Raw genomic sequence first — 72,089 nt, 5'->3', positions numbered from 1 at the left:
GACCCTCAGAGTGCAACTGAACAGCTGTCACCTAAAGTAAGTAGCCCCATGGAGCTAGCTAGCAGAAGTCAAAGACTTTGGTGCTTTGGAAGCATCCTCTGTGAGTCTTGCACAACTTGCTCAGACCTGATCACAGAATCTTAGAGGTTGGAAGAGATCTCAGAGATCGTTGAGTCCAACCTCCCTGCCAAGGCAGGATTACCCAGGGTAGTTCACACAGGAATGCACTCAGGCAGACTTGGAAAGTCTGCAGAGGAGGAAACCCCACAACCTCTCTGGGCAGCCTGTTCCAGTGCTCTGTCACCCTCACTGTAAAGAGGTTTCTCCTCATGTGAGATGAAACCTTCTATGTTCCAGTTTGTAGCTGTTGCTCCTTGTCTTATTGCTGCTGACCAGCGAAAAGAGATTTGCCCCAGCCACATGACATCCACCTCTCATGTATTTAAGATATTTATAGACATTGATCAGATCTCCTCTCAGTCTTCCCTTCTCCAGACTAAACAGCCCCAGGGCTCTCAGTCTCTCTTCGTAGGGGAGATGCTCAAGATCCCCAGTCATCCTTGTGGCTCTCAGCTGGACTCTCTTCAGCAGGTTCCCCTTTCTCAACTGGGAAGCCCAAAATTGGACACAGTATTTCAGGTGTGGCCTTGCTAGGGCAGAGTAGAGGGGCAGAAGAACCTCCCTAGACCTGCTAGACACACTTTGCTCGATGCACCCCAGGCTGCCATTGTCTCTCTTGGCCACAAGGGCATATTGCTGTCCCGTGCAGAACTTGCTTTCCACCAGCACTCCGAGGTCTTGCTCTCCACGGAACTCTTTTCCATCAGGGCAGCCCCCAACCTGTACTGGTGCCTGGAAAGACACTTCCATTTACTTGGAATGCTCAGTGCAGAACTCTTTCCACAACTTTTGTGTGTATTTTTTGATAGTATTATGCACAATTTAATAATCAGAAAAGGAGTAAATGTTAGTTTATTTTAATGTTGAGGCCTGACAGTTAACTTGTCTATTCAGGGCAGGTGGCAGTGTCTGGATCAGTAACTGGTAACAATTGCCTCAGGCATCTGGAGATGGTACCACATGTTTATCATCAGGCACCTAAAGGAATGCCAGAATGCTAAAGAGAAGAGGTCTTCTTTTTATGAAGCTTTAAGTTATAGCCCTCATTAAATTAAATTTACCTAATTCTAATTTTGGTAATATTGAGTAGAATATAACAAGATTATTCTATTTAGCCTTTCACTTAGCATTCACAATTACCTCACTGCACTTTTATGAACTAGGGCGGGTTAGAGACTTCCCACTAATAACGAAGCTTCATAGGGCAACTTAAGAGGGAGATACTCCTGCACCTTCAAAGTCATGGAGAGCTTAGCAGCTGATCTGTTGCTTGAGATAACTCAATACTTACTGCACCTTGAAAAGAGGGGAAAGCAAAAATTTGACCCAGCATAGGAGTTTGAGCTTCTTTTTGTAGGGAACTCTACACATATTCCAGACCATGTGATTTGGGCCGTTTGTATATTCTACATTTATAGATTCATAGAATGATCATAGAGATCATCTAGTTCCAACCCCCATGCCATGGGCAGGGACACCTTTCACTAGATCAGGTTGCTCAAGGGCTCATTCCATCTGGCCTTGAGCACCTCCAGAAAGGCAGCATCCATAGCCTTCTTGGGCAGCCTATTCCAGAGTCTTGCCACCCTCACAATAAATAATCTCTTTCTAATCTCCAGTCTAAATCTCCCCTTCTCAAGATTCAATTTGTTCCCTCTCACCCTATCGCAACCAGCCTCCATTACACACATGTCTTTGAGAAGCTTCCTTGTTCGTTATGGTGCACTGATATCAGACTGTCAGAGCAGAAGAATTCTGAGGTTCACTGTAGAGAATGAAGAGGAGATCAATCTCTTAGAGATTGAATTCTCTTTGCTTTTTGTCCTGGTGGTACCATGCTGCTACAAAAACAGTGTAAGGAAATGGAGACTACACCTACTAGCATTAACAATGTCTCCATAGTAAAGACATTATTTTAGCTATATCTGAATGTTTTATAGTGAGAAAATCAAGGTTACATAGCAACTTAAATGCATGCTGTGTTGTGCTAGAAAAGACCCAAACAAATTGGAAATCAGAGACTTTACTGTATGTGTCCAAGCTGCCTTTGCTGTGTACCTCTGTTGTCTATTTCCCTTACTCTGGGGTTAGACCAAACAGGGATGTGTCAGTTTCTGTGGCCAGGTTAGCAGTCTGGTTTATTCCAAAATGTTTCATTCCTAATTTTCGCCTATTAACTGACAAAAAGTGGTCAGAATTTTCCATAATGCAAGAGTAGAAACAAGGTAATGTTATAGCTTCTTTGATGTTTCAGTGGCGGGCAGCAACAAGCACACTATTTAGACAGGACAGCAATTAAATGAACTAACATTTTGCTGTGGTGTCTTGTGAACAGTGTGGCTTTCAGCACTTCATTTTCTCTTATGGAAATAGACCAAGTACTTTGCCTTGCATTAACATCCTGACACCTCTGTAAAATTCTAAGGGATTACACTTGCAGAGCTACAGAGAATCAATAGCTTCATTTGTAGCTAGAAGTGGATTTCTGAAAATCAGGGCTCTGTCTGCATTTGGCAATTCTGATACATGTATGTAGGAGATTCTGTGTCTTCATCTTATGTTTGTTGGATTCTATCTCAAGAAAAGGCTGACCAGTGTCTCTCCCTGTTTGCACAGCTGAGAGGTACTTGCAGTCTGTGTGTTGACATCTCGTTTTATCATGTGTCTTATATTGGTTCATATTAACTGAAACTATCAGCTTTTTGAGTCAGGAGAATGTAGGAGGAAAACCAACTTTTGTCTATGTTTAAGTAAGCTTCCAACTCCTATACTTGCAAAGAAAGGATGAGAATATTAACAAGGTTACCCAAAATGTTTTAAAGTTGCATCTTCCAACTCCTGTGCTAACAAACAATGGGTGAGAATATTAACAAGGTTACTCAAAAGATTTTCAAATTGGATGGAAAGTGAAAATAAAAATACTGGGGTTTTTTTTAATTACCATTTTTTCAAGCCAATCTCATGATGGAGACTGAAACTTTGGTAATTTGGGTTTAATTATCAAACTAACCTTTCAGTTTGTACTTTTGGAATTAACCACAGTGTGAGAGTTGCATGTTTCTTGTTTTTAAGATAGGAAAAGGTAACTCAAAATATATTCCCAGATGAAATAGTCAAACTGTGCCAGGGCAGGTTTAAGCTGGACATTAGGAAGAAATTCTTCATGGAAAGAGTGATTGACATTGGAATGGGCTGCCCAGGTCAGTGGTGGAGTCACCATCCCTAGAGTATGCTGGATGAGTGACTTAGTGCCATAGCTTAGTTAATTAGAAAGGTTAGGTGATAGGTTGGACTTGATGATCCTAGAGGTCTTTTCCAACCTGGTTAATTCTGTGATTCTGTGAGAAATGTAGGTAAAGCGAAAAGCAGATTCACGTTATTTGACAAGAAAACTATGATTCTTCCATACAAAATGATCTTAACATGGGGAACATCTGTTCTTGTAAACTCTTGTATTATTAGTTTATCCAGCTGTGTCCCTGGCTGTGAGCACACAGCAAAGGTGAGGCTGAAAAGCAGCAGTGTCAAGTTTCATAGTGCAAACTGGTTTGTCTTTTACTAACAACCTTAGCAATCTGCAACGACTTGCCCTTGGAGTAGTGGCTTAACAACCTTTGCCCAAGCACTCTGTGGCTCTTCTTATATCTTTAATAGTTTACTTGATGGACTATGAAGAACTGCCAGATGACAGCTCTATTTCATTTTTGTCACTCCATGGCTCTCCATTTTCCTCACAGCCTTTTTCTCAAGGGCACTATTCTGTAAGTCAATGTGGCAATGTTCAAGAAGGGTATTGCTCTCTCTGCTATTGTATCTTGATGCAGCGTGTGCAAGTCTCTGACACGTTGAGATTCCAGGCCTTCAGTGAAATAAAATATTTTATTTGTTCACATGTCCTTCCCACTATATATAAACTGAAATTACGAGCTGTAGATACTGCATTCAGAAATTAGTTGAAAGCATAGTATATAGGAGCTGGAGCACTGCTCTGTGAGGAGAGGCTGAGGGACCTGGGGCTGTTTGGTGTGGTGAAGAGAAGTCTTAGAGGGGATCTAATTGATGTTTGTAAATATCTGAGGGCTGGGGGTCAAGAGGAAGGGAACAAATTCTTCCCAGTTGTACCCTGGGATAGGACAAATGGCTATGGATGTAAAACTACAGCACAGGTAGTTCCACCTCAACATGAGGAAAACCTTTACTGGAAGGGTGATAGGCTGGCACAGGCTGCCCAGAGAGGTTGTGCAGTCTTCTTCTCTGGAGACTTTCAAGCCCTGTCTGGATACTTTCCTGTGTGACCTGTGCTATATTCTTTGGTCCTGCTCTGGCAGGGGGGCTGGACTCAATGATCTATGGAGGTCCTTTCCAGTCCATCATATCCTGTGATCCTGTGAAACAGTATGTGCTCATAATTGAATCATCTGGCAGGTAATATCCTACTGTGAAATGGTGTCCAACGTTCCATAAATTTCTCTGCACAACGTATTACTGGTACACAAAAATCTCTCTTTAAGGTTGCAGCATAGATTTGTGTACATGAATTGAAAAGTTAAGTGTGTCTGTTCATGTAATTGCAGGTCCAGCTATTTGCCCAAATCAGTGGATTTTGCTCTTCCAGGTGGCTTCAAGTGTCTATGTTGTAGGAACACATTTTGGCAGTCTTTGTTGCATGTCTGTTTCCATTTTGACTTTTAGGTTATGACCCATCTCATAGTCTCAAACCTTGATAAGTAACTTCATGTCGACAGGCATTTTATAGCCATTTAGATGTCAGTAAAATGTGGTTTGCTAAGCACAGAATCAGAAAACCTCATATTTACCAAATGAAGTATTCTACAAAACTGATGAAAGATTTCTTTTTCTAGGATTAATTCCTTGTGATCATGTCTTTGTCAGTCTGATACTATTACTTGGCCTCAACACTTATTTTTAAGTTCAGTACTAGTAGATCCCTTTGCTTGTGAAGAGATGTGATGGGTGGCATAGGTCTAGCCCCTGCTCCCTGATCTTAATCTGGAGTATCAGAGGAGAAAAACCAAGGAAGAAGAAACACCGCAAGGAGGCACAGACCTTGAGACTGAAATATTACAGTTTTCTCCCTGTGTCACATACAAACTGCTGTTTGGAAGTATTTTTCCCATGGTCTTTGGAACTCAGATGCAAAATGTCAGTGAAATGTCTGGGGCAACATAAATCATTAAGAGCCATTGTTAAGGGCTGTTTGCAACTCTCTCTTTTCTTTTTTAGGCCATGAGGACCAAAACCTATTTTTAACGTAGAAGTGTGGGGTTTGATTAAATACTAGTCCTAGTTTGACTTAGAGAGTGAGGCATTCATTTATAGTTTTGTGTTTAGCCTGTCTACAGGCTACAACTACCTGAAGGGAGGCTATAGCCAGGTGGAGGTTGGCCTCTCCTCCCAGGCAACCAGCAACAGAACAAGGGGGCACAGTCTCAAGCTGTGCCGGGGGAGGTCTAGGCTGGATGTTAAGAGGAAGTTCTTCCCAGGAGAAGTGATTTGCCATTGGAATGGGCTGCCCAAGGAGGTGGTGGAGTTGCTGACCCTGGAGGTGTTCAAGAAAAGAGTGGATGAGGCACTTAGTGCCATGGTCTAGTTGATTGGACAGGGCTGAGTGCTAGGTTGGACTGGATGATTTTGGAGGTCTCTTCCAACCTGGCTGATTCTATGATTCTTTTTATTTAGTTAGTTTTAATAAACTAAATGTAAAACTAAACAAAATATCTCTGCTAAATGCAGACTTTTGCTTTTCTGGACAGCATATGGGGTATTTTTCTCAGTGAGTAAGAAGTGTGTGAGCATATTGATCACTGCAGGCAGCAAGACCATGCAAGGAGTACATCCTACTGGTTCAATAAATCACCCTGATGTGAAAGCAAGAAGTCAGGAACTAGTAGGGAGTCTTCTTGGCCACAAGGGATTTGACTTGCAATGAATGTATCACAGGATGTGAAAATTAGGAACTGGCATCAGATCTTGTGGTAGGAAGGAATTGGCAGGCCAGGGTAGAAGACATTATGATATAGCCCCATTGTAATCAGGTTTGTGTGTGTAATCAGGTTTGTATTATTTCAGCATAGATTCATAGAATCACAGAATAGTTTGGGTTGGAAGGGACCTCCAAAGGTCATCTAGTTCAACCTGCCTGCAGTCAGCAGGGACATCCTCTGCTAGATCATGCTGCCCACAGCCTTCTAGAGCCCCACCTTGAATATGTCCAGGGACGGGGCCCCAACTGCCTCCCTGGGCAACTTGTTCCAGTGTTCCAAGACTGTCCTGCTAAATAAAGAGCTTGCTCCTAACATCCGATCTAAATCTGCTCTTCTCTAGTTTGAAGCGGCTGCCCCTCATCCTATCCCTGCAGGCCTTTGCAGACAGTCTGTCTGCAGCCTTCTTCTAGCCCCGCCTCAGGTACTGGCAAGCTGCTACTAGCTCTGTCCAGAGCCTTCTCTTCTCCCGGCTGAACAACCCCAGCTCCCTCAGCCTGTCCTCATAGCAGAGGCTTCATTTTCATGGCCCTAGGAAAGAAGTCATTTCCAAGTGTGTGTCTTTTAAAAGCAGCTGATCCATTCTGATCGCTCACAAGGTACGAGTGTCATCATTTTCAGTCTCTTAAAGTAGGCATCTGGGTGATACTGGATTGTTGTGGTGGGAATGCAGGTGTCTGTCGCTTGAGACCAGCCTCCCTGGTTTGTGTTGGCATAACTCCTGGTGACTCTGTGCATCACTTCAGAAGAAACCACGTATCAAATGCTGAAGTTTTAAAAAATGAACAGCTGTAAATCGTTAAATAAATTCTTTCACAAGTGATGAAACCCACAAGATGCAGATGTGGAGGCTTGTGTGAGAAATCATCCACAGCCTCAGGTGCCTGTCTGAAGGTTATGCACAGCAAACACCGTAAAGAGAAGCTGTTCATGTGCAGGTTGCTTCACACTGGCCTGGAAAGCATGACTACCTCCGTTCAAGTCTTTTCCTGGTTTTCCTGGCTTTTTACAAGTTTGTGTTTTTAAAGCGTTCATCCCTTCCTTGCTGCGGTGCTTTGGGGGGGCCCAGGTTGCCCTGAGAGGGCCACAGAGACAAAGTCCTGCCCGGGGTGGGAGGGCAGCACGTTGTAACACTGTTACTCTGTTCTGCGTTACAGTATCACAGCTCATGGGGCAGTGTCTGGCTAATGCTGCTCTCTTCCCGTGTCCTCCCTGCCTTTCCTCCCTTCTTATCTAAGCGGTTTGTGTGAGGGAGATGGCTTCTAGCTGGCGGGGAATCTCCAGCTGCGTCCTGCGGCCTGCTGCGGCCTCACAGGCCTAAGGCTGGGAGGGCAGATTTGGCCTACTCTCAGGCCTGCTGAGGGTGGAAGGGGTGGAAGGTCATAGAAGGTTTTAGTCTGATAGACTTGGCTCAGCCTGTGGATGTATTCATCCTATCTGGTTGCCTTCTGCATGCATGCACCTGTAAATAGCATCTCTCTTTAAACTTCCAATCAGTGTGCAGCATCTTCATTCTTACTCTTCAAAAGGATAAGAGTCTCTTCTGTCCCCCAACCCCAGGTAGCTTGTGGCCCTGAACTTGGACACTTGCCTAGCATGAGAAAGGGGCTTAATTCTCTCAGAAAGTTACCCAAAACTAAAGTAGTGCCAGAAACAATATTGGCCAAGAATATGGCTGCAATCTACCTATCTAACCATTCTGTTTTTCTCTTAAGTGGCAGGGGGACCAGGCTCTCAAACAACATCACTTGACACGGATGTGCTGCTTCTTGTAAGATGTACTGAGCAGCTTTCCTTATATTTTCCAAACTCTTCAGGAAGATAGAAGGGCTTAAGTGAGTTCTAGCATCAGCTGATACTAAAAAAAAATAGTTAAGGATGGTGCTGAGGTTGTTTCCTCATAGGCATCGATAAGAATTAATTGATCGATTGCCCCATTGTCATTTTACTGCAACCAGCAGTGCTGTGCCACACAGAAGATCAGACGTGACACCTGTCACGTTGATCTGCTGAGACAGTTACACGAACAAGAACATGAAAGGATTAGCATAAAATTTTCAATATGTATACGACTCTGGAAATTCACAGCTGATCTATGTGGGTCATAGCTCACAGTCACTTGATTTCATAATGTTTTACATATCCCCCAAGATGCTTGGAAGTCAGACACATCCCTCAAATCCGTGTTTTTGATATATTTGACAGACCTGAGCCTGCTTTGGGTGGGACAACATTGAGCACGTGTGACGTGACAATACATATTCATAACACAAAATCTAAAGTATTACCAGCTCAGTTGATTCCTGTCTGTGAGAACATGGCAGGTGAAGGATGGATAGAGGAGGTTAAGTGATGTTCTTGTAGATTCGCTCTGATGTATAGGATAAAGAAGTCCCATTGAGTTATATATCTTATTTATGGGGAAGGAGAAGTAGCCCCTATGGATTGTCAAATACCATATGAAATGAAATATCATCAAGCATAGTGGTGTGTTCTTGCTAATAGCTCCATTATTTGTCTGGGATCAAGCAGTAAAATAGATTTTCAAATGATACTTAACATCTATATACTTTGAAGATATTTTCTGGTTTGGACTATTATTTATTTATTTATTTAAATTGTACTTCATTACATTTACTTGTGATTCAATTAATTGTTGTCAGTTTGGAGCCAAGACATTAAAATAATTTGGGTTAAGGTTGTTAGGCTTTGATATTTTTTGTTCTTTTAGTGTGTCATGGTAGGCCTAAGTAGGCCAAAATAGGCTTATACATGTCTTGGCTTGCCCAGATGTGTTTTTTCTGCTCTCCCTCCCTCTGCTATGGGGAGAAGCAACACAGAGAACAAAGAATCTGGAGCCATTGAGTCTAAGGACTAGCAAAAATATATCAACATACAGCAGGCATGAATACAATGGTAGAGCACATTGTGTTACCTGCTCATCTCCTTTTATCAATGTAGCCTAAGATTAATGGGCCTTTGGACACAGAATAGCCAATCAGAATGGCAATTAGCCAAGCTTTACCACATTAGGTGAAACCATAGGCTTGCTTTACTCAAACTGGGGAAAAACTTAGGCCTTGTACAAGGCAGGCAAAAGCTAAGCACGTGTACCTTGTTTGCCACAGGAGCAAAGCACGTCTGGGCAGGCCAGAGTCCTTAGACTCAATGGCTCCAGATTCTTTGTCCTCTGTGTTGCTTCTAGTCACCCACACAGTTTGCCTTACCTACAAGAAGGAAAGAACCAAACAAAAGCTTTTGGGTAGCAGAGGATCTCTGCATTGCATTGGTCATCAGTGATTGCAAAAGGCTGGATGGTTACTACCAGAGGGCAATGCTCAACAGGTTGAGGGTCAAATGGAAATCAGTGACAAGTGATGTCTCTCAGGGGTTTGTACTGGGAGCGATGCTGTTTAATGCCTGGATCAGTGACACAGGCAGTGGGATCAAGCATATGCTCAGCAGGTTGCCAGATGACATCAGATGGGTTGTGTAGCTGACACACCAGAAGGATGGAATGGCATCCAGAGGGACCTGGACATGCTTGAGAAGTGGACCTGTGTGAACCTCATGAGGTTCAACAAGGCCAAATGCAAGGTCCTGCAAGCTGGGTTGGGGCAATCTCTGGGATGAAGGGATTGAGAGCACTGCTGTGAAAAAAGACTTGGGGGTGCTGGTGGATGAGAAGCTGGACATGAGCCAACAGTGTGCACTTGCATCCCAGAAGGCCAGTGGCATCCTAGGCTTTGGGACAGTATTGGACAAAATTGAAACTTTATGGTCTTATAACTTTACAAGTGCATAGTTTCTTATTCCTCTGCTTCCTACTAAGACGTCCTTCCAACTCGATCTACGAACTCACTTCTCATTTAGAAGCTTAGTTAGGAATTTGTGAGCTGTGCAGATGATTCTACATGCCAAGTGTGTCAAAACTAAGTAGAAAGTTGCTCGTGAGGTTCAGTGTAGGATTTATGTGGACTCAAAATTGCATTATTAATGTGCATTAACATTTTGGCATACCACAGCGGTAAGACTTACTGATTTCATTGTTGTTCTGTGGATATTCTCTTAGTATTACACTTCTGGTGCTTGAAAAATATTGGCCATATTTCTGAGTCTAAGTGTCTGCTTCAATGTACAATGTGAGATAACCCATCAAACCAAAGAGACAGGCTGTGCTTTTGGATTTAAAAATTAGTTCATCAGCTGAAATTGGCATTAATGATGAAGTGGTACATTTTGTTATGCCTCTTTGGCAGATAATGGTGCTTTGTCTGTAAAGAAAAGTACAATTTCGAATGCATGACCTGTGTTCTGTCTTGTCACTCCCACAAATACAAACACTGGCTATTAAATTTGTGTGGCTAAGGTCACACTGCATGATAATTTCTCAATGATGACTGAAGAAAATTGATCAAATGTTTTTAAAATTATTATTTTTTAAAAGAAGTACCTTGATCAGAGGTGTTCTCAAAACCAGACGTTTCCTTTTCTCCCTTTGAACCTTTACGCAGCTGTTAGTCACACAAGGCTGTACCTATATACCCAGTTTGACCTCTTACCTAATGTCTAGGTTTATAAAATATTGTTTAAAACATTTTGACAATGAGATGATTTTTATTCCTTATGGGAGATTCAATCTGTTTCTACCCATTTGGCTGTGTGCATTTAGGTATTTTGTTGTAAAATTATGATTCTTGTGCTCTCACATTGCTGCTGGGATGCTCTTGCTTTAGGCTGTGTCTTGGCTTCAGTGTTGGGCCTGATGATGAGTTTTCCACTACCTTCACATGAGTCTGACTTGCTGCTTTTAATTTTTTGCCTTTCATTTATTTGCTCATTTATTCCCTTCTAGGATTTGTACTTAGAATTGACTTCTACTATTTCACTTCTTTACATTGTACTAACTACATTTTGACTCAGCTTCCTGGTGGAGATGCTTTTAATTTATCCTCTGTTCTTTGTCATACTTAAGACATTTGCATGTGCAATTCTCCTGTGACTTTTTTTTTGTTGTTTTGGTTCTGTTTTTGTTTACAGGATGTTAGAAAGATATAATTCTCATGGATCTTTAACCCCACTTTCTTGATGCGTGGGAGGATGACAGTTTTTCATCTGCTCTTTTGGTGAATGATTTGCAGAAAGGAGAATGTAGACAGGTAAGTAACCTATCCAGGCTGGTTTTTAGTGGGGGAAAAAAAGAACAGAATGTTATGCTAATACTTCCAACTGTTCAACATTACTTTCCTGTATCTCTTGTTTTCTGTTTAATCTCTAGAAATCCTTTTTTGTGTGCTCTGGATCCAGGAAAAACCTTCTAATAACATACTTCATATAGTTGTTTATATAATATCTTTATCTTCCTGTCTGGAAATCAGCTTAAGTTGTGAAAAAGCCTTTGCTGAATCATAGGATCATAGAATCATAGAATGTCAGGGGCTGGAAGGGACCTCAAAAGATCGTTTAGTCCAGCCCCCCCTGCCAGAGTAGGATCACCTACAGCAGATTGCATTGGAATGCATCCAGATGGTTCTTGAATATCTCCAGAGGGAAAGACTCCACAACCCCGCTGGGCAGCCTGTTCCAATGCTCTGTCACCCTCACAGAGAAAAAAATTCTTCCTCGATTTCCAGCCATTGCCCCTTGTCCTGTCATTGGGCATCACCAAGAAGAGGCTGGCTTTGTCCTCCTGGCACTCACCCCTTACATATATGTAAACATTAATGAGGTCACCCCTTAGTCATCTTCTCTCCAAACTAAAAAGCCTCAGCTCCCTCAGTCTCTCCTCATAAGGAAGATGTTCAACTTCCTTAGTAATTTTTGTAGCTCTGCACTGGACTCTCTCAAGCTGCTCCCTGTCCTTGAGCTGGGGGGCCCAGAACTGGACACAATACTCTAGATGAGGGGGGAAGGAGAGAGGGGAAGGAGAACCTCTCTCAACCTACTAACCACACCACTTCTAATACACCCCAGAAAGACACTGGCCTTCCTGGCCACAAGATCACACTGCTGGCCCATGGCCATCCTTCCATCCACCAGGACTCCCAAGTCCTTCTCTCCTTCACTGCCTTCCAACAGGTCAGTCCTCAACCTATACTGATACATGGGATTGTTCTTTCTCAGGTGCAGAACTCTACACTTGCCCCTGTTGAACTTCATTAATTTTTTCCCTATCTAACTCCTTAGTGTGTCTAAGTCTCCTGAATGGCATCACAGCTCTCCAGTGTGTCAGTCACTCCACCCAGCTTGGTGTCATCAGCAAACTTGCTGACAGTGCACTTCGTGCCCTCATCCAGGTCATTAATGAATTGAGCCTCAGCAGAGGAGGTGTTTAACTCCACCCTTCCTGCATGAAGTCATATCTAAATCATTTCTTCTCCAGCTCCAATTTTATCTCCCTCTAAACCACTGGCATAGGAGAGCAGAGGAGCACTCACCTGGGCAGCTGTTGAATTACTTGGGCATCATCCTGAAACTGTATTATGCAAAGACTGGAATTGCAGTGTCACAAGCTTCATCAAAACACTTCTGGTGGTTAAAGACATTGCTTGCACAAGCTGAAAATAAACACAATGGTCAACTGTTGAAACCTTGAAAGCAGAAACTCTCAGCAGAAGATTGCAACTGAAGTTTGAAAACTGTTGCTGTTCACAGAGTAGGGTATTCCCAACAAGTCACCATATGTGGGAAAACAAACTGAACTAGAAGGCCAGCTTTCTGCCTCCTCTGTCTTTAAAGCCTTTCAATAATATTTCTGGTTTGCCAGTACTAGAAATTTTATTGCATGCATGGTGTCTGCTGGCAAGTTGGACTGAAACTCCAAGACACCAGAAGAGAACCAAACCTTATTTAGCGCCTGAAACTCAACTCCAAATGCCTGAGCAAACATCCCATTGTACACACAGGGTCCCTGGTGGGAAACTCAGTTCCAGGAAAGAGTCCTTTCCACTGCACGGTTTTGTGTGGAAATTTATGAGGCTGTCATTCTCTCAGTTGAAAGGGTTTCCGTTCCTGGCCTAACGCTGTGAGTTTAATATCTAAAGTTTTGGAAGGGAAGTGATTTGTTTCATTTCGCTTAGGCCTTTATGTGTCTGAATTATATTTCAGTAATCCCTAGTATCCATAGCTACAATATTTTCCCACTGACACAGCAACACTTCTTGATAAAGTTTCCCCATAACTCAGCCAGCAAGCTTGTCTTAGTTCCAGCTTCTGTTTCTCCAGATGAAGCTAACTGCACTTACACAGCACCAGGCTTTCCACTTCCTCCTCTTCTTGGGGTGTACAATTGCCAAGAAGATCTATATGTGCCAGGAAAAAAATCCCCCCCAAAACAAACTGAAATTTGAAGCCAATTCCCAAACAAATACATTGTAACTTCATAAATATCCATCAAATCAAACCTGATCTCGCTCACCAGAAAGGTGGAGTGGGAATAAACAACAAAGAAGCACTTAGCCACTGGCAGAAGGGGAGGGCATCTTGTTTTAGCAGGGAATGCATTTCTACTTTGCTTTGCTGAGCAGGACCATGTACTTTCTCCCCTTCAGACCCTGCCCACAGTGACTAATTAATTCACATCAATTTTGAAAGAATACATGATTAGCTGTCCTAAGGCTAAGCAGCAGCATATTGAGTCACACACTAGAAGGCCTAGTTTGGGCAGTGTCTCAGGATGGCAGGATCCATGCCAACATAAGAAGCTAAATTGGTTGCAGGGCAGGGGGTGAGGGGCTTGCCAACTAACTGCCGCGCCTCGTGGCACCATCTGCCAGTTTGTAGACTGCTGTTGGCATCAGATCTGAAAGAGCCACTTATCCACTTGCACAGCTATAGGCCACAAGAGTGAAAGGAGAAGTGTTTGAAAATAAGGAGGAAGTTAACTAAAAGCACATCTCGTCTAGCACAGTCCCTGCCAGGTCACTCTGCAGCCCTTTATCATCAGATATGGCTATTTCTTAAGAAAGAAGGAAGCAAATCCAGGGTTATCATATCTCTTAACATCAGATTGCAAAGAACATAATGTAAATGGTCCCAGACATAAAGAGTTACCCACCTCGCACATATGGTAGCACTCACAGTGCTAAATCCCTCAGATCTTATTCTGTGTGAGGTAGCTTCCGAAACCTAAAGCTAACTCTTTGCTGATAGAGTGTACATCAAGCCTTCAGCAGTATTCAGATAAGTACAAAGACAGTCTTACAAGAATCTACCTTAATGTCAAAGTTACTTTAGGGATAACCTGGGTAAGAACCAGGCATTTAATGAACATTATTTTTTTTATTTTAAACAAGTTCTACCTCAATTGCACATTATGTCAGCAGAGTCTTAGCATTTTACACTTGGCCAGAAATCTCTCCTTCTTTTCCATGGAACAAGAAAACCAAGTCTAAGCTTCTTAGATGCCCATTTCTGTGCAACGATTTCTACGGGTAGCTGTCTACAGCTACCTGAAAGGAGGTTGTGGAGGGGCTGCTGCTGGTCTCTTCTCACAGGTAAATAGTGATAGAACAAGAGGGGAATGGGCTCAAGCTGCCACTGGGTAGGTTTAGACTGGACATTAGGAAACATTTTTTCCCAGCAAAAGTGATCGGGCACTGGAATGGGCTGCAAAGGGATGTGGTTGAGTCCCCAACCCTGGATGTGTTTGAAAGTTGTTTGGATGTGTTACTTGGAGATATGGCTTAAGGTGAATCTTTCTAGTTGCAGAAGCTCAGCATAGGTACCATTTGACTTGTTTGGAGCATTATGTAAGATCCATTTAATTTGCTAAGTGTAGTAGCTGGGGATCATTAATTCCTACAACCATAAAACTTTTCCCAAAGTAAAAAGAACTATGAAATCCAACCTGAAAGAGGTGGAACATATCCCATCTCCTTCCCCTTTCCTGAATTTTTTTGTAGTTTTACACAACTGCATTTCTTAGTTTTGATTACTGAAATGTCCTGGTCCCACTCTCCAGCTGTGCACAGGTAGATAAGCTCCAGTACTCCCCCAGAGTGTACACTTGCAGGACCACTTAGCAGTGTCTACTAATTACGTGAGGATCATGCTGAGAAAAAGGAATCCTTCCCTCATGTGGAGAGGCTGCAAGAGTTCTTCACCAGTCCATGATGGGATGCTGTATGACTTGTGTTTCTGGCTGACACCTTACTGATAAATTGGCCCCTAGATGCCCTTGGTAACTGTCTTAAATTAGAGCAGCCTAGAGCAAAATGCCTGGGGCTACTTCAGTTTCTACCCTAACTGATCTGGCACTAGGAAAGTCCTGAAACTAGAGAAAAACAAACCCACCTTTGCACAATCCTCACCTTGCAGTGAGTGCTGAAATAAGCACTCCAAGCTCAGTGAAGGGTTTGGGAAACTAGAGAGATAAAGACACCTCCAGAGCAATATTTATGGCTCATATTGGTTATTTTAATGATTTGTGTATGCAATAACGTAACCGCAAAAGCCCAGAAGTGTCTAAATACCTTGGGCACATGAGCTTTTACTGTCTGCTGTCCCACAATTTATTTGTGTTGCATGTTATATGTGTTGTGTCATGAGAACACATCATGCATAATATTTATTAACCAGCAGAGCTTTTTTTTCCCCCTGTCTTTTACACTCTACCTACACGTATTTACTGTGCTGGTTAGAGCTTGTAGGCATCTGTAGTGTCCTCAGAGGATTAACATTTTCTTTCCAAGCTATTACATTAGACCTATCAGATTATTTTCAAAAGACAGTCAAAAATGGTATAGATCAGGGTGGGAAAAGAAGTACAGCCTCTTTAATATTAAATGATAAGTATTAATATTTAATGGAGTAAAAGATACATCTTGGTTTATATTGATGCTTACAGGAAAATGGGGGATGTTAATCTGCACTGAGTTACCCAGAGAATAGTCAAAGTGATAAAAAGTGCAAAAGTACAATGTGGTGAAATACCACAACTCGAAGCTGTCATGTGCTGGAGACTACAGGTAGGGACACATCTCAACTAGACTCAGCCACTCAAGGCTTCATCCAACCCAGCCTAGAACACTCCCGGTGAGGAAGCATCCACAACTTCCTCGGGCAGCCTATTCCAGAGTCTCATCCCCCTTGTACTGGAGAACTTCTTCCTAAGATCCAGTCTAAATTTGCTTTCCCTCAGATTTATAAAAAGCTTTGGAGGAGCATGTGGCTCAGCCTCTGAGTTTGGGTAAAAGCCACTGAGGTGATAGGACTAAATCAACACGATACATTGAATTACCTTTAGAGAACATTAGAAAGTTATTTAGGTGAAAATGCTTACAGTTAACACGGATGAACTTTCACTGGTGTGATTGTTCCAGCAAATAGTTTTCAGGAGGAAAATCTTGCTGTCAAGATTTCACAGAATCATAGAATCATACATTCATAGATTGGTTTGGGTTAGAAGGGACTTTAAAGATCTTCTAGTTCCAACCCCTCTGCTTGAACACTTCCAGGGAGGAGGCATCCACATATTCCCTAGGCAATCTGTTCTGGTATCTTACTGTGAAGAATTTCTTACTAATATCCAGTCTGAATCTACCCTCTTCCAACTAAAAGCCACTCCCTCTCACCCTATCATTGTAGTCTCAATTGTGCATTGAGTCATGGAATCGCAGAATTATTCCACTTGGAAAAGACCCTTGGAATCATCAAGTCCAACTGTTAACATAAGGTTCAACCTTAAAACATATCCCCCAACACCACATCTAAACAACCTTTAATCACATCAAGGGTTAGTGACTCCACCACCTCCCTGGACAGCCCATTCCAATGTCTGGCCACTCTTTCTGTGAAAAAAGTTTTCCTGATGCCCACAGAATTGCAGAACACTAGAGGCTGGAAGGAACCTCCAGAGATCATCAAGTTCAACCCCCCATGCCAAGCAGGATTACCCAGGGTAGTTCACATAGGAATTCATCCAGGCAGGTTTTGAGAGTTGCCAAAGGAGGAGACTCCACAACTTCTCTGGGCAGCCTGTTCCAGGGCTCTGTCACCCTCACTGTAAAGAAGTTCCAGTCCAAGCCTGCTCAGTTGCAGTTCAAGGTCATTCCCTCTTGTTCTATCACTAATTTCCAGTGTTCATGTTTGTCTTTTTTCTAATAAAGTGGCTCTACAAGGTCTTCTGCTGAAAATTAATAATCAAAGTCACATGTTTGAGAGAGGACCTGTCAGTCCAGCAGGAGCCATCCTTTATGAAGCTGTGCAAATGATACCTTCCCTGGTGAACTCTGCAGATGCAATCAGGGTAACAAACTCAGAAGCAAAATAACTAGGAAGCCAGAAACCTCAGAAGCAAACAGGTTACGGTGCAATGAAGGTGTGAATGTGCCCCAAGAAGAAACAGCCTAGGCAGTTATAAAGCACCCTTCACACAGCTCTTCTCCTACCAATTGCAGCACATATGGTCCTTGAGCAGAGGGTCTCAGCACAGCGGGTTAGTTTACATACCATATGTATGCAATTGGTAGGCACAACGGGGTTGCACTGAGGTTATTGCATCTGCCCTGATTCAGAATTCCCTTGTATTTTTAGGTTGATGTCGGACAGTAATGTTATTTTAACAGCTTTTGTGTTAGATTTCACATGTTTTTTTAAACAACATTATAGCTTCCTTTATTTTCTTTTTATTAATTTTGACTTTGTAATAAGGTCTCTGGAGATTGAAAATTGAAACATGTTGTAGAACGATGGCTGCTAGAAGTTCCATACTTCCAGGGATTATTATCAGCTAAACCTTGCGTTGTCTGGCTGCTTGTCTGTTGAAGTGGATTCTTAGCATTTTGGATATCCAGTATGTTTAGAATGTGTGTGATCTGTGGATTATTTACAGAAGACTCCTTGGAAATATATTTTTTATTCTTCTGAATCTCCACAGAAATTATTTCTCTGCGGGAGTTCAGTATTAGGAAAACAAGCAGATTCTCTTAGATAATGTGATCAATGATTACATCTATTTTCTACATAAAACAACTTATAATAAAGTCTAGTGTGATATAATCACAGCATGAGAGGATGTTAGGTGTTGGAAGGGACCTCCAGAGATCATTGAGTCCAACTCTCCTGCCAGAGCAGGACCCTATAATCTAGCACAGGTTGCACAGGAACAAATCCACACAGGGCTTGAATGTCTCCAGAGAAGACACCATGACCTCTCTGGGACCCTTACTGTCAAGAATTTCTTCCTCATGCTGAGGTGGAACTTCCTATGCTGTAGTTCCCATCCATTGCCCCTTGTGCTATCTCAGGGCACAAGAGAGCAGAAGCTGTCACTGTCACTCCCTTCCTGACTCCCAGCCCTCAGAAATTTATACAGTGCTCAGATCATCTCTCAGTCTTCTCCTCTCCAGGAGGACTTTCAGCCTTTCCTCATCAGGCAGTGCTCCAGTCCCTTCAGCATCCTTGTAGCCCTTTGTTGGACTCTTTCCAGTAGATCCTTATCTCTCCTGAACTGGGGAGCCCAGAACTGGAAGCAATATTCCAGGTGAGGTCTTACCAGGGGAGAGTAAAGAGGGAGGAGAACCTCCCTCAGTCTGCTGGCCACAGTCTTCTTAATGACTCCAGGATACCAACAGCTACAAGAGCACATTGCTGTCCCATGGAGAACTTGTTGCCCACCAGGTCCTCCTCCATGGCTCAGCTTTCTAGCAGATCACCTCTTAACCAATATGGGTGCAGTTTACTATCCTTATAATCAAATTGGGTATTGCACAAAAAAAATCAACATTCACATTCTCCCACTATTTCCAGTGTAGACACTGGAATATTAATGTTGAATATTCATATGTGCTGCTAAGGAAAATATGCTTAAGTGACATAGAGAGCATTAAAAAGTATTTTTACAGAGCTTCATTGTGAAGCATTTTTAAATTATTTTTACTTTCTATGTGTGTTTGGGTTATTTTGTTTGGTTGGTTTTGGTTTTTAATCAGAATTTGTGTAAAGAAAATTGGTCTGAAAGGCAGGTTTAAACTGATCTGCATTATACACAGAATCCTTTACCTGTTGCTGTACTTCATTTTATTTGTAAATAAAGTACTGTGTATCCACAGTATGTTCTCCACACACAGGAGACAAGTAGTGCTCTAATATGCAGATTGCAAAGTGAAGTATACTTTAGACAATAACTTTTAGCAGTTACTGGAAGAGTTGAAACATTGGTTTACCTCTAACTTCCTCATGCTAGGATTAGTAATGTCTGACAATTGCATCAATACAGGGAAAGCAACAGGAGATGCAAGCACATTTCACAGAATGCATTTGAAGCACAGCTTAAACTCTTTTGTAAATGCCTTTTAGGGTTGACAAACAGTGGGAAATTATTATCCTTGCATTGAAAAGCTGTGGTTACTTCACCTTCTTTCCAAAGAGAGTGAATTCCTGCCAAGTTTAACGCAGGCCAAAAAAGGAAAAGTAAGAAATAATCCATAGTTTGTTTAATGCAGGCAGTAAAAAGGAAAAGGGAGCAATAATTCATAGTTTGTGATGACACACTAGAAAGCTACTGGCGTTGGGAAATACAGTGCAGGTGAAACCCCCCCCTTGAGAATGTACTACAGCATATGTGAGCTCAAAAAGTAGCAGGACTTTGCTGTTAATCAGGCCGTCTCTTCTGAGACTGCAATGTATGCAATGAAGACTTTCCCACACGACATAGTTTCTCACTTTCAAACCTAGAAGCTTCCTAAGAAGCAATGGTCTTTTATTTGTGGATATTTCTACTACACCGTGGTGCTTGCTCATGACAAATGTGCTCAGGCACTACAGCACATAAATAATAATACTGACAATCAGAGACTATCTTAGGTTGGAAGGGACCTCAGAGACCATCTGCTCTAACCTCCCCATCACAGGCAGGAATGACTCTTAACTAGCCTCAGCTGCTCACGGCCTCATCCAGCCTGATCTTAAACACCTGCAAGATAGAGGCACCCACAAACTCAAACACCTGCAAGAGGGAGACTCTCACAAATTCAAACACCTGCAGAGGGGAGGTGTCCACAGCTTCCCTGGGCAGTTTATTCCAGTTTTGCCACCCTCTCACAGAAGAACTTCTCTCGGAGCTTCAAACCATTTGCTTTTGTTCTATCTCTAGACACTCTATGAAAAGTCCCTCTGTAGCCATCCTGTAGGATCTCTTTAGGTATCAGAAGACAGCTTTAAGGTCTCCTTGAAGTCTTCTCCATGCTGAACACCCCCAGCCTATTCTCACAGCAGAGCTGCTCCAGCCCTTGGATCATCTTTGCAGTCCTCCTTGGGACTCACTCCAACAACTCTGTGTACTTCTTATGATGGGGACACTGGAACTGGATGCAGTAAGGTGAGTCAAAGAAAAGGGGCTATGCGGTTGCTAAAGTGTCACCACATTTTGTGGTCTGAGAGTATATTAACAGGCTCTGGATTTCTCCCAGGGAAATTCTGAGCTGGGTTTTCAGGTTACATACACAAACTGTGGTCTACAGTTTCTAGATGCATTGTCCTTGGATACATTCCACAGTTAGAGAGATTCATCTGAAGTATATTTGAACACAACAGCTCTTATTTTCTGAAGTCTTTCCTGATGTAACAAGCTAATTTGTTACATTAGGCAATGGTAAACTGATTTACACTAAGCAGCCAGCTTAACTGAATACTGTTGAAAAAACAACAACTTATTTTTCAAGGAAAACGTCTTGTTTAAGGGTGTGCTCTATCTATGTTGTCTGCATTTTGCAGGTAGGGTTCATTCAGAATCAGTTTCTCAAATAGCCACAAGACTTAGAAAAAAGTGCTGCAGGAGTGAATGTCAGGAGAATTTTATGTAACCCTGTGATTACCTTAAATATCTGCACCTGGACCTATGGCAAGAGTAAACCAGCTGGTGGGGAAGTGATATAAGTGATGCATTTCCTACAGGGAGTGAAGATGTGACTGACCCCAATGCCTGAGTGTGTGTAGAATCTGCTGCCTTCTCAGGCACACGTTACTGAAGAAACTTAGCCATTGATTTCCAAAATTATGCCATGATAATTTGGTGCCATTGTGATTTGTTGTCAAAAATGTTACATTTTAACTCCCAGCTGTTATTTGTGCTGGAAGAGTAACTGTCCCAGCATTTTAAGTTCCTGTTTTGGGATTCTTTTGTTTTCTTTTTTCCTGTTTTGTATTTTTGTCTTGCATTCCAGCACAGCTTAGTCCTTGTCAGATTGAAAGGTGTTTCTGTCAGGAAACATCATCAGAGAGAGCATAAGATAACTTCACATCACAAAAAAAGGGTGTGATGGAGGAGGATAGAAAATATCAGAATCACTGCAAAAATACCTTTTTTTGGTTTGTGCTCCACAGCTTTAAAAGTTTTCAGCAGCTTTGAGGTGTTAAAAAGTGAATGTAATTTACTGACAACATTTTACACGAGATGTCAGCTTTGTATGATATGGAATAGCTCAGATAATAACTCCTAATGAGAGGATTATAATACTGAGAGGAGTGTAAGATTGTGTTTTACTAGCAGCACCTGTCTTTTAATGACAAGTGTGGACCAATTGATGGAACAGAAAATCTTTCTATTTGTGTATGAAAACAGTTTTGTCTCTGTCTCTTTGCGTCCTGGAAACCCATAGAAGTAAAACATTTCCTTCTAAAAAGTTTGTTTTCCCCTCATAGTTTTTGCTTACCTGAATTTAAAATGTTCCCTTGGAACTGCCATCAAATTTATCTTAGCCCAGCTGCTATTGCAAAATAAGGGCTCAGTAAGCAAAGATGCTGTTTTCAAACCAGTGTTCTTTACTGTAAAGAAAACAAGGCAAATAATAGAGAAACAGAGCTATGCTTGGTGAGAATGGATTTTAAAGTTTACCATGAGGTGTCAGCAGCTCTTTAATTTTCAGAAGCCTTTTCTGACTTTAAGATCTTGCTGCAATTTCCACAGGAACTCGCTCAAACTCTTTTGACAGTCTATCCTGAAATCAAGATTTCCATTTCAGAAGTCCTTAAGTGCTCCTGAATGACTCACAGATGAATTGGTCTATATGTTATAAATATTGTTATACATGCAAATAATTTGTTAAAGAAATGCCTAATGTTTGTCTTCTAATTAGCTTAGTTAATTTATCTGCTCTCCAGTACATTCACTCTCTCCATCAAGTTAAAAAATGCCTGTTTCTGTGGAAAACTTAAATGTCACAACATTAAGAAAATAAATAACAATGCACATCAATAATGGCTTGGAAATAACAAGTTTTAACCCTGAAGTTTAGAATTAGCATGCTAGATTTCAGTGCAAATACTATATCTCCAGGTTTCCCCAGGTGGCAATGTGTATTAAGAAATGGATGCCTACGTCTGGAAATGCTGTTCTTGCCATTTATTTTTTTTCCCCCCTCTCCCAAGTTAATTTAGCTGATTAATGTAATGTTAGCTTCAGAGGGAAAGCAGAACTGGAGGGAAACCCTAACAACTGTATTTCTTAATATAGTGGGCTCTGGGTAATGCTAAAACTTTAACCAGGCTTAAGAGATTAAATCAAAGCCTACATTCAGGCTAGCTAACTGCCACTTACCCACTGCTGTGTTATCTCTGTGTCTCGGATACATTGCAATGAAACTTCACTCGGATAATTTGGTCTTGAAAAGCACTGTCCTTAAATGAAAGTTTGTTATAGAATGGAATATATTCTTGCGTCAAACCCCTGTGAAATTGTCAGAACTGACCTTAAATACTGTCCTTTTGTTTTCAGCTGCTAGGGCTTAACCTTCCTGCTAAGCCTGAGAGTGCTCTTACATTCAGTAATAAGTTTTGCTACTCCACTGCTCTGGGTGAAAATTCAAAATATTGTCCAAGCCTGTGCTCCTAACATTCAAAGTAATGTAAAGTGCAGGAGTATTGACACTTTATGGCAGGTTGGGTCTGTGCTCACACCTGGAGATTTCACTGCAAAGACTACAGAGAAACCAGTGGGGTTTAGCCTGGTCATCACATTTTTATTCTGAATGATATCCTATGGATATCAGGAAGTGGAATGTAGGCAGAATGCACCAAATATTTTCAATTACTTTCCTTTCCCTTCAACACAGGAGACCAAGAAAGGCATGAGGATGATAAGGCCTGAGCTGGCTACCCTGTATTACCATACAGCATGTGTGGAAAGTGATTTAAGAGCAATGGGTCACGTTTCACTTTGAGTTCAGATACTGCTGCTTTTTTTTTTTTTTAAGACATAGTCCTGCCAAGTGCTGAGCACCCTTGCTGAAGGCCAGGAAAATGCATAAACACATGCTTAGCTCTAATCATAGGGCAAAGCCCCTTGTGTTAAATTTGACATGTGGTTGTTCTGAATCAATGCCAGAAGGTTCAGCCTCCTTCAGGATTGATTCCTCGACCAATAAACTAAAGGCTGAAGCTTAGCACTAAGCCTTGAGTTCTGCTTACATTTCCTGCTTGCATTTTGAAAACTAAAACAGTAGCTGTTAAACACAGAAAGTCTTCACTCCTTTGAGAAAACTGACATGGGAGAGGCTACAAAAGTGCATTTTAATAGATGCAAGCTACAAACAGGATACTCACTTCATCTGGCTGCATGCAAATCCCCTCTTTCCCAAATGATCCCTTAATGACCTGCTATCACACAAAATATTCAGAATCTGGTTATGTGGCAAACAAGTCTTTTTAGGGGCTGGTTTCTGCAATGGGCACAGGTGACAGTACTCTGATTTGGGCCAAACGATCTTAGGCTGAACTTCCACAGCAGGACTTAAGCTCATTCCCAGTGCTAAATAGAGGATTTCTCCATTTTTGAATAGTTTTTCTACTGTTTGTTTCTGGCAGATGCAGCTAAAGCTTATTCTTCTAAAAAACTGGGCTTTCTAATTGGTTGAAATTCAGGCCTGCCTAAAAAAGAGTTTATATCCTTGCATCTATGTTTACAGTTTATACCTGGGACCTTTCAGTTCTGAAGAAAATTAGGATACAATTCCACAGACAACTGTGTAGTATTAAATACACTACAAACCTCCTCTCTCTCCTGTCCAGGTTGTCATCCTCCTTTCACTATGAGCACACTTTTCTGCAGAAGGATTACTGCAGCCAGCAGTAGAGCAAGGTGAAAATGAAGGTGCATCATTGTCCAATTAAATCAAAGCTAAAATAATTTCATGTGCTTATTGATCATCGTAGTTTCTTTCATTTTATTTTGACTCCTGAGACCATAGAAGGCCTCTTCAAAAGTTCTTGGAAACTCAAACAACCCTAAATATAAAGTGTAAATGTTATGGAATCAATTCTTAAGGCCTAACAAACTTTAAATTCTCCAACTGTTTTAATTATATTTTTTTTTCTGGCACTGAAATTCCATGAGGAAAGCAATACTTACTGACAGTAGGAATTATCTAATTCCATATGAAATCTGTTCCTGCAAGATGCCTCTCTGCCAAACTCAGCTGTTTTTGTTTTTTTCCTTCCAAAAGTGCTAGCTAAGCACATTAAAATCGTGCTGATTTTTGAATTGTTTGAGCTTGGTTATTGGCAATTGATAGTAAATCTGAGAAATATTTGTACATGAACATTAAATTCACTCTCAGAAGTTCAAAATTAGAGAAACCATCTTTTTGTGATTACTACTTCTGATCTTGAGACAATGAGAGCCCTGGGGCTGTTTAGACTGGAGAAAGAAGACTTCAGAGGAGATCTGATCAATGCCTATAAATGTCTGAGGGATGGGCATCAAGTGGAGGAGGCCAATCTCTTTTTGGTGATGCACAGTAATAAGACAAGGAACAATGGTTACAATTGGAACATAGAAGTTTTCATCTCAACATGAGGAGAAACTTCTTTACAGTGAAGGTGACAGAGCCCTGGAACAGGCTGCCCAGAGAGGTTGTGGAGTCTCCTTCTCTGGAGACTTTCAAAACCCGCCTGGATGCATTCCTGTGCAAACTACCCTAGGGGACCCTGCTTGGCAGAGGGGGTTGGACTCGACCTCTGAAGGTCCCTTCCAACCTCTAATGTTCTATGATTCTGTGATCTATAATGGGAATTCCCTTTCTAGCTGAGTTTATTTCTGAATGGGTCTCTGGTACCCAACAGTTTTTGTATCAAGTGTTTGGACTATGTGATGTAAAACATCCATGCCAGGCATATACTCTTTAGACTATAATTTCTTGAAGGATCTCCTAATATGAATTGTTGGCACCTCATCATATTTGGGCTTCTCACTCCCAGGTGCTATTGGAATAAAATTACTGAATAACAATAGCTAACTCAGTTCACCCTTCAGTAGTAGAAAACTGCTTCACCTTGCAGTTAACTCTGAGGCAGAACTTTGGGGAATAGCCAACACTTTTGAATCTTCTACTGTCGCTTCTGCCCCTTTGTTACTCTGTGATGGTGTCTGAAAAACACTTTGTGTGGCTGTGCTTAGAACACCTTCCCTGTTCCCAAGCCTCACAGAGAAGCACCACTGATTGCTGTGCTGTGCCCTGAGATTGCTTTTTATTGTGGGGGAGGAGAGCAGCTGATTCAAAAATGGATTTTGTCAACTGATTCTGATTAGCTTGATCTGATTTTGTGAGGGAAGTTATTTCAGAGCATTTCCTAGAAGGATTTTTTACAGAGATCTTTTTCATACTCTGTTTTTGTTTAGCTATCGTCTCCTGTCAAAGGTGTTCACACAGACCTGAACTATGAGTTGTGGCACTGTGGTAAACTGCTTCCTTTCCAAGAGTTTTTAGAAGCCCTTCTTTGAAGGTTTGGCCTTTAGCCTATAAGGGTCAAAACACATTTGGAAACTTATATTATTTGTCACCGGGGAGAGCCCGGGGTGAACCTAGAAGCACATTTCACTTCAGAATCCACATGATTAAAATTAAAATAGTATGTCTGGTATGGCTACAGACAAAAAAAAATCATGTTTTTTTCCTTATCTTCAAATAACTCCAGCAGGCAATTAATCCAAATTAATATGTATATTATGTGTGTGCATATATATATACACACACACATATATATGTGTATGTGTCTGTATAGACTAAATATATGCAAAATTTCCATGTCAGATAATACTCTGCAGGCAAAGTCCTATTCTATAAGCTTAAAATGTTGTAATTTTCTGTGGAAGGGTTCCAGCTTCACTGATAATGAAGCTCAGCACAATGATGCCTGAGATGCACCTTTAATATCCAGGATGAGCTTTAACTTTCTGATATCCAAAACGTTACCACTTCACATATCGAAAAGAGAGAATTATTGCACAGCTGTGATTTTTAGCATCGTTATCAATCACTCCTCCTCAGAGATGCTAAGACTGATAGGAGAGTACAACAATCCTGTAAAATAAACATCCTTGCATTTTAAAGACACTTAAAAAATGTACTATAAATTTAAAATTAGATTTTAGTAGCATAAGAGAATCTTGAGGTGATGTGGAGCTGACCTGACTATTTTGCATTCGTTCTCTGTTTTGTCCAGGGAACTATTAAAAGTGTTCAGAGCAGAGATTTCTTGCACTCTAGATGTAGATGCTATGAGCTGAAACAGTTCAAAGCTCTGGATCTGGTGCTCCCTATCTCCACTTATGAAAATACAGAAGGAATTGAGTAAGGAGGAGAAAAATTGTTCCTGAACTGATTCATAGCATTTGTCGTACACTTTGCTTTAGGACATTGCGCTGCATGCAGGAGCTGATGAGTGACTAACTCGGCAAGCTGGAGACTTGTGTTATGTTACTTACTCTATCATTAGTTTACTTACTTGGTCATTAATCTATTGTATTGTCTAAACAACACACTTCCTCTTGCCTGTCTTGATTTTCTTTTCCACTTGCCTTTTCTACAAGGAATATAAAGTTTTTAGGATTAGGCTGACGGTCTTTATTTTATTCACACAGGTGATAATGCCAGGACATCATGTGCTAGATCAAAATCATCACAGCTGCATGATGCAAAACTCTTCTTCATCAGAAACTCCCTCTAAAGGTATAGTTCTGGTGTGTCTTTCTTTGTTTTCCAGAATAACTTTGTACTAGCAGCCTGCTCGCTAGAGCATCTCTTTACCTTGTTGCCTGTGGTACTCTTATATCAAGGGTAAAACTGGTTTATGATGCAGAGTAAGGTGCAATTACATTTTGGTTTCTTCAGCTGCAGTAAAGCTGTGTTCAAGCCTGACCTGGGCCTATAAAAGCACAGACCTGTTACCTACCAGCTTGGAACAATTTTCTCATGCAACATCTTTGAGTTTTAGAACTTTTAGATGCTAACAATTGCACTCAGAGCAACATCAATGGAATGTTTGTCATGTTGACTTATGTTTGAGTTGTTCGTAATTGATGCTGGTGGAAGACAGTGTTAACTTCCATGTTCTTTTGGGTTTTCATTCAAGCTCTAAAGACAAGGTGGGGAGGGGAAATATCTTTATAAGCACACCTTCTGATTGTTGGCTCTTAAAAGTGTGGATTTCTTTCATATTTTGAAAAATACTTTGGAATTGTGGTTTTTTTTGTGTGTGCTGTGGTGCTTTTATTTGGGGGGTTTTGTTTGTTTTGATTTAGTTTTTGTGGATTTTTTTTCAGTCATTCTAAGGAAAATGTAGATGCACTGAACAACTCTGAGAGTCACAGAATTACTAAGTATTCTTTGATAAAGATTATGTAGTATTGACAGCATTCATGTAAAATCAAATTACGAATACATCTACTGATAACTTAAACTGATCGTGAGTCATAGCTTTACTCAAGGTACACAAGGCTCATCCTACTTTCTCTCCCTCCCCTCTCTTTCTTTTGGGAAGGAGAACACAATTACACCTCCAGGAAGGAGCTGTAGTGTTCACACTTCATCAAAGGAGGATCAAACACTTTCAACTGTTCCTTTTCAAGTTAATAGTTTCCAGACTTTCATTTCTTATTTTGAGAATAGTCATAGTAGTGAAAATAGAAGCCATACATGAAGATTGCAAGCATTTAACTTGTCATATCTAGTAGACAACTTTCATCAGGACTTAAACTTCTACTGGGTGTAAATGCTGGCAAGTTATCTTTTTGTAAGCTATTAATCTTATTGCTCACAAAGGAAGTAATATTCAGTAGGGTGTTTTGTAAGCTAAGTTAAACAGCATTGCCCAATCTCAATTTAGCAAAATATTGTACTAAATTGTAAATGCAAACCATTGTATGATAAATATTTCTTGAGAAGTGGAGTCTTTTTATGTGCCCCTTCCATCCCTCTGTGTTGCCAAGGTGACCCAACAGATAAACCATCTTAATATTGGGATATATGATTATTTACATTTTCCCAATTTGGGATTGTCTGCTGAGTAACATTAGAACTGTCAGGCTTGTACAAGTAATCATCTGGGAAAGACCTCATAGCTTTTACTTATGTATCTTTTAAGTATGTAGCCTCATAAGAGGGCAATCCACTGGCTCGTGGTTTTCCTCCCATAAATTGCAAAGCAGCGGGATTCTATTGTAAGAAATAAATAGTTGAGGAAAAGTCAATTCAAGGCAAGACTCAGAATTACTGTGATGTCATACCACAATGACAGATTCTGACAGTCAGTCCTCAGCTGATAACCTTCAGTGTAAAGTTTTTATAGATGTTCATCTGCCTGTCAGCAGCTAAACCAAGCACTGGCTTAGGTTTTGTTTCAAATACTTCTCTGTCTTACAGATTTCAGCTCAATAAAAACTAAATGCTCCCTAAAAGCACATAAGTGAGGTAGTGTTGCTCCAAGGTAACTTCAGAGCTGTAAGTCGTCATATTTGTTCCTCAGATGCTGTAGCTCAGGTGCTGTAGGAGATACCTTGTTTCACTCAGCTGAAAAACAGGGTTTCGGAGGTTAGCAGATTAGAGAACATGTGCAGCTTCCAGAAATGGAACAGAGCTCTGTTCCAAGAGCTCTAAAAACACTTCCTAAATGTATAAGAAGCTTCCTAAAACTATTTTTAAAAACATAAGTTAAAAAATATACACACTAAAGAATCAGTTTCCTTGCTTTTCAGATGCAGACAAGTGGAGGGTTCAAAAATCACGGAGTAATCACATGTGTGTGCATCTTTATGCTCTGCAATTTAGATGAAACAGTCACTTAGGCATGATAATGAGGTCTGTTACTAGTGTTCATTTTTGGGCACTTTCCAAGATCTTAAGTATTGTTCCTGATCCTTAGGTAGAACATTCAGTGCAGTAAAGCTCCTTCAGAGGGCTCATGTATGGTAAACTGCATTAAGAGGAGTGTGGGCAGCAGGGCAGGAGAGGGAATTCTGCTATTTTACTCAGCTCTTGTAAGACCTCACCTTAAATACTGCCTCCAGTTTTGGTGTCCCTGTCATGAGAAGGACACAGCACTGTTTGAGTGAGTCCAGAGAGGCCATAAAGGTGATCCAAGGGCTAGAACACCTCTGTCGTGATGATAGGCTGAGGGAGCTGGGGTTGTTCAGCCTGGAGAAGGCTCTGGGGAGACCTTATAGCTGCTTTCCAATACCTGAAGAGATACTACAGGAAGGTTACAGAGAGACTTCCTCCTGCCAAGAAGAGGAATGGAGCATTTACCGTGTTGTATCATAGTCCCAGACAGTGCATGAGCCTTGTGTGGGCATTGTCCCATGCTCATTCTACCATTGTCCTTTGGGAATATCATATGCACACCAGGAAGTGGTGAAGCTTTTTCCATTGGTGTGTAAAAGAAGATGATGCATTTTTATTTCCCTCAAGCAAACCTATGTTCAGGAAGGCATCTCAAAATGAAACACACCCTTGTTTCTCCAAAGATTAGTTTTCCTTCATATGAATGAGATGCTAGGAAGCAAAACACCACAAATCTTTGAAGGGGAAGGTTAGAGGAACTGTTCAGAACCAGAGATCAAGTCCAGAGCAAGATCAAGCAGAACTGATGAAAAGGTCTAGGCTGGATGTTAGGAAGCACTTCCTCATGGAAAGGGTAATTAGACACTGGAATGAACTGACCAGGGATGTGGTGGAGTCACTGTCCTTGGAGATGTTTAAGGGAAGATTGACTGTGACACTTAGGTACATGGTCTAGTCCGTGTGGTGGTGTTAGGTCATAGGCTGGGTTTGGCAGTCTCAGATGTCTGTTCCAGCCTCGTTAATTCTGCAGTTCTGTGACTAAGGAACACAAGGTTGAAAGAGAAAAACAGGAGGAAGATTATACTTGGGAAGACAGCTACAGGTATCAAATACAGATACAGAAGAATGGGTGAGTGTTGGGATCACCTTGTGTAGCAGGTGGAAAAACATATACATATATATATATATATACAGATGAAGCATATGGAAGAATTTCTTTTCCTCAAAATGAAAATTGCAAAATTCTTGTACATTTTTGGATAGACAGGTGCTGGCCTGTACATTGGAAAAATGGCAATGTATGCCCCCTAGAACTCTTTGGAAGTGACCAAACTTCATTACAGCAGCCAAGATATCTTTCTAAGGCATGAGATAAACATTATTCGTGTTAGATGTGACTTTTGTCTGCCTCAGTGACTGGATCAGCACTGCCAGCAGCAGTTTGTAACGTGGTGGAGGGCTGCTCTGAGGATGATGGAGGGGAGGGCAAGCAGGCTGGGAAGGAATAGCCAGCTACAGAACAGCAGATATTTTATAGCAGGAATTCACACTGGGAGGCTGCTGAAATAGTGTTCAGTGAAGGGCAGTGATTGAAATACTATTCTTATTGTACACACAAGGACCAATTCAGAGAGGGCATAAGCAGGTGCAGCTTCATTGAAGTCAATAGTGCAGCACCCACTGGGCCTGAATTTAGCTCACAGTAGGACTTGCTGTGAAGTGTATTACACTAATGATAGCTATGGCAACATACTGCTTTCTGCATGACCTAGATGCATTTGCCCCACATAGATGTTTTCACACCAAGGCAGTGTTGTTTTTAAGTTTCTTACCAGGAAGAAGATGAAATTAAGAGTTGCATTTTTAGGCACTAGGTTGTACCTTTCTGTGAGTTTTAACCCATTTGTTGGAGGCTCATATGGTGATTAGTAGTCTACAAGGATTTTACAAACAAGCTTTCTAAAGCCAGGCCACTACCAACAGTTTCCCAAACTTAAATGTGACTTTCTGGTCAAATTATTCAATCATTTTAGTTTACCATACAGAGTTTGTAAAGACAGGTTTTTGGTTATGTCTTTATTTACCAACTCCTTCTCAGTTCTACTTAGGTACTGAGAATCTCATTAGTCATTCCTTCCTCAGTCACTGTTATGCAGGGAATCCTATGTTTCAGACTTGGGAAAGGAGATTTACTGAGATATAAAGATAGAAAGGTATTTCAGTGGTAAAATTCAGGTTATCAAGATAGAAGATACACTTACAGATTTCTCATCTCTAACCATCAATTTTTTGTCTGATTTTTAGTGTTCTCATAGAATGGACCTCCAAAGGTTTTCTAGTCCAACCCCCTCTGCAGTCAGCAGGGACATCCTCAACTAGATCAGGTTGCCCTGTTGAGGGTCGCCTTGGATATCTACAGGGATGGGGCCTCAACTACTCCCAGGGCAACCTGTGCCAATGTTTTACTACCCTCATGGTAAAGAAGGTTTTACCTGGATATAAGGGCCCACAAACTTATTCATCCTTATGAGGCATTATAAAGCACTTCAAGGGGCAACTCAGATAATCAAAAGGCTGTGGCTTCCTGTGCAAGACTTTGCAGTTTGGTTTTGTGGGAGTTTTTTTTGCTTTGCTATATGATAAATTTTTGTGATACATGTTGGCTCCTTTCTTGCAAGCCTTGTTCTCTCCACTTTCCAAAAATTATATTGTTCTCTTCTGCTTTTACATTTTTCTTTCTATTATTCTAACAAGCTAAAAAATGAGTAAGTTTTAAACAGTGCTCATTTGTTTCCTTGAAGTAGAGTGTGCGTATTGAGTATATCATGCTTGTCTAGACAATATATCCTTCATTTGAATCATAGAATCAACCAGGTTGGAAGAGACCTCCAAGATCATCCAGTCCAACCTATCACCCAGCTCTATTCAGTCAAGTGCCTCACCCAGTCTTTTCTTGAACACCTCCAGGGATGGCAACTCCACCACCTCCTTAGGCAGCCCATTCCAATGACAAATCACTCTCTCTGTGAAGAACTAACATCCTATCACACTATGAAATAACTTGATAAGCTTTTTACCATGAAGGTGGTGGAAGACTGGCATGGGTTACCCAGGGTGGTAGCGGAGGCCTCATTCCTGGAGATATTCAAGGTCAGCCTTGACAAGGCTCTAAGCAACCTAATCTAGTGGAGGAGGTCTCTGCTTACTGAAGGGGGGTTGGACTAGATGACCTTTGGAGCTCTCTTCCAACCCAATTCTATGATTTTATGATTTGATAATCTTCTATAATATGCAGCATCAAAATAAAGCTGTACATAGAGGGACAACAACTCTGATCAAATTATTCTAAAAATTAATATATATGTCAAATAAGTGCACCATTAAATTCAATACAAAGGGCATCCCAAACAATATGAAGTAATTTTTACTGCTGCTTAATTAAGCAAGGTTTTAATTAGAAGTGGAGTAGACTGTAGCTAGGTTACAGAGAATCATAGAATTGTTAGGGGTAGAAGAGACCTCAAAGATCATCCAGTCCCTGCCATGGGCAGAGACACCTCACATTAGAGGGAGTTGAATTGTTCCAAGGTGTTGATAGTTGTTAGAATTAAAAACAAAACATATCTCACACAGCGAACTGTTGGGTTTTGTTTTTTTTTCCTTTGGGTTTATTGGCTTTTCATTGTGTGTGGGTTTGTTTTTGTTTTTCTTTCCCCTCTCTCCAAGTCAGGAGAACTATTAGGAGAGAGATAGATTTCTCTAATGAGCCTACAGGTAATGCAAAATTCATATGCCTCCACCTGCAAGTGGGCAATGCATGAGATGGTGCACAAATAAGACAGGAAACGTTTCCATGGTTGTTTTTGGAGGCAAAGGCCCTGCTTACTGCTGGGCATCATGACCCACTTGTTCACTTTTAGGAAGAAGTGAATACTTTCCATGGGAGAAGCTCAAGCATCAGATTTGCTCCTTGGAGCATTAATAAAAGGGCTCAGTTAGCTTCATCTCATTATTTTACTATGAGTATTGACTTTGGCCTAGAGTCATGTATAGATAAAATGGTGCAAGGGCTTGTCCTAAGTGATTACTCAGAATTACAAATCATTTCACATGTAACTGAATACTGCAGCCTAGCTGGCACTCTGCCTCTTGCTTTTCCCACCTTCAGCCCTCCAGCATCCCCCTCTCCCCCCTCCCTTTGCCTCAATAAGAGAATGAATCCAGCTTTGGTTAAATGGACAATTAATCTTACTCACTGAAAGTGGAATTTTAATTCAGCAGCATGAGGAGGACACACATGCCTACCACACAGCACTGCAGAAAAATACTTAATGGGGAGTCTGGTAATAGGGAGACAACAAGCAGCATCTAACTGTGTATGTGCCCTTTCTCTAACAAAGTAAACTCTAATAGGCAGGGCTGGGAGGGGGGGTTGGGGGCTTAGTAACTGGCTGCTGATGTCTGATCATGGAAAAGGTTATCTGCTAAATGCATGTGTTTTAAAAAGGAATGAGCAAGAATGTGTGAAAGATAAATTTTAGTAGCAGTGGGATTCTAAAAGCCCATTATTTTTAAGAGTGCAGAGAGGTAAAATAAAGAGACACATAAAAGCTCAAGATACTCCTGGTACATCCAAATAAAATAGAATGGAAAGTGCAATGTTCAACTTCCAGACTACAGGCTGAGAGAGTCACTTAGACACCATGTTTCCTGGGTGCATCTTCTGTGGCATCTTACAGAAATTTTCCCATGAGCAAGGTCTCAGCATTTTGTCGAAGGTTTGCTTTGTGTCCAGGCTTTGTGCAAAGGGAGAAGAATCTTAGAGTGTTTACTTTGTAGACATACCTATGAGCAAGGATGTGATTTAATATATCCTCCTACTTAGGCTGATATTAAATTCCCATCAGGTCACAAAGTAGATTTCCCCCCCCCCTTTTTTTTTGTCTCCTAGAGCTCTAAACAGGATAAAGATGCTTTCTGCTAGCCACATGGTCTATAATATAATCAAATGCCTGAGAGTGCCTGCTCACAGTGGTAAAAAAACTTGGACTTTTTTTTACATATTATGATAAGATGTTTTATGAGACTATCTTTGGCACTCTGTTTTGCTGATCATGATTATTTGTACATTAAAAGCAGATTAAAATACAGAAAGTGCTTAAGATTTGACAAAAGCAGACCTTGCTGATTTTGTAACACTGGCATCTCAACTGGATATTTTACCCTGAGCTTTGTAAATAGCAAACAAACCATCCCAAACATAGCAAACCAAGGAGCTCTGGTGAAGCTTGGACATGCCAAATTAGAGCCTAAATTATCAATGATCAACATTAACAATATCCAATGGCTTTATAATTGCAGTATTGCATTGTTGAGGTGCATGAATTTTGGGGAAACTGAAGGATCATTTTGGTTTTCCTGTTGAGTTGCATTTCATACTTCAATGTCTGGGCTCTTTGAAAGCATTTAGCTCTCTACAGTAGAAATAATTGTGACTTATTTTCTGAATTTGGTCTGAAGGGCACTGTTGAGATTAAACATTTTCTGCAATTGAGAAAATAGTTTCAGAGAGATAATTTGGAATTTGGCTTTTTGTTTAAAGCAGCAAGATTTATGCAGGTCACAGACTTGCATTTAACCCCTTGGTGAGTTCAGCTCTGCTTTTTTGCACCATGACTAAATACATAAGCCCTAGGAAACTCTGCCTCCTGAAAGAGTTGCTTAACCTTATCATTTTGGAAGATCAGCTGAAGAGCATTCTTGACAGAGAATATATCTAGTTATTATAATTGTTATAACCAGCTGAAGGTCCATTATATGCTAATATATACTCAATAAATCATTTGCCAGTTGTGGTTGCTCCACCTGTCAAATCATATTTGAGCTAACTACTAAGTGTCTGCTTGTATTCTAATCTCTTTAGTAATGTTTAAAGGATTACTACCCATAATTTGCAATATTAGCAGAAAAAATAACATCTTTCCACTTAAATGAAGGAGTAGAGGAAAAGGTTAAGTCCTGAACACCTTACTGCTGTACAGAGTGATATGATGTAGGTGAATTGAGCAAGCACAGATCTCCCTTGTTAGTAAGTAATACACATGACACATAAGGCATCCTAGCTGCTCACAGTGCCATGGGTTTTAAGAATTTAATAAACTAGGGAAGCTGCTTTTACCATTATTTTGAGAGAATTCAAGTTGTGAATTTTTCAGGCTTGCAAAAATTTCGACATGTACAATAACCACAAATGGCTTTGTTACTAGAAAGTATTTCTAGAAATAAAATCACCAAAATTGTAAGAAGGGCACAGAGCTGTTGGAGTGAGTCCAGAGGAGGACACAAAGATTATTCAAGGACTGGAGCATCTCTGCTGTGAGGATAGGCTGAGGGAGCCAAGGGCATTCAGCCTGGAGAAGACTTTGAGGATACCTTAGAGCTGCCCTCCAATAGCTGAAGGGATCCTACAGGAAGGCTGGAGAGGGACTTTTCATCAGGCTGTCTAGAGGCAGGACAATGGGGAATGGCTTGAAGCTGAGGGAGAGCAGGGTTAGATTGGAGGTGAGGAAGAACCTCCTCTCGGGTGGCCAGCACCAGAACGAGAGGACACAGCCTCAGGCTGTGCCAGGGGAGATTTAGGCTCGAGGTGAGGAGAAAGTTCTTCACTGAGAGAGTCATTGGACACTGGAATGGGCTGCCTGGGGAGGTGGTGGAGTCGCCGTCCCTGGGGCTGTTCAAGGCAGGATTGGACGTGGCACTTGATGCCATGGTCTAGCCTTGAGCTCTGTGGTAAAGGGTTGGACTTGATGATCTGTGAGGTCTCTTCCAACCCTGATGATACTGTGATACTGTGAAGAAGTTCTTCAGTAGGAGGGTGGTGTGGCTCTGGAATAGGTTGTCCAGGGAGATTGTGGATTCCTCCTTCCTGGGAGTGTTTCCTGGAAGGCCTTGAGCAGTCAAGTCTGGATGAGAGGCATCCCTGCCTGTGGTGAATAAGTTGGAGTAGATGATGTCTAAGGTCCCTTCCAATCTAAGCCATTCTATGATCCTGTTTTGCAACCACATACCCTAAACATTGTCAAGATCTATTCAGACCAGGACTTGAGTCATAACTTAGCTGACTATTACCACCTGTTGCTCAAATGAGACTGATCACCAGAATGAGTATGATCTCTTGTATGGAGCCAAGCCTCCTGAAAGGAGATTGCAGCCAGATGGGGCTTGGTCTCTTCTCCCAGTTAACCAATGACATAACAAGGGAACACAGTCTCTAGCTGCACCAGGGCAGGTTTAGGCTGGACGTTAGGAAGAAGTTCTTCACAGAAAGAGTGATTGGCGTTGGAATGGGCTGCCTCAGGAGGTGGTGGAGTCATTGTCCCTGGAGCTGTTTAAAAGGAGACTGGATGAGGCATTTAGTTCCATGGTTTAGTTAATTAGAAGGTGTTAGGTGATAGGTTGGACTTGATGATCTTGAAGGTCTTTTCCAACCTGGTTATTTCTGTAATCTGAAACAACTGAACACTTGCTACTGTATGCAGATCATATCAAGAATTTTATGTTCCTTCTTGACTATAGAACTAGCAAAAAATAATGAACAAAACCCACAACCTGTGGTCATTCTGTTGGTCTACATGTTGGGAATTTATAATTATGTAGCAGAAAAGCATTCAAGGAAAAATCTGTGTCCCCTTCAGTTGGTTGATTGCAACGTATTTCCAAGCCTTGGTATTTCTTTTTCAGTGACTGGAATCAAATGGCAAGACAACATAGGCATATTTAATTCTATTCCTGAGAGGGAGTTGTTGACTCTATGCCTGGGCTAAATTATTCATTAAATGTAAAAGAAAAAGAAACAAAATTGGTCTGTTACTTGCTTTTAGCTTTAATAACCTCTCACATCTAATTACAAACAAAAGGCTTCTCTATATCTGTTGTCAAAATTAAAGTAATGGCTATTTTCTTCTTCTCTGGCCTTCCCAGACATCCTGTGAAGCTACAATAGGGTGCTGAAGTTGTGTCTCTGTCTGAGTGACTTCTCTGCAAATGAAGATGGATGGAGTTTTTCCATTTTAATTAGTGAGCCCAGCTACCTTCTGAAAGGGAGAGCAGGCTGGAGTTCTACTGCTCTTCCAAGCTAATGTATCATCAGAGTTTTAGTGATTGATTAAATAACTCACTGGCCTAAGTTTCTATAGATAAGACATCTCAGCAGTTTAAACAGATGTCATGTAAATAAATTTTAGAAAAGCCTTTTCTCCATCCATATTTATTTTTATAGCTCTGTAGCATGTAGAAAAGATCTTTAGACCCATTCTGACAGTCGTTTTCAACATGGTAAAAAACAAATCTGCCTTTATCGTATTTCTTAACCATTCATCCCCTCCACACCCTTTCTTTCACCAAAATGGACTCTTTGTGAATGAAATGGCATTCACACCACTAAAAGTGTGGTTGCTGCATACTTTGTGTTATTTTCTGAGCTACTTCTTTGTACTGATTATCAGGTGGTCGGTTGTTTTTTCTCTTAGCCACTTGCTCACTTTGCTTGTAGAGCTATGACTGTTCAATGGCCAGAAGAAGGTTTCTACCTGCACAAAGCAGCTTACTCTTTGCTTGGAAGAGCCCTTCTGCACCTTGATAGCCTTCTATCCATCCACAGATCTCTGGCAATAAGTTGATTTCTAATCGCATATGAAATTTCTAATTTGCAGCATAGGAGGCAGGCTGGGAACAATCTTTAAAGCTGTTACTTTCTGCATTAGCCTGTGGGGTTTTCTCCTGCATTGCTAAATATCCAGAAAGTAGTTCTATGCTCTGTTTTAAAACTTAATAAGTTTTCACAGCTGATATCATAAGCTCATAATTGGAAGTGTGCAATGATTCTTAGAAAGGGGATGGTCTGTTCAAGGGGTTCCTGTTAAAGATAGCCAATGTGCTGGTGTCATAAATGGCCATTTTATAGATGGATAATGTACTATAGTCATAATTCTTTATTGCTGATGGTTATTGCACTAGATCATGACCCTTGGATATTGAGAGTCAGTTTTTAATATCACAACCATTTACAGAGGTTAATGGACTAGGGTTTGCAGCTTTTGACCTTTTGATGGTGTGGGTTAGGAGGTTGCATTTGTGCTCTAAACCGCCAGAAAATATCTGTTTATTTATCTTAGCTACAATAGACACAGTTACTGCTTTTAATCAAGAAGCTGAGGGCAGTGTGACTTGCAAGAGCTGAAACCATTGGAGCTGCATCTTGTAAGTTACACTTAGCCTGAGCTTTTCACCTCTGATTAAGGAGAAAGTCAATGTCATTAACATTCAGTCTCTACTACATTTAATCTACAGATATGATTGAAATTGAATTATATTAGCTAGAAATTATTTTAAAACCGTGGTTCTCGATATGGAATTGTTTTGAAGATCAGGATCAAGTTTATGATTTGGCTTGGTTACCTAAGCATGGCTTTCTCAGGTGATATCTGTACTGATTTGAAATGCTCAGTGATGTGAAGCTGATCACAAGGGTAATTCTTTTAAGTGAAGTGTATAAACTCTTCTGTTTCAGAAACCATTTTTCTTATGCTATAAAATGCCTGCAGCATAAGGCAGCCATTTTATTGCTTCTCCAACAATGAAGCAAACAGAAGGGTCAGCACAGACTACAAATATAAAAAAAATACAAAAAACTCTGCTTTTTTTTTTTTTTTTTTGTTTATTTTGATTTTAGAAGCTCAAGTCAGTTTGGTCAGCTATCTAGAAAAGAAAAGATAGAGATGAAGGGGAAAAGAAGCTAAGAAACAAAAGCGGGCAAATGCTTCAATTATTCTGGTCAACACTTCCAAATATGAACTACTGCTAAAACTGGGTAATGTTAAAGGACCCTGACTATATTCAAAACAAACTTGCAAATGTAAGCTATGATGTGATTAAAATTCACATTGAAGTGTAGATGTTAAAAGGAGCAGGAAAAATAGATGTTGAAGCTGTGGCAATAAGAAGTGGGAACATTGAAAGGAATGTAGTGAGAGCACAATGAGTTGTAGAAGGTAAAGACCAAATACCCTGACCAAGGATTCTAAGTTGTTGTAATCATTCTTTTCTAAGGTACTTTTAAGAAACAGAGACTTGGAGATTTCTTATTTTGCTTCTAGTCAGCAATTTTTTTACAGCTGTCTAATCTTTTAAGAATTATTATTACTATAGGTCTTTTTTAAAGATGCTTTGACTGGAGAACCACTCCAAAAGACTTGTAGTAAATTTATCCAGCTCTACACTGAGGGAATTTGTAAAGCTCATCCATACAGGCTTTTTTATTTCTATCTATCCTTCTTTTATCCTCCCTTTCCCCCTTTTCTTTACCTCCGTCATAACAGTGTGGGTGGGAGTGTTGGCGGTTTGTTTGAGCCTGTGATGCTGGATGATTCCAATATAATCAAACTACACTTTCAGAGCACAGCTTTATACCATGCAGCCCAGGGTGCTAACAGAATAATAAAATTAGCAGCTTAGATAATGATGAGCAAGGCAGGTCAAACAAATAATCTTTTAGACCTGGAATTGAAACTGGAATGGTAGCAGAGTTGCAAACCGCCGGAGGCAGCAATGAGAGTGATGAGGCAGTGCTTAAACAAGCCCCAAGCATAGATATTTGGGGAGTGTTTTGGAGATCTGATCATGGCTGATACCAAGTGCTTCCTCCAGGCCTAAAGCCAAAGTGAACAGGAGACAGCCAGTAGTGACACTGACAAGTCCTCAGCATCTGAAAGAATTGGACTCTAATGCCTAACTTGAATTTTTATTTGCAATCAGTATTCTGTTTTTGAGGCACCTAGGGGCAGGAGTATTTCTGCTCTACCTCATCTGTAGTTGATTATCTCATTTTTACCTTCAGCTTGACTCCATTTACAATGAAAAAAAGGAAAATATAAAAAAACCCATAGCATCAGCTAACCAAGCACTGCTGTTGTGATGAAGAGCTTATGTGGGTTTCTTTAAACAGAGTGTTTGGGGAGGTAAAAGCCAACAGTACATTTGCACTTTGAGATCATGGAAATGTTGTCTTTTTTTCCCAGCTAACTTACAAATCTCACAGCACAAAGGGAAATGTTTCTTATGTTATGAGGATCTAATCCGAACCTACCCTCTAAAAGTGGGGGGATTTAAGATTTACACCAGCTAGACACCAGTGCTTTTGGCTTATCAAATGGGCGATGGTCAGATCGATTAACTACAGTATATAGTGCTTAAAGTGATGAAGAAAGACATTGGATGGCCAAATGATTAATGTCAAGCCATCCATTCTGATGTTCGAAATCCTAATTGTGTTTAGCTCTGACCTCCACCCTCATTGCTACCAACATAATTACAGGATCTCATTGAAATGAAATAGATTTAAAAAAAAAAGGAAATTGCTGTCTCCAGTTTTTTCCTCAGAAGATTCCTTTCTATCTGCACAAAGAAAACAGTTAAATTCATCATTCTTTTGGCTGTCTGAAAGATGCTCTTAGGAGATAATGGCACCGCATTGCTTAAAGTTCTACATTTGGAGGGTTTTTTTTATTATTATTTTCCCCTCTTTTTTCCCTTTCCCTCTCCTGTTCATTGCTTACTCTTTTGTTTATACAATGTTCTTTTTATCCTGAGCAATATAACATTTTAGTTCTTGTAATAAATGCCTTCATGTGAGGCAGTTCAGCTAAGAGAACGTTATTAGACTGTGCTCTCAGGCAGTGCACCTTCACGCGATCAATACCAAGCTGAGGCTCTGTTCATTCCCTCTTTGCTTAAATTCCCTGCAAATGTGCAAGGGAAGCAGCAGAGGCTGTCATCAATCATGGGCTGCTCTGACACACACTGAAACCTGACCAATGCTGAGATGTTTTAATAAGGCATCCATTAAAACCTTCAAATAAATTGCAATTTGAAAACAGAGCATAATGCCAGCCAAGTTTTCCTCATCCATCTTGTGGCATGTCATGTAATGTAATTGTGCTGTTAATTTATCCAAGGAGTTTTCTCTGGACATGGGTTCATTGGCATTGCTTGATTTCCCTGCAGGCTGCTTGTGCCTGGATGTGGTGCCCACAGGTGGGCGTGGGTGCATATGCTGTGCATATATGTATATGGATCTGTTTCTGCTTTAGGGGCAGATTAATGGTTCTGTTTAGCATGGCATTAGACAGAGAAACAAGCAAAGATTTGAAATGTTTGACGTTTTGTCAATGGATCCTGAGTTTTCTGATGTTTCCCAACCAGCTCATGCCTGGAGCAGGCCCCCCTTTCCCTTCCTTCCCAGCTTGCCATTGGTTTATGCCCCTCTAGAGTGGGATTACTCAGAGTGCCTGTGGATCCCATCGATAAATATTGACAAAAGGGTTGGGGGACCATTTAAGATCGCAAAGCAATGGCAGTCAAAACAAGCCAAGGCTGATTTTTGTTCCTGTGCTTAGGAGGCATTTGTGAAGTTTTGACAAGGGTGAGGAAAGCGAGGAGGTGTAAATCAATAGCAGGGAATGAAAAAGTGTTTCTGTAAAATAATGTTAAAGCAATTGTGTTTAATTCTACTTCTTTTTTAAACATAAGTGCTTGGAGGGAAGATACAAGCTGGTGCTCATATAGATTTCTTTGTCTCCCATGCATAAATCTAAAAGTGATGCTGTTCCTGATGTATGGCTGCATCAGCACTTTCTTCACTTCTATTTATTCTTCTGGGTTTTTCTTAATCCTTTATCTCTTCTGCTGGAAAACACAAAAAACCCACACCACTCACAGATATAAAGCACAATACGACTGCTGCGAACATCCACTTCAAATTTGGTCTTCCAGTCTAACTTTAATACAAATTATCATTGCATTTGGTTCAATTAAACAGTTTCCATTTGGGAGTTAATCACTGCCAGATGCTGAAGTGAAAAAAATACAAAACCCCAACCGAAACCCAAAACCACCCCAAAGGTCCTGTTGGTTTTTTTTTTTTTCTTTTCAGTACAATTAAAAGTAAACACCAAACAATAATAAATGTTTTTTCAAACTAAATAATCCAGGGAAATTACATTTGGCACCTATAGATTGATACTTTCTAGGACTAATGAGCTGGGTCTGTGTTTTCAGTGACATTGCAGATGTGTGGGGGCATATTCTATATGTGGATAGAAGGTTGAGCTTTCTGAGCCACTGGGCACCCCACTTTCTGATCCCTCACAGGGATCAGCACTGATGATAATAACATCCCAGACATGCAGTACAAGCATGTAATGGCTATTCCAGTCATTGTAGTGCCAGCATCTTAAATCTTTATGGAAGCAGTTTTAAATCATTTGGAAAAAAAAAAAAGAAAAGAAAAGAAACAAACCCTAAAGTTTTAGCTTTTCAAGTACCTGATTCCATTTCTGGGCATCAGAGTTCAGGCACCAAACTGTAAAGCATTTAAAAGGGGCATGAGGCAAAAATGACTGCAACCACTCACAAAGGCTTCTTTACATACTGAGAGTCCAACTGAGCAATGTGTGTTGTTAAGACCCAAAGTATCAATACTTAGCTTCACTCACAATATCCCAGCCAGGTCTCAGAAAAGTGGAAATAGATCTGCAGATTTTTTTCCTGAAATTATTACATGTTCAAATTAGGCAAAGACAGAATTTCCAGAGGACTCTATTTTGTTAATTTCCTCACCTGTAAGGCAGTTTTTCTTTCTTTGTGTCTGTTTAATCAACCCTAAGAGCAACACTGCAATTATATGAAGGATTTGGTGGGCTACTTGATCAATTATGCATCAATCATCTCTGAAATACTCCTTTTGATACCAAAATGATGCCACTGGAGTCATCCTGAGTAATTATTTATTTCACTTCTTTCTGTGTTTAATATTCTTAAGACTACAACTATTGCTAGAAAAATTAACAGAGCTCTATTAGTAATGACTTGTTTAGATGTGTAGGTATAAACCATCATTTTTGATAAATATATCTAAGATTAATGAAATATTAATGCACTGAGAAATGCTGAATTCAATTGTGTCAGTCTGCTTTAAGGGAAGAAATGAATAGGAGTCTTAAAATGATATATATATATAAAAAAACCCATCCAACATTAAATAGAAATGTGCTTGTTAAATAAAATTAAGCAGAGTTTATGTGTCTGTTTCACATGCACAGGGCACGATTCTCACATTCCCTGAGGACACTATACATCACTTTGCTAGTGTAAAGGGAGCATAAATCATATTTACACTTACTTCATGGCTGCTTTATGCTGCCAGAGTCATGTAAAACAGTGCAAGGGTAAATGAAGTTTGAAATGAAAGGAAATGCAACCAAAATTCTGCAAGCACAGGTAAAAGCACAAAAGACAGCCTCTTTCTGGCACTCGGCTACCACCATTATGGAAATCAATGGAGGGACTATTTAGTTTCTTCCTTAGGAGACACAGGAACATTTAAAGGAAAAGGGCTTGACTGTTGAGTCCACTGTGGCCTGCCCCATTTAACCCTGGGATGTTTTTAAAAGGGTTGATTTGTTTTACTTTTTGATTTCCTTTCTCCGAGCTCTTTCTTGAACTGATTTATAATTCTTGCATCTATTGCTGCCTTCAGCAATGTGCTACAATAATTCAGCTACCCTTTGTGTAATTAAATTCTGCTTGAATTGCTTATAGGCTTACATTGCTTATAAGCTCCTTCCTTAATTTCAGTTGCTGATCTCTTCTTTCTGAGTCACTGGAATTGTAGTGGCTGTACCAGGAATAAGGTAGTTTGGCTATTAAAGTGCTTGTGTCTAAATTCAGTCTGGATCCCAGATAGGCAGGCAAGAAAAAATTCTGCAATCTGCAAACTTGCATTTCAATTAAAATTTTGGTCCTTAGATTTCCTAGAGTGGGTATGTGACAGCTGAAAGCTAGGGAGATAAAGTATGTGAAGCTATAAACATTCTACTGAAAATAAAATTTTTCAACCCTGCTCTGATGACATTTCCCATATTTTTCTTAACTATTCCTTAGCCCAAATTTGGCTGTACTCAAATGTTTAAAATTCCCATTTGTGCTATTTATAATAAGCATTTTTATATGCTGTCCTAATGCTCCAATAGTTATGTGTCTCTTAAAGGAAGAGACTCTTTTTTTTTTTGGGGGGGAGTGGGGAAGGGGGGTTTCCCCTCTACCTCTCCCTGCTTCACTTTGCAAACAAGCTCAGGAAAATGTACCAGTAAACCAAGGTGCCCACATGCAGTGATATGTTCAAGAGAAACCCCAGGAGGAAACCATTTAAATTTCATAGCATAAATCTGAGCTCTTAGCCAGCCTTCCGTTTGCAAGTCGCCTGCACAACTCTCATGCTAATTCTCCACCAAACCTTTGGTTTTATGAAAGCTATATTTTATCTGTTTGGTTCTCTGCAGCCACATGAGAGTTGAAAAAAGGAATATTAGCACCACTCACGCTTTATAGTGGGAGTCACAGTACTTGCTTGACCCCTTTTTCAGGTCCTATTGAATTTCCTATACAAAGGAAATGAAAATGTTTTATATTTAATACAGCAGTGTAGAACAAGAGGTTTAGTGATCACACATAGTGCTGCAGCCTTTTGTTTCAGTTGCCTGAGGTGACATTTCACAGCAAAATGGGTTTTGGTGTGGTTGGGTGTGGTTTTTCTTTTCTTTTTTTGTTTTTCTATGTTGAGGTTTAGGACAGGAGTCTCCCTCTCTGGAGATATTCAGAACCTACCTGTACATGTTCCTGTGTGATCTGGTATAGGTGATTCTGCTCTGGCAGGGGGTTGGACTGGATGAGCTTTTGAGGTCCTTTCCAGCTGCTACCATTCTGTGAGGAAGAAGGAGCACTATCATACTCATACAAATCACTCTGAGCAGGTATGGAGCTCAGAGAACATAAACACTGCATGAACCTTTGGTTATTTGCCCCCAAACCTCAGTTAAATTATACTGGATATAGCTTTTCAGTGAGGTTCTGTTATTATAGAGCTATTAAGAAATAGGTAAAGTTACTGGTGTTAAATAAAGCTGCTCCCTGCACCTGCCTGCTCACTTTGGCTGACCCAAGAGGAGTTTTGGCATTTGATAATTATGTTCCCTGAATCTTTTCTTCTAATCTTATCTCCTCGAGGTGGGGGGGGGGGGGAAGAGGATCAGCTCATGGTACCTAAATTATACCAGCTGCATTAAACAGGGCTAAATTGTGTTTACTGTAGCAAGCAAATAAAGCATATATCCTGGTAAGGAATTTAATGCCAGTTCCACAAAGCCAATGCTATAACATAAATTAGATTGCTTAAAACCTCTTACAGTGAAATAAAGTAAAGCAAACACATGAAATTCTGATTCTGGGAATGAAGCCATTGGTTTCAGTGGGTCAGGATTTCACCCAGAATATTTGAAAGGCCAAATATTTGGCAGGTCTGTAATAGATTGAAGGTTCAAGTGCCTTTTGGAAGGGTATATATATATATAGGTAGATAGATATGAGCTGGACTATATATCTATTGTTCAAACTAATGTACACTGTATTTATTTATTTCATCTTTAAACAGAGATAATACAAATCCTTATCCCAGGACTTTGCTTACAAAATCTAAAAGTCCAAACAACCTCCTATGGGGAATGAATAGGTTCTGGGCTGGATTATTATACTGGTGATGAATGAAGATAAGAATTTAGAAGGGGTTAAAGTACAGAACAATGCCAAATATGTCCTCCTGAGCATATTGCAGGCAAAATGGTAAAACAAAGCCTAGCTGAGAGAGACCTCACTGCCTTCTGGCGAATGCTATGAGCATTTGCAATAAAAATTGATGAACTAGAAGTCAAGGATAAATAGGAGATTATAATAACAGACAGAGAGCAAAACCAAGTTTATGGCAGGAAAATTTAAAGCATCTGGGAAGAGACAGTCAGTTTTGGGGGTTTTGAAGGAAAAAGAAGCAGAATGACTATCAGCTTGCATTCAGAGCCTGCAGGTCCACAATAGCTGGAATCCTAGAATTATGACTCTCTTGCAAAAATCTAATGTCTTTCAGCAGTGTTACTTTTGCTTGTAAAGAATGAAATGCTCAAGGTTTTCTGCTTGCTTATCTCTGTGTGGTTTAGTATTTCCCTCTTGAGTTCGTTCAGTCATTGGCCTTCTCTTGAAACCTCTAGTGTTTTCTGTCAGCATGGATCCATCCCTCATTTGACTGCAGCCACAACTAAATCGTTACTGTGGGACCACACTCCACAGCACTGCTGCCTCTGCAAATGGTTCAAAAGTCTTCTTTAGCCTTGTAAGTAGCTAGCAGATGGAGAGAGCTAATTCTGCCACGTTGTTCTGGTAAGACTTCACCTGTGGTACTAGGTCCACTCTGTAGCCATCAACACTAAAAGGACACGGACCTGATGGACTGGGTGCAGAGGAGGGCCACAGAAATGCTCAGGGGGCTGGAACATCTCTGCTACGAGGACAGACTGAGGGAGCTGGGGTTGTTCAGCCTGCAGAAGAGAAGGCTCTAGAGAGACCTAATGGCAGCCTGCTAGTACCTGAAGTGGGCTACAAGAAGGCTGCAGAGGGACTGTTTGCAGAGGCCTGCAGTGACAGGACAAGGGACAATGGTCTGGAATGAGAGCAAAACAGATTTAGATTGGGTATCAGGAGCAAGTTCTTTACCAGGAGGGTGGTACAACACTGGAACAAGATGGCCAGGGAGGTAGTTGAGTCCCCATCCATGGAGTTATTCAAGATCAGGCTTGACAAGGCTGTGAGCAGGTTGAGCTAATGAAGGATGTCTCTGCTGATGGCAAGGCAGTTGGACTAGATGACTTTTGGAGGTCTCTTCCAACTGAGACCATTCTGTCATTCTCTGTTTATTCTTATCTAATCCTTATCTCTAGCTTTTCTCACAGGTTAGCCAGCCATAGACAATATGTGCTCATGACTGGTCTCTTTGCCTCACCTACTCTAAGACTGCCTCTTTGTTGTGCTGCAGTGTCCATTCAACACACCAAATGCTGACATGACAGTGCTGAAAAAGGGAGAGATGTTCAGGTCATGCAAGCAGTAGAGACATGTAAGACAATGCCATACTGTGGTATGATTAAAATTAGTGGCACCTAAGAATGTCTTTTTTTTTTTTAATAGGCAACAGAATGGACATTTGCAATCAAATGTAGGTTCCAAACCTCAGTGTTTTGTGGCAATTGGAATCTGGTTTGTTTGGGGTTTTTTCAAGACCTATTTGAAGGAGGCTTTTTGAAATTGTGTTTTGTTTCTTTCTCTGTCTCTCAGAGCAAGACACTGCCATCAGAAGGAAACAAAACCTTTTTTGTGGTCAACATTATTCCTTTAATAAATTCATAATTTTGCAGTGTGCTGGAACAGGATTTTAAAAATTATTATTTTTAAATTATCTTCTCATCTTCAAAGTTCTACTAACTCTTTGGTAGGGAAAAGGCATAGATGATGAAGATACTGCAGGAGAACTTAACTCTTCAGCAAGGATGGTGTACTTCACCTTTCTGTCCATATAATCTTTTGATATTTACAGAGAACAGATTTTTACAAAGGCTCATGAGCACTGAGCTGAGGAAATTGCTCCCCAAGTGCACTGTACAAGTTACTGAAGGGCAAGAAATGAAGAGCTTCGAAAAAAGAGGGAAAACACAGACTTTAGGAAGAAATAAGGAAATTAATGTTTCCTGGGAAGGCGAGGTGATAAAGTAGAGGAATATCATCCACAGCTCTTCCACTCATTTGAAGTGGCCAAGCAGTCTCGATAAAGGTGTCTTGTACTCATTTTAACCCTTCCTTCCAGTAAAAATGTGTCCTGCACACGTAGCTTGTTTGTATTTGCTAGCTACAGGCAGTTCTGCAGCAGGGACTTCCCAGCAGCAGAGTCTTATCTGTGGCACATAAAATGGAACAGAATGGGCAGTAATCCATACATGTAAATCCACATAAGGAGTAATTTTTTCTGCACACTGTGTCTTCTCCTGCAACACTGCCTCTTACTGAAAGACAAAGCTCATACAGAGCAGTAGGAAAGAGAACATGCTTATCTCTTAAGGGGATGCTGTTTTCCTTCCATGGTGTTGACTTCAGATGAAAATAAAGGCAATTCAGAATGTGAATACATGGACAAACTTAAGCTGGAATAAAACTGATTCTCAGGCCTGATATTTTTGGGTGCAGCAAATCTGAGCTCTGATTCTTCATGGGACTTGCTGGCAGGTAGCTTTGTTTTTTGTCATTCACTATAGAGCTTATCTGCAGTATCTCCTCAAGATCCTGAAGAAGCTGAGTGCAGCTGGCTAAATATCAAAACTCTCAACTGTCTTCTTGGTCAGCAGTACTTCAACCCTATGAGCAGAGGCTGAGGGAGCTGGGGTTGTTTAGCCTTGAGAAGAGGAAGCTTAGGAGTGACCTCATTGCTGTCTACAACTACCTGAAGGGACATTGTAGCCAGGTGGGGGTTGGCCTCTTCTCCCAGGCAACCAGCAATAGAACAAGGGGACACAGTCTCAAGTTGTGCCAGGGAAAGTATAGGCTGGATGTTAGGAGGAAGTTCTTGCCAAAGAGTGTGATTTGCCATTGGAATGGGCTGCCCAGGGAGGTGGTGGAGGCACTGTCCCTGGAGGTCTTCAAGAGGAGACTGGATGAGGCACTTAGTGCCATGGTCTCGTTGACTGGCTAGGGCTGGGTGCTAGGTTGGACTGGATGATCTTGGAGGTCTCGTCTAACCTAGTTGATTCTATGATGTTTGAGGAAGTGAAAATGGCTTATTCTCAAAGACTGTAATCAGAAGGCACATTTTTGGTCTTCTGCTGTAATTTCTTGTCTACAACAGTCTCTCTGATGTGGCACACAGTAATTTCTGCATAAAAGCTGACATTCTTTTGAAATCTTTTAGAAAGGTGTTCAGTCTTGGCATAAAATCTACACAGCATCATCTGCATTCCTGAGGATCCACTGCAGCAAAATTTTCACTTTTATTACTTTAAAATTTTAAGGGCAGGCTGGGCATGGCTATGGGCAACCATATCTAGTGTGAGGTGTCCCAGTCAATGGCAGGGGAGTTGGAGCTAGATGATCCTTGAGGTGCCTTCCAGCCCTGGAAATTCTATGATTCTAAGCCTCTATAATTCTACTTATTTTACTTTCAGAATTCTCCATCTGTTGATACAAGTCTGTGTACACTTAGTTCTTTCTGATGTTGATACAATCCTGCTTACACTTAGGTCTTTCTGAAATCATCACTATGTTTTTTTCTATGCAACATATGTGACTTTAAATAGTTAAATCCATTAAGTAGCAGAAAAATGTGCACATATAATTATTCTCCAGTTCACATAAGTGAGTGGAAAGAAAGGAGGCATTATCTATCTACTGAATTCTGGGAACTCTGGGGTTTCAATCACAGAACTTAGACACCACATTGGAAATAAATTAGTGTCTCCACCACTACTGAGAAGTTCCACCTCAACATGAGGAAGAACTTCTTTACTCTAAGGGTCACAGAACACTAGAACAGACTCCCTAGAGAGGTGGTGGAATCTCCTTCTCTGGAGACTTTCCACCCCTGTCTCAATGTGTTCCTGTGTGACCTGAGCTAGATTCCATGGCCCTGCTCTGGCAAGGAGGGTTGGATTTGATGATCTATGGAGGTCTCTTCCAATACCTAATATCCTGTGGTCTCTGATAGTATCAAGTCTTCAGAGGAAACAGATAAAAATATTCTGTCCAACAAAACAGAGACAGTTTGGAAACACGTTAATGAACCCAATCACTTGTCATAAAAGTTTCTAGATTTGTTCTACACCTCCTGTGGCAATAGAATCATGCTTAATAGATGCAACAAAATTTGGGGAGAGACCAGGTTTTAATCCAACGTTTGAAGAAAGCCTGTGCCAAAGACAGCAGCTCTGTTTCTAATGGAAAGTGCTGTAGCTGGTTCAAAACTGAAATAATTTTGAGCACCAAAGAGGCCTTTAGAGTCCCAGCAAACATTTGGTAAATATTAGGGACTGGATCAAAAGCTTTCTGAAGAAACAGAGTAACTTGCCATTGATGTGGGTTTGGTGTAGGCGTATAAATGTTTTGGAAGTTGAATAATGTTTGTCTGAATTTTACCAAACTGTCCACAAGTAACCCTAAAAATAAATAAATAAAAACGTTAATATCTTTTCTTCTTCTTTTTATCTCCCCTACAGTTTATAGAACTGACAGAGTAAAAGAACTGCATTTGAAGACTTGTGCAGGTAAGTTATTTATTTCCTTCCAATAAGTTGCTTTGCCCTACTGAGGAACGAAAATGACAGTCATGAAAAAGCAGTTCAGTGAAAGCTTAACTCCTGTCTGAGAAGAATACAAAGTTCACTCCCCCAGACTCATCAACCCTTTCACATTTATAAAGGCACATTATCATTCTGAGTTCTTTTCTCTCCTCAGGCTGTTTTAGAAGATACAGCTCGGAGGATAGCTGATGATATTTCGGTGGGCATAGAGTTCCTGCATCCAGTGACATGTAAGTAAACCTGAATAAATGAAAAGCTGCAGTGAGCAAATTATATCTGTTAACAAAAAAAACAAAACCCAACAACCCAGCCCCCTTGATTTGCAAAGCTTCTGGATTCAATAGAAATTGAGTGAAACAAGTCCCTTTTTTTTTTTTAATGTGTGTGTATGTGGTTTTTTTTTTTTTACAAATTATATTTTATTTCCTATATTGCTTCAGAAATTCAGCTCTAAGCTTCTTGGTGTGTTCTAAGAGTAATGTGACCTACTATCAATCAGGGCCAGAATGAACCCCTGTGAAAATCTAACCTTATCTCATTTGAAAAACAACTACAGAATTCCCTCATCCAAACCAGATCTGCTGATTGAGTAAAACTGCAACTTTCAAACAGAAATATAACCCTGCTCTGAGGCTAATTTCTTGGATTCAACATCACATCCTTAAACTGTTTCAATGCTTTATGGTATATTGGATTAAAAAATAGTGCCTTGCATGCAGTGTTCCTTGAAAAAAACCTTTCCTTCTATTTCTGTTTTTCAAAAAATACTACAGCCATGAGATGTCCTAAAAGAAACATGACCTGAAAATACTTTGCTTAATGGGATGTCACAAAGCATCTTCCTAAATTCAAACTGAAATATTTAGCGATTACTTTGCTATTTACTTTCCTTTTCAGAGTTGCATGTTGTATCAGCTTGACTGTTTAAATTTCATAACTTTCAGAGCTTATACAGCCTAAATTAGACCTACTTAGGAGGAAAATGTTCCATGATTACATTCATATAGTTCACGTCTGAGTGGAAAAAAAATAAAACCAAAAAGTGGTGAAAAAAATCTTTTCAGATCTCAGTCCTACTCTGGAAATTCCAGAATGGACTCAGTTTGAATCATAGGATCACAGAATGGTTTGAGTTGGGATGGACTTCCGAAGGACATCCAGTCCAACCCTCCTGCAGTCGGCAGGGGCATCTTCTGTTAGATCAGGTTGCTCAGAGCCTTTTTAAGCCTGACCTTGAATATCTCCAGGAATGGGGCCTTAGCTACCTTCCTGGGTAACCTGTTGCAGTGTTCCACCACCCTCATGCTGCAGAACTTGTTCCTAACATCCAATCTAAATCTCCTCTTCACTCATTTCAAACCACTGTCCCTCATCCTGTCCCTGCAGGTCTTTGCAAACAGCCTCTTTCCATCCTTTTTGTAGTGGCCTTCAGGCACTGGCAGGCTGCTATTAGGTCTGCCTGGAGCCTTCTCCTCTACAGGCTTCCTCAGCCTGTACTTTTCTCTCTCCCAAAAGGTAAGCCTGATCATATTGGGAGGAAAAGAAGCATGGCCAGGAGGTCAACAGGGGTGATTCTGCTTCTTTACTATGCTCTTGTGAGACCCCCCCCACCTCGAATTTTGCACCCAGTCGTGGTGTCCCCAGCATAAAAAGGACACAGAGCTGTTGGAGCAAGTCCAGAGGAGGCCACAATGATCCAAGGATTGGAGCAGCTCTAGCTCTCAGCCTAGGGAAAGCGAGACTCCAGGGGGACCTTAGAGCTGCCTTCTGATACCTGGAAGGATCATACAGAAAGGCTGCAGAGGGACTTTTCATCAGGTTGTCTAGCAATACAGGTACCGTAGGTCTCCCTGGAGTCTTCTCTTCTCCAGGTTGCACACCTCTGTACTCAGCCTGTCCTCATAGCAGAGGTGTTCCAGCCCCCTGATCATTTCTGTAGCTGCTCCATCAGGTCTATGTCCTTCCTGTGTTGAGGGCTACTAAGTTTGGTCTTACCAGAGCAGCATAGTACGACAGAATCCCCACTCTCCATCTCTGGCCATTCTTCTTGTGATACAGCTGAGGATGCCTTTGGCCTTCTGGGCTGCAAGCTTACACTGTTGATTCGCTTCCAGCATCTTATCTACCAGCACCACAAAGTCCTTTTCTGCAGGGCTGCTCTCAGCTGAAATTTAAAGATATAAAGTGCTTCTACTGTTTTATTCCTCTAGCTGACATCTCTCCCCCCAAAATTCAGACATTTAACAGACCATTATTGAAGTATATCATCAGAGATGAATGACACAAGAAGATGAATACCTGAGTATTAAAAACTGAGATGCAACTGCCTGGCTTGTTACAAGCAGAAGCTACTGGTAGCTATTGAAAATGTTGCTGGTTTTTATTTCAGCAAGAAGGCCATGGGCAGTGCAAAGCTTCAGAAGTGACTGCAGCTTCTTCTGCTGCCTAAAGGGACAGGGAGAAATCTCATATTCTGTGTCTTGGAGTGTCTTTTCTGCTTATCACAGTTTCATTTGTTTCTGGCATTCTACCCTCAATTTATATATCCAAGCTATTTGGATTCCAAAGTGATATATGAGAACAATGCTGAGTAGTCTAATACAGAAGATAATGATAACATAAAAAAGCGCCCCCCCCCCAATATACAAAATCACAGTTAAAAAGATCTAACTTGTGAAATGATGTAGAGGATGAAGCTTGTGAGCCTGTGTGCATCTATGAGCTGGGCTTTCCAATTTGAACACCACCTCCACCCTGTGCTCATAAATAATGAATTCAACATGAATTGAGAAATCTAGTAGGAATCTTGTGTATAAGAAACTCTAAAGTTTGCTCTTCCAATGTGATTACAATCCTGCCTTGCTTCATTACTGAATACATTTGTCTACTACATGTATTCATTGATATCTGTAGTGCTCTAGCCTTAGATTATTCTGTACTAAGCCCTGTGTAAACATGGAGGAAAAAGACAATATTTGCCCCAGAGGAGTTACAGAGTATTTGTAAAGCAGCAGCAGGCTGTCTGCACACAGCCCATCAGAAGAGTCCATAGCAGGTACGTCAGTTCTCATCACCTGTGCTCCAGGCAGCAGTCTAATGTACATGATGTTTTCTCTTTAACTCAGAAATCATCACAGGGCTCACCTTTATCTACCACACATAAGGGTTGTGAGGAGGTCTGTCAGGGTAAACAGGCTTTGCAGCAGCAGAGGTATTTTTAAAAGAAGTTGAAGTTCATAATCAATCACATCCGAATTAATACCTACTATGCTTTAAAAATAAGGTAGGGTCCTGGTGGACAAGAAGATATCCATGGGGCAGCAATGTGCCCTGGTGGCCAAGAAGGCCAGTAGGGTTCTGGGGGGCATTAAGAGAAGTGTGGCCACAGATTGAGGGACATTCTTCTCCGTCTCTACTCTGCCCTGGGGAGACCACAGGAAGTTCCACCTCAACATCAGGAAGAACTTTACAGTGAGGGTGACATAGCACTGGAACAGGCTGCCCAGAGAGGTTGTGGAGTCTCCTTCTGTAGAGACTTTCGAGACCCATCTGGTTGTGTTCCTGTGTGACCTGTGCTGGATTCTATGGTGATGTTCTGGCAGGGGTATTGGACTGGATGATCCTCCAACCCCTCACATCTTGTGATCCTGTGGTGTTGAGTGGCTTAGAAGTCACAGAATCACAGGATTGTATTAGGAAGTGAGTAAAGAAATAAATAAGAATGTCATATAGAATTCATGCAAAACAAATGCAGAGAAACTTGTGTGCTTTACACCCTTTGGAGGAATTCCTCTCTCATTTAAAAGATTTCCAAGTTACATGTAAATGGGAACTCTAACTAAACCTAGATGTGAACTAGAAGTGATGCAACTTCCTTCGATTTTTACATTGCAAACTGCAAGAAAAACTCCAATTACATCGCAGAGATCTTTGCAAAAGTCCTGAAACTTATTGGATTAGCACATGCAGGCGTTTTCTTCCAGGCTTCTGAACCGATTCAGTTCGGGAGCGGGGGAGAAATGCAGTACAGATAGCATTCAACTTTAATTGCAATGAGGTGACAACATACTGGGTAATGAGTTGTTTATGAGTTGTAGATGTGTTTACAATGAGTTGACAATGTGTTGGATAAAGTGTTCTTCCGAAGTTGTAGATCTCCTTGCAGTGGGGGGACCTTCATTAGTCCTGGATTTGTTTGTTTACATTGTTTTCCGTTCGCAATTGCCATAAAACAAATCGCCGGCTGATGAAGGATGATTGTTTGTGTGCTTTAATGATTTACTGTAGCGGCTTGCCTGAAAAAGTACTTAACTCGGCCTCATCTGTCAGTTCCCACTGCAAAAGCTCCCAGTCACAGTAGTTTTATTAGCACAGCATGGGCCATTTGTAGGGACATTATGCATCTACAAAATCTCACTGCTTTCCTGTTCGGGCTGTTGTATTTTGACTAGCAGAGCTGAACAGAATTCCTTCTGCTCTGTACAAGCTTCGACTTCCTTTAATGTGCTCCAAGATGCACATTTTAAGCTATACACACAGCACCCCTGGAAATTCTTTCCCTGCTATCTCCTAAGTCATGTTGCCCGCTTAAAAGTTTCGCTGTCATCTTCTGCTCTTTCTTACTGCGGCTACCTTCTCAAAAACAATTAAAATAATATTCTACCGTCGGGCTATGCTGGGTTACATGACACGGAGAGGAAACTAATATCTGCTGGATGATACTGGCTTTTTGGTTAGGGAAGACCTTGCATCAGCCTGGCAAAATAAACCCTGTAACACACTTTGTTAGTTCAGTCACTGCCTGTTCAAGAACTTTTTCAAAACAGAGGCAAGAAGGAATTTTTTTTGACTGCTTTCTTTCCGTGTTAGTTTTTCCTCAGTTATATTTCCCGTGGCCCACAACTAGTGTGGTTCACAGGTTTTATTGTTATTTACAAGGGACATTATATTATGTTCCAAACTCCCCCTTTTACCTTCCCTGTCTGCAAGCTCACACTGTTGGCTCATGTCCAGCTTCTCATCCACCAGCACCCCCAACTCGTTTTCTGCAGGGCTGCTCTCAGTTTCATCAGCCCCCAGCCTGGATTGGCATCCAGAATTGCCCCAACCTTACTCTTTGCCTTCCTGAACCTTATGAGAGTCTCCTCAACCCACCTTTGCAGCCTGTCCAGGTCCCTCTGGCTGCCATCCTGCCCTTCAGACTTATCGGCTACACCACTCATATACTAATATCGAATTTAATGTATTTTTCCTGTGGGATTGCTGGGGGCAGATTAGTGCTGTAAGACACACATATGTGTGTGATCATTCACAAGTGTAACACTTAAACAATAGGTACGTTGTTTTTATAGCTCTATTACAGCACATTTATACTTCAGTGAGATTCTTTCTATCATTTTTATTTTTATATAATGGATTTTTTTGTTCATTTTTATTTTTATAGAATGGGATTTAAAAAATATTTATTTTTATGTAATAGGATTCTTTATTTCATGCTTATTTTACCCTTTTTTAAATTTTTTATAAAATTCCATCCCTTTATAAATATTGATTTAATTTAGCAATTAAATACTATTTAATGTAATGATGGTCTTTTATGCACAATGCTCTCTCTGTTGTGGTAAATGTTCTTATATTTTCACTTATTTATTCATTTGCTATTGATGTTAATTCTAATTACAACAAATGGCAGATACCACTACAAAATCAACGGCAAAGCCTGAGAAATCTAGTTCAGGATTATTTTTTTTTCTCACTGGGAAATATTTCAACATCTAAGCTGCTGCTTTTCACATTAAGAAATAAACAAGTAAATAAGGAAGCAAAGCAAATTTTTATGATAGACAATTAAGGGGCAATTTTCTAAAGCATGAATGGGAGGCAATCATAAAAATCCCATCAGTGAATGACTGAGGCTCTGGATCTGCATCCATTCACGTTTCTTTGGAAAACAGACCTCAGGAAGAAGAGTTTTCACATGTAGGGTAAGATCTCAGCTGATGTTTTGCTGTCCGATGAGCCATCATTGTCCTCAGCTGAGAAATAGAATCATAGAGTTGTCAGGGCTGGAAGGGACCTCAAGGATCATCTAGCTCCCTCGCCAGCTTTTCTGTAGCCCCCTTCAGATACTGGAATGCCCCGAGAAGGTCTCCTCGGAACCGTCTCTTCTCCAGCCCGAACAGCCCCAACTCTCTCAGTCTATCTCCATAGCAGAGGTGCTCCAGCCCTCTGACCATCCTTGTGGCCTTTCTCTGGACACATTCCAGCACATCCATATCCTTCTTGTAATAGGAGCTCCAGGACTGGATGCTGTACTCAAGGCGGGGTCTCACCAGAGTGGAGTAGAGGGGCAGGATCACCTCTCCCGCCCTGCTGGCCACACTTCTGTCAATGCAGGCACATGGTCTTCCATCAAGAAGCACGGTGCTCTTTTCATTTGCTTGATATGCAGTGCCAGAAAAGTTTTAAACGATATTTGCAAACTGTGGAGCCTAAAACCCACCTAGCAGCAAAGAATACAGAGGAGGTAATAGAGGAGCTGCTGTTCATGTCATTTTCATAGCTTCTTACATATTCATGTTCCAAAAGGATTTCTTTCAGAGAAGCTCACGCTCATCTAACCAGACACTTTGTAAGTAAAAATGCATGAAATTTAAACCAGCTTTTCATGTGGACATTTTCTTTTATGACTGAGTCTTTTAGCGATCCAGCAATGGTAAGACACCTATAAATGTATAATGTGATGGATGATATTGTAATGCACTCTGGATGCATATGGAGGTGGTGTTTGCCCTTCAGTGGAAATTCATTTTCATGTCAGAAGGAATCCATTAGAATTAATAGTGCATTGTCCAGGCAAGAAGTAAAACAATACAGTCATTTTTTTTCTTGGAAAAAGAATCCACTCTTGCTCCTAATTGTAACAATTATAGCAAAGGTTAAAGCCAGTCCTAATGAGGAAATAGTAAGAAAACCCAAATAGTGCTTAGATTTACATCCTTGGCTTGACCCTGATTTTAAATTGGGACCTCTAAAGACTTTGTTGCAGAAGTATTGCTCTTTTCCTGGTTTGCCAAACTACTTTATGAAACCAGCAGCAGCCTTACACCTTGCTGAGGCACGTGTGTGATTTTGGGGCATGTCAACTTGGACAACTTGGGAAAGTTAAACCAAAATAGCAGAAAGGTGTTATTGTAAAGCATCTTATGTAAAGTGCTTTACATTGCTGTCTGAATATGCCACCTGAAAACTGAAGCACTTTTGTAGCTTTCCAGTAATAAGACCACTTCTTTGCAGGGCTCCAGTGCACTTTAAGCTGAAGCTTTGGAACTCACTGAAGCTATTCTAAGAATATTTTGGAAGGGTATCTCTAGTTTAAATTCTACCTTAGAAATTATTATTTAGCAGGAAAAAAAATACAAACCAAACCAAAACACAGTTATCTTCATTTCTTTGTAACATACATCTACCCAGAAGGCAAAACACTTCCTGAGTTGCATTGAAAGAAGCATAGCCAGCAGAAAGAGATGATTGTGCTACATTGCTCTTCTCTGGTGAGAACTCACCTGGTGGAGTACTGCCTCCAGCTCTGGAGCTCTCAACACAGCAAGGACATGAACCTGATGGAGCCGGTCACAGAAGAGGGCCACAAAGATGATCAGGGGGCTGGAGCACCTGTGCTACAACGACAAGCCGGGGGAGCTGGGGTTGTTCAGCCCTGAGAAGAGAAGGCTCTGGGCAAAACTAATAGCAGCCTGCCAGCACCTGAAGGGGCTCCAAGAAGGTTGCGGAGGGACTGTTTGCAAAGCCCTGTAGGGACAAAATGAGGAACAATGGTATGGAATGAGAACAGAGAAAATTGGATGTGAGGAACAGGTTCTGCACCATGATGGTGGTGGAAGACTGCCACAAGTTGTCCAGGCCCTACCCCTGGAGATCTTCATCTTGAGGCATGACAGAGCTCTGAGCAACCTGATCTAGTGGATGATGTCCCTGCTGACTGCAAGGGGATTGGACTGCATGACCTTTGGAGGGCCTTCCAACACAAACCATTCTATGATTCTATGATTATTTATGTGTTTAAAATGAGAAATGTATTTAAGTATCATGCTGGATTTCAATGAGCCTAAAAGAGCTTAGCTTCTCTGGAGGCTTTCTAAGCCCTATCTGGATGCATTTCCGTGCAACCTGTGCTAGATTCTATGGTCCTCCTTTGGCAGGGTGTTTGGACTTGATGACCTATGGAGATCTCTTCCAACCACTGATGTCTTGTGACCCTGTGACAAGAAGAAAATAAATGGGTCAGTATAAGAGAATACATGGTAACTGTGCTTCAGCTAGACCTCAGGTATTACTGGAGCAATATTTTCATGCCATCTGCTGCTTGAATGACCCCCACTGAGTATATTGGAGAAGAAAAAGCTCCAAGGAGACCTTATTGTGGCCTTCCACTATCTGAATGGGGCCTACAGGGAAGCTGGGGAGGGACTTTTTAGGGTGTCAGGTAATAATAGGACTGGTGGGAACAGATCCAAGCTAGAGGAGGGGAGATTTAGATTAGATATTAGGAAGATATTCTTCACCTTGAGGGTGGTGAGACTCCGGAACAGGTTGCCCAGGGAGGTGGTGGAAGCCTCATCCCTGGAGGTTTTTAAGGCCAGGCTGGATCCAGATTTAGTGTGAGGTGTCCCTGCCTGTGGCATGGGGGGGTTGGAAGTGGATGATCCTTGAGGTCCCTTCCAGCTCTGACAGTTCTGTGGTTCTGTGAGAATTTTCAATGAAATTAGCCTTGTTTCTGGTCTAAAATCTCCTAAAATTGTACTTTGATTTTCATCTAACATTGGAAAAGTCACAAAATTTCATTCCTTCAAGAAGGTTCTTCTGGGATATGGAAGATATGGGAGCCAGGTATCCATTACTGTGCAGTCAGAGAGGGATGAGAATAGTCTTATAAGAACACAATCTGTTCATTCAGGTTGCATAGAAAAACAATGGTAATGAATAATTTAAATCCTTTTTTACTAACTTTTCAATCTCGGAAGAAAAATCTCTCTCCTTTAGATTAGCTCCTGAAGATGCCTTTCCCCCCCTTTCTTCCTAACACAAACCTCTTGAAAACACAAGTTATATTCAAGCTGCCTGTCAAGTATTACTTACTGTGAGTGCCAACAAGATATTTTCCTCTCTTTCTAATTGGGTAACACAGCTAATTACTGTTGTCTCTGGATTCATCTTTGATTGGCAGCTTGAATGTAAACGGAAACCATAATTTCAGATGATATTGTATAAACATTTGGAGCAGGGATGTGCAAGCAGTGAAACTCCAAGCGAGGGGAATTCATGCACTAGATGATCAGAGTTACCTGTGTTTCATGGCTGTTTAATCTTTGATAAGAATCCCCTGGAAATAGATGGGTTCCTGCCAAATGCCCACAACACTTTGCAAGAACACTTTTGGCAATCTCTTCATCAGGAAAATTTGAGATGTATTGGAGATTACACAGAGACCATGAGAACCACATGTCAAAGTAATCTTTGGATACACTTTAAAGCCCTTCTAGATTAAGTCTATAAAAAGTTAAGGAAATGGAGATTTAATTCATAGTACAAAAGCGTAGGAATGAGAAGATGTTAAAACTACATTTGAAAATGTCTCTTAAAATACTGTCCACAAATTGATCTCAGAGGTATTTGGATTATTTATAGAAGGAGCCTGCATTCAGTCATGAACATTACCGGCAAGTCAGATTTTGTAGTCGTACTCCAGAATTGTCTCTTCAAGTTTCCTTCACCTCTCTGTCCTTTTTGATCTTAAACAAAGCAAAAGAAAGAAAAGAATTGAGTGTGTTTCATCAACACTGAGGTCAAAAACCTAAATGCTTCAGACTGGCAGGGGAGCAGTCCTGACTTTTTTTTTTCCTGCAAAAAAATTCATCCAGGACAAAAGGGCAAAAGGAATGAATACCTCAAACATCTATTTAGCAAACTGATGCCCTCAGATCCTTCACCTTTACCTGGTGCTTTACCAAGTTAGCTTAGCCACTGTTTATCACACTCACAGACCTTTATTTGAATGCTCATACAGCACTTAATGAAGACATTTGTTCCCTCTTGTGTGGGAATCCAAGAAGAAATGTAAGAGAGAAAAATAATGAGCCAGGTACAGAGCACATGACTTTCATTCCCACGGCCTCAGGATGCCTCCCAAGGGGGAGGAGAGATGGTGGGCCACCTGGCCCAAGGGATAAACAAGACATGAAGTATGTTAAAGACTGGGCTGTACATCATCTGGATTATCTTGATGCATTGTTTGTATGGTGGTATAAAATGAGCCACTGCGAGGTGATAGGGGGGATGCGGTGACACTCATTACTGGACACACTTTTCGTGCTGCATCCCAGGATGCCATTAGCTCTCTAGGCTGCAAGATCACATTGCTGTCCATGAGGAACTTGCTGTCCTCCAGCACTCCAAAGTCATGCTCTAAAACACTCTGTTTGGTGTAACAGATGTGGAAGTTGCAGTTTTGATTTCTAAATGCAGTGGGGCTTTTTTGGTCAAAATCTGGAGTTTTGAAGCTAATTGTGAAGTTTATGCCTGATTGTTATGAAGAATTCATTTTCCAGAACCAAGAGATTCTGTGCCTTGGAGTTGGCTACACATGGAGACAACTATGGTCTAGAATATCATGCAGTGCCTATTGAAAGACATCATTCAAGACCAATGGCATCTGGCAGTAAATGATGCAGAACATGACTTTATGCAGCAGTTCAGGCATCAAATGCTGTTGTATTACTTTGCAAGGCAATTGCAGCACTGAGTGTTTTCCATTCTTGAGAGGCCAAGATAGCAACTGCAGGATATTGTCTGATTTATCTCTTGTGCCTTCTTCCCTCTGAGCCTGCCTGAAGAGTTCTGCTAGCTGAACTGAAGTCCTTGATTTATTCACAAAGTGAGAAGCTCTCACATTGAATTGTTCTCTCTAGCCTTGCAATTTGGCACAGACCGAAAAATAAACATGCACAGCTATGGCTGTCATGCAAACAATGAGCTGCTTTTAAACATTTTTGCACGTGTCAAATTGCAAGAGGATGTAGAATTTTGAGGGCTGTCCATTAAATTGAATTATTTTTCACCTGTTACACGTGCATGTTTATTCCTGAAGACATAAACCTTGGCTTTAATGTGATTCAATGCAGCCTCACCATATTATCCTTTTGAGAAGTTTTTATCATGTGCTGTTCTTTTCTACAGATACTTTGCTATGGCTAGGTTTACCTCCTGTTTTTCTCTCTATTTAAGGCACCATGTGGCTTTAAGTTTTTGAGCTTGATACATGTTTTTAACATGCCTAGCCTAGATGGCATCGCTGGAAATTGAGTTAAAATGTGAATACATGGGAAAAAGCAAACTGATTTATTAAAGCCCAACAATTGCATTATAGAATGATGCAGCCGAGCAGCAGAAGTTAATGTATCTGCTAAGAAGAGAATCTGCTTTCATGACTGGAGGCAGATAGCTCGGCAGGAGGAGGAAGCACATGAGAATAGCTCACTCACAACAGTCAGCAGCAGCTGGTACACTCTATCTGAGGAGACTGCAGTAGGAATCCCCTCTACAATGTGCAGAACAGAACCACGAGCACCTAATCTGCAAAACGCCTGCTAAGTGTAGACTCACAGGGGGATCTCAGGCCTAAAAAGTACCACACTTATTTGCAAGGTCTTCTCTCTCTGAAAATCTTAAGCAGACCACAGGTTTTTCAGCCCTGCCCTGCTCTCTCTTTCACTTCTGAATAAGATGTTTGTCCAGTTGCCAGAAGCATGTCTTGCCAGAGATTTGGGTAATGCTGTATGGCAACTAGTTGTTTAAAACATGCAGCACTGAAATTCAGCTCCAGCTTGTCACACTCTGATAGTCACTGACCTTTAGGACAACAGCTACAGGCTACCCTCTGACATCTTCTCAAAAAAAACCAACCCAAACCACTTTATTATATCACTAATAAAATCTTAATACATCGTTTCTACTCTAGGTATGGTTGATACTAAGATCTTATGATGGAGCCCCCAATGTAGGAAAGATGTAGACCTGATGGAGCAGGTCGAGAGGAGGGCCGCCAAAATGATCAAGGGGCTGGAACACCTCTGCTATGAGGGCAGGCTGAGAGAGCTGGGGGTGTTCAGCCTGGAGAAGAGAAGGCTCTGGGGAGACCTAATAGATTCTACAAGAGGCTACAAGAAGGACGGGGAGATATTGTTTACAAAGGCCTGCAGTGATAGGAGAAGGAGCAATGACTTCAAACTAGAGAAGAGCAGATCTAGAATGGATGTTAGGAACAAGTTCTTTACCATGAGGGAAGTGGAAGCCTAGAAAAGGTTGCCCAGGGAGCTGAGAATGATCTAGTGGAGGATGCAGCTGACGACTGCAGGGGGATTTGGACCAGGTGACTTTTGGAGGTTCCTTCCAACACAGTCCATTCTATGATTTTATATATTTTGCTCTATGATCCAATTGCAGTTGATGCTTGTTGAGGATACACATCTTCAATATAGGTGGTCTACTTTCTTTCACAAACCCTTTCTCATCCATACAGCACCTCAGAACTTTTTTTCCACTTCCTACCCAAGCTGACTTCCTTTGTGATGTTACGAAGGGCATTTGGAGGGGCTGAGTGGCATCATATTACTCAGCATAATAAACATCAGCTACAAGGTGAGCTGACTGGGGCTGACACTGCAATAAATAAAAGGCAGCAAATTTAGTGTACCTCACAGTGTATGAAAGGGGAGATCTTTGGGATTCAAAGTCAGGGCCTTGTTACCTTGCAAGAAGACTTAGGGCTGATAAATGCCTGTAAGTTTTACAACTCTGAGCAGGTCACTTAGTTGTGTACTTGCAAATTTATTAGCTGACAAACATTAATCTCCAACAGTCCCTGGCTACTAAAAGTTGAAGTGGAGAAACTAAACATTATATTGCCTAATCCTATCATGCTTAAAATCATTTGTGGAACAGAAATAAAAGGCTAAATTAGTCTCAAACACTTTAACTTGCATTCTTCTACACCTGCTACTATTTGTCATTTAATCAAAGAAACTGATTTTTCTTCATAGAGGATAAATGCAAAGAACGCACTGGGAAACCAGTTTTGATTTATCACCTGGAAGTGCTCTTTGCCTGGACCTCCTCCTCAACAAATCAATGTATGCAAGAATTCAGAACTATGATTTCTGCCTCCCTCTGTTATCAAATGAGATAATAATTTAAAGCCTTTTATGCTTTGGAAATATCAAGACCAGAATTTGAAGTACTCAGGTCAGTCAATGCAAACATTTAAATTAAATACATATTTTCTATTGACAAATTCCTATTTGCTTGTTAAAAGAAAAAAATATTTCAATCTTCTTTTTTATTTGTTTGTTTTCTGCACATAATAGTAAATCAAACATGAGTTCTGAACAGTGGCACAACCCTTATACAAATAGATGAAGGCCATCTAATATTCAAGGAAGAGAAGAGAGAACTCTGAGGCGACTTAGAGCTGCCTTGCAATAGCTGAAGGGATCCTACAGGAAGGCTCCAGAGGGACTTTTCATCAGAGTGTCTACCAAGGGGGAATAGTTTGAAGCTGAGGGAGAGCAGGGTTAGACTGGAGTTTATGAAGGAGCTCTTCAATATAGGGGTGGTGAGACTCTGGAGTAGGTTGTCCAAGGAGGCTGTGGATGCTTCCTCCCTGGGGGTGTTCAAGGTCAGATTGGATGAGATCTTGAGCAGCCAAGTCTAGTTGAAAGAGTTCCCTGCCTATAGTGGGGAGGTTGGAGAAGATAGAATCATAGAATCAACCAGGTTGGAAGAGACCTCCAAGATCATCCAGTCCAACCTATCACCCAGCCCTATCCAGTCAACTAGGTCCCTTCCAACATATAAGCCATTCTGTGATGAGTTCAAGACATTCAAGAAAATAATTTACTCCTGAACATGAAGTAAAATTTGAGTGGTTGGTTGGCCTAGCAATTTGAACTGTGGTTTTAGTGAGCATGTGTGCAAATAACAGCAGTCAAAATGTCATTAATTTGCTCACAACTCTCTTGTTCAGTTGATGATTCTGTTAGGAAACTGACTGTGCTAGTATTGAGGGTAACTGGAATATTTCAGTGAGAGAAATTAGATTACAGGCTATGAAAAGAAAACAGTGGTGATGTCTGCTTCACTCATAGGCTTGCTGAGATGTATTAAAAACAAGAATGCAACCAGAGATAAGATAGTGTGTGTGGGTCTCTGCTGGAGCCTGTGCTTTCTCTCTGGGCTGCTTCTGTGTAACTAATCCTTTTGCTTTCTAACCCCGCCCCCCCGCCCCTTGCTGATCCTCCAAACTCACCTTGCATGTAAGGTATACTCTGGGATAAGAAAGGGGGGGGTGGAAAGAAGGTGGAAGGGTGTTTGGGAGCCCCTCCTGGGGACTCCAATTTCTGGGAGGGGTGTTGTGTTGCTATATTACCTTTAACTTGTATATTTCTGTATATAGCTGTATATATTGTAAATATCTGCTTGTATATTGTGCTAAGATGTAAATACAAAGCTTCATTCCTTAACTTCCACCTCAGCTGAGTCTAGACTGGGTGATTTCATAAGAGTGGGGTGGCAGCTAATTCCCAAACTGTCACTCTGACTTACTGGAATAGTCACAGAAGTTAAAGGAAGATGAAATAGATGTTTATGATCTGCTATCACAGAAACATTCAGGTTGGAAAAGCGCCTCAGGATCACCAAGTCCAAGCCATATCCCTACTCTACAAGGTGCACCCTAAGCCATATCCCCAAGCACCACATCCAAATGAATTTTAAACACACCCAGGATTGGTGACTCAACTACCTCCCTGAGCAAGAGCCTGACCGCTGGGAAAAAATGTTTGTTAATAATCCAGTCTAAACTTACCCAGTTGCATCTTGGAGCCATTCCCTCTTGTTCTACTACTGATTACCTCTGATATGACTTAGTTTGGAGCTTTATTTCATCTTATCTTTCAGCGATTAAAAGCGGAAGTCAGGAAAGCACAAACTGGAAATGAAAGGAAAATGTTGATGGTGAGGACAATAAATCATTGCAGCTGTTTTAAAATATATAATTAATTCCCCTCCACCCCCCATTACTTGTAATCTTTAAATCAAAATAGGTGGATTTACAAATGCCAATGTTATGCCTGTGTGGGTTAATGTTTGCTACAGGAAAACTGGATCAAATTTCTTATCAGACAAGATGATTATGATGGCACCTTTAAAAAAACCACTGGAGTATTTATTTAGCTTTCTGAAACTGAACTATTATTAATAAGACCTTTAAAAAAATTATTCCTGGTTTGTAGTGCATTCTGGTCTAAAAATGGATGTGATGTTTGTGACACTGATAGGAGCAGCATTCAAAAAATCATCATTTTCTTTGCTCTAACCAGGCACCAAATAGGGAGAAGCTTCCACTTTCTGCCTTGCTGCTGTGTCACCCAAAGGTAATTTGTGCATAACAGTGAGTGGCTAGGCTAAAGTTTGTCCTTGTGACAAAAAGGAAACAGCTGAGGAAAGGAGGCTGGGAAAAATTATGCAGTTTGGGGATCTGTTCGTATCAAATTATCATTTCCACTTTGCCTTGTGATTGTAATCTTCACTGTGAATTAGAGCATTAATTTTGTGGCAGAATCTTGACACCTAGTGAGGGAATCATAATAACCTATGACACAGCAATCAACAGCTGAGATAAATAGGTAGTGAGCGGCTCTTCCTTACCAGAGCAACGATATTCAGACTGGTAGAGCTACTGACTATGAGTAACTGCGGAGGCAAAGTGAGGGACATTGACAGCAGAGGTTTACAGCTGCAAACTGGACCTTTTCCTGCCCACTTCCAAATGTTAGCACATAATCCTGATGGGAAGGAAGCAGATATTAAAAAATATATACATTAATATAATTCTTCCTGGAGCAAGGTAGGCCAACTAACACCAGAGGCAAAGCAGACCCAGGCAAAGCACCACAAGGGGTTTGCTTGACCTAACTCATAGATCAATCTTAGGACTCCCGAATGTAACAATATGTAATCCTGTAGCCCACCAATCAAGAAAATAACACGCTTCACACAACCAATGTTACTGCAAATGTCCCTATTAAGGAGGATAAGAAGACGTGGAGCAGATGTTTCTTTCTCTGCTGATTCTCTCATTAATTCTGTTGCTAGGATGACAGCAATGAGGGTTTCCCCCCCACACCCCTTGTCACAAGGAAGCAACTCACTTATCTGTGTTCATCAGAACACATCACAGCTCAAGGCTAAGGGAAAAGGAAGTTTCAAAACTCAGTGGCCAAACACTGTGTAACATTCTGCCTTCTGCCTGTTGGAAAATCCCATCTTAATTACGAGTGGAGCTTTGTATAGTCAAATACACATTTGCTCAAGGTAGCTCACTTGCACTTTACTGTGCTACCCATGCTTTCTAAAAAAAACTTACTATGACATGTGTAAGACAGCCATTCTAAAGAGAAAAGCAGGTTATTTTATATTTCATTTTCTTTTGAGCCAGCTCACCTGTGCCTTTTGTTTATCAACATTGTAAATTACATTTCTTAATTGGGAACTTAACCTGTGATGTGCAGCCAAACATTGAAGTGATAAATTTCTTGATCAATACATGGCTCATAAGCAGATGGTGACTGTTGAAACCCAGATATAAATAAAAGGTAAAATAACATTCCTCAGAAAAAAAAAAAAATCCCATATAAATTCCTTTGCCAATATGCCAGCAATGTTGCCATCTATAGGCTTGTTTAAAGTGAGTTTCCTGGTAAATGTGATTTATAATTGCACAGTGCTAGGAATTGTGGCTGACTTTCTCTTTCCTTAGCTGAAGAAACTGCGATAAAGGCATCTCTTAATCTTAGATGCATTAGGAGAAATTACCATCTATGGGCTGTGCAGATAGATGCTATGAAAAGATAAAGACTTAATTCCATATGTTGAACCAAGGTTTTCTGTAAAGCAGGAGAGATCACAATATAGCAGGACTACAACTGAATGCAGAATTAAGCCACTTACATTCAGGATATTTTTATTCCTGGCTTGATTTTTTTGTGGCTAGTGTGCTGGTATGTCTGGAATGAAACACCCTCCATGGTTATTCTGAGCTAGATTCTTTCAATGGCTTTATGAAACCACTGCTTTTTAACTTCTTTCTCCTTCTTCACTAAATCTTCCCTCATGCATGCCCAGTGAAATCAGGAGAGCCTTGTCAGAGTTATACAGAGCCTCTGAGAACCGTGTTTTGACATTTTAAAACCTCATTTACAAACTATTATGTCTTTCTCAAGTTTCTTAGCAGTATTTCCAGGGAGCCCTGAACGTACACAAGGGGCTTTTGCCGGCTGAAGAACAAGAAGAAAAGGGAACTTTCTTCCCTGGCTCACCAGTCCCTGCTGAGAAATCTGTCTGTTCAACAGGGCTGATCAATTAGCCACTACAGACTGAACCACTTCCTCTTTTAAAAAGGACACATTCCTTAATTCTGCAAATCCACTAGGCAAGTATACTCGAGAATCTCAACAGAGAAAAGTATATGAGACACAAGAAGACCATTTTGAATCACATTCTTCCACCCCAGTAAGTGCCTGACTCTTTTCTTCTACTATTAAAAGTGAGAAGAGGACAGTGGAAAGTGGCTGGTGGCTTGTGCTGAACATTTGGCCACAACAACCCCAAGCAGTGCTACAGTCTGGGGTCAGAGTGGCTGGAGAGCAGCGAGGAAGAAAGGGACCTGCGGGTACTGGTAGACAGCAGCTGAAGGTGAGCCAGCAGTGTGCCCAGGTAGCCAGGAGAGCCAATGGCATCCTGGCCTGAATTGGGAATGGTGTGGCCAGTAGGACGAGGGAGGTTATTCTTCCCCTGTACTCAGCACTGGTCAGGCCACACCTTGAGTGCTGTGTCCAGTTCTGGGCCAATCAATTCAAGAAAGATATTGAGATACTGGAACGTGGCTAGAGGAAGGGAGATTTAGATAAGAATTAGGAAGAAATTCTTCACCCTGAGGGTGGGGAGACGCTGGAACAGGTTGCCCAGGGAGGTGGTGGAAGCCCCATCCCTGGAAGTTTTTAAGGCCAGGCTGGATGTGGCTCTGAGCAACCTGCCCATGATCCTTGAGGTCCCTTCCAACCCAGACAATTCTGCGATTCTCTGTCAACTTTTTGCAGTGAGCAGTAGGTTTGCACAGAAAAAAAACCACAGATGCCCTCATAAATTGGCAGGCTCCTCTGACTGGAGCTCAGTGAGTTTGTGTGGTGAGAATGGAACCATTTACATCCTGGATTTCTGTAAATAAATATATGGAATTTACAAGTCTAATACTTTGAGAAGGAAACTGAAGAACGTGATACTGTTTGATGGGAAGAGTGGAAAGGAAGACTTTGTGGAAAGATTTTGAAGGAAAAGCTAAAAATATAGGCATCAAGTTTAAGTAGGTTAAAATTCCATGTGGATTTATGAAGACTATATTTTGACAGGATAAAATAAAAAGTCTACCTGGTAGACAAAAGAAATGCACTAGACCTCCATCTTCATTAAAATATAGCAAATCATGGGATCACAGTATCAGAGGATGTTAGGGCTTGGAAGGGACCTCTGCAGATTTTCCAGTCCAACCCTCCTGCCACAGTGCAGGTTGCACAGGAACACATCCAGACATGGCTGGAAAGTCTCCAGAGAAGGAGATTCCACAATCTCTCTCAGCAGCCTGTTCCAGGACTCTGGCACCCTTACAATAAAGAAGGTCTTCCTCATGTTGAGGTGGAACTTCCTGTGCTGTAGTTTCTATCCATTGCCCTCTTGTCCTATCCCAGGGTACAAGTGAGCAGAGGCTGTCCCTGTCCCTTCCTGACCCACAGTCCTTAGATGTTTATAGACATTGATCAGATCTCCACTCAGTCTCCTCTCCAGACTCTCAGCCCCAGGGTTCTCAGCCTTTCCTTACCAGGCAGTGCTCCAGATCCTTAATCATCTTTGCAGTCCTCTGCTGGACTCTCTTCAGTAGATCTCTGTCCCTCCTGAACTGAGGGTCCCAAAACTGAATGCAATATTCTAGGAAAGGTCTCCCTGGGGAAGAGCAGACAGGGAGAAGAACCTCCCTTGACCATTGCAAGGTACTTGTCCAATTGAAGAAGACACAAAGATTATCAAGGAAATGGAAAGCCTGGCTTATGGAAACAGCCTTTAAGGCGTGGCAGTATGATTGGTGTCTGCGAATATAGCAGGGTGCAGAAGCTATTGAGGGGAAAAAGCATTTAAAAATACAATGCATTTAAAGAACAAGCATTGATGCTGAAATCAATTTGGAGTACGAAGCAGAATAAGGTTTTCAGCTGTCAGAACAGTGAAATTCTGAGACCACCTTCTGATAAGGGAATATGGGAGAGGAGTAGCTGACTTAAAACTTCATTACATTTCTGAAGGCAGCTGAGTTACAGTCTCTGCAGTAGCAAAGGGTTCTCTGTTCAGAGACTTAGGAGATTTCTAGCTTTACTCTCTGAATGAAAAGGGGAAAATTGGAAATTGGAATCAGGCTTTTAAATGCCTCTTAATCTTTAATCATAATTGAAATTATTCCTTTGCACACAAATACCTTATCAGCTTTGCTAGATGCTTCTAATTAGAATTCTTCATGATTCTGCCCATCCATTATCTCCCAAACCCATTCAGTGTAAGTATCTGAAAGGGTACCTACCTTAAGCTGAAACCTCTCCTCTGGTACCAACAGTTGTATGAACAAGAACACAGAACTTGAGCTGCTGGAAGTTGTGATGAATGCAGGACATTGGTTCCATGATCATCCAGTCACTGGTGGTATCCCTCAGGGATTAGTGTTGGGCCCAGTCCTGTTTAATATCTTCACTGATGATCTGGATGAGGTGATTGAGTCCACCATCAGTAAGTCTGCAGACAACACCAAAGTTGGGAGCAAGTTAGAGGGCAGGAGGCCTCTGCAGAGGCACCTGGACAGGCTGGGGCACAGTCCAAAGCCAGGAGTTTTAACAAGTCCAAGTGCAAGGTTCTGCACTTTGGCCACAACAACCCCATCAGCAATACAGGCTGGGGACAGAGTGGCTGGAGAGCAGCCAGGCAGACAGGGACCTGGGGGTATTGGTTGACAGCAGCTGAACATGAGCCGGCAGTGTGCCCAGGTGGCCAAGAAGGTCAATGGCATCCTGGCCTGTATCAGCAATAGTGTGGCCAGCAGGACCAAGGAAGTCATTCTGCCCCTGTACTCAGCACTCTTAGGCCACACCTTGAGTACTGTGTCAAGGTCTGGGCCCCTCAGTTTAAGAAAGATGAATAAATTGAATGTGTCCAGAGAAGGGCAACAAGGCTGGTGGGGGGGCTGCAGCACAGCCCTATGAGGAGCAGCTGAGGGAGCTGGGGTTGTTCAGCCTGGAGAAAAGAAAGCTCAGGGGAGACCTTATGATCTCTTTGGGTCCATTCCAAAACCTGACATCCTGTGATCCTGTGAAGATCTTTTCCAAGCTGGCTAAATCTATGATTCTGTGATAGCTGCTGGTCACCAGGGCTGCTCTGTCCATATTCTTGGTGGTGAAAAATCTCAGCACAGGGACCTTTATTCCAGATTCTAGAAATAAATTGTCAGTTAGTCTCACCACTGAGCATACTTTGCAACACATTAACATGACATATTCGTGTTGCTTGGCCTTTACCTTTAGCTGCGTTGCTTCTCACTCTGGAAAGACATCAAATTTTGAACAAAGTTAATCATCAGATCATTGCTAAAGTTAATCATCAGATCATTGCTAAAGTTAATCATCAGATCATTGCTAAGACCGTTGTGAGGGCGTGAGTAAAATCCAGACGTTACAGACAGCATATTTCCTGACCTGTTGATGGCATCATGGACGGGGACGAGGAAGCTGCCAGTACCAGCAGCTGGTGTTCATATGGAGGTACTAAGACATAGTTCTCAATGTGGCATTCCATTGATGCTGGGATTTGCAACAGATGGGTGCAGAATTTCAGCTGGAAGGAAATTTTTGGTGTCTTTACAATTGTGAGATTATGATGTATGAACGATACAGGATATTGGCCTTGCTTGACACACTATTAATTATCAATATCTTGTACCTAATACTTTTCCTTGCTCCCTGCCCTGAATAAGGCCCCGTTACAAGAGGCACTTCATTTGGAACACAATGGACTTCAAACAAAGAGGAGTCATTAGGATAGATTTGAATAATAAAAGAACCAACAAACCAAAATATTACTTTTCAGATCCCCTCATTGGTTCATTGTTTTTTCCTTCTTGGCATTAGCTTTTCCAAAGACCCTTCCAAATTTCAGTGCCCAGTGCTAATTTTAAGGGCTTCCTGCAATCTTAGTCCTCTATGGACATCTTCCATTTGAATCCTTGGAAGTCTTGCAATTTATGGTGCCTTCATTTTCTCATGGCATCTATTCACAGAATCACAGAAACATTCATGTTGGAAAAGCCCCTCAGGATCACCGAGTCCAACCAATATCCCTACTCTACAAGGTGCACTCTAAGCCATATCCCCAAGCACCACATCTGAATGAATTTTAAACACATCCAGGGCTCCACC

The 72,089-nt window shown here is 41.1% G+C and overlaps 2 long non-coding RNA genes across 2 annotated transcripts; one reads left to right on the top strand and one right to left on the bottom strand.

Moving 5' to 3' along the window:
* Positions 1–20,322: 20,322 nt before the first annotated feature.
* LOC135180762 (uncharacterized) lies at positions 20,323–50,682 on the top strand. Its single transcript, XR_010304554.1, has 4 exons — positions 20,323–20,442; positions 26,980–27,067; positions 50,368–50,415; positions 50,606–50,682. It is a non-coding gene; the product is annotated as an uncharacterized LOC135180762 (long non-coding RNA).
* On the bottom strand, positions 50,653–65,478 carry LOC135180768 (uncharacterized). Its single transcript, XR_010304555.1, has 3 exons — positions 65,390–65,478; positions 60,187–60,260; positions 50,653–50,691 (listed from the first exon to the last, which is right to left on the bottom strand). It is a non-coding gene; the product is annotated as an uncharacterized LOC135180768 (long non-coding RNA).
* Positions 65,479–72,089: the final 6,611 nt, after the last annotated feature.

The sequence above is a fragment of the Pogoniulus pusillus genome, chromosome 1, assembly GCF_015220805.1.
Source record: "Pogoniulus pusillus isolate bPogPus1 chromosome 1, bPogPus1.pri, whole genome shotgun sequence".
Lineage (NCBI taxonomy): Eukaryota > Metazoa > Chordata > Aves > Piciformes > Lybiidae > Pogoniulus > Pogoniulus pusillus.
The sequence above is the reverse complement of the archived record's forward strand: the minus strand, read 5'-3'. Positions and strand labels throughout refer to the sequence as shown.